Source organism: Protopterus annectens, chromosome 4.part0, assembly GCF_019279795.1.
Source record: "Protopterus annectens isolate FY-2018-M chromosome 4.part0, PAN1.0, whole genome shotgun sequence".
Lineage (NCBI taxonomy): Eukaryota > Metazoa > Chordata > Ceratodontiformes > Protopteridae > Protopterus > Protopterus annectens.
The window spans coordinates 171,014,172-171,086,260 of record NC_056733.1 but is presented as its reverse complement, the minus strand read 5'-3'; positions in this window follow the sequence as shown (position 1 = coordinate 171,086,260).

Here is a 72,089-nt window from a genome sequence, read left to right as displayed (position 1 = left end):
CCAGTATTAGGGTGTTTGGTAGGACATGCATATTTCCCAGTGTCTCTAGAAATGTGGAATGTGGGTCCTGGGTCATGGTGGGTGATCTGTAGCAAGCTACAATTTGGATTGCAGTTTTGCCCATTGTCAGTTGCACGTGGATGATCTCTGATGCATCGTGCTGTGCCACTAACCTGGAGGTGTGAGTATCCTTCATGAATATGGATACACCCCCGCCTTTTGTGTTCTGGTCCGGGTTCTGTGACTGAAAGGTGTGGTATGAGTTATAGCCTGGTAGTGCTGGAGTGCTCTCTGGAGCCTTAAACCCAGTTTCTGTTACTGCAGAGATATTGATGTTCTCCATACTGAGGGGTGCCTCAAGTGTGTGCATTTTGAGGTTTAGACCTCTGACGTTAAGTAGCAATACCCTCAGTTACTGGGTACTTGTGCTATTTACGGTGGTGGGTTTGTCTTTTGAGCCTTGCCTAAAAGTCCACCTTGCCTAATATCCACCTCTCTTGTGTTGTTTGCAAGCAATGACAGCTGTGCATGTGTACATGTTCTGTAAATGTGTACTGACCCTTGTTACAGGGCTATGCCAAATGGCTATGTGCACACCTACATAGAGTGGATATTGACAGTAGAGACACACTGGTTGAACGTTTAGATTTGTGTTGCCTAATCTCTCATTGCCAGACTAACAGCTGCTTGGAAATATGTTGACAGTACTGGTAATGAAACACGGTGCATATCATCTTTAACTCCAGTGTGACATCTGCAGGAGGAGTGTAAGATGTAGGAAACTGCTGCCCATGTGTAATAGCTGCTTCATAGGGGATGGCGTACACTATCTGGTTATATCCTGATCATGTCGATAGTGACAGCAGAGTCTATTGATATTTGACTCTGTGTGGGGAGTGGGTGTCTGTTCTCAACAGAGCTCATGGTTCTGCTGGGTATGTGAGTATATACCCAGACAAGGATACAGCCCTGTTCACACTTGCATCATCTGTAATCAACTATCAGGATGTGATGTGGTCCTCAGAGGGGGATTGCCACTAAAGGTAGCTACCATGTTCCTGTAATAGCTAGTGTTGCCACGTCCATAACACAAATATTTACATGTGAGCATCGCTGTCTAAAACATCTTCATAAGCAGTAAGTAAACTTAATACAGTAAGTGGTACTTGTAGTACTGAATGCTCATACAGGCATGTCCACTAGTCAGCTACTGGTGTTTACTAATGTTAGCTTAGTGTATGTGGCCATCCTGGGGGAATGCAATCTCTATGCCATGAACACTGCCAAACCCGCCTAACACCACACCCCACACATTGTCTGGGATGCAGCTACAGGGGTGAGCTTAGAGGCAGTCCACTCTACACCCATGACTGGACTAGACAGTCAAGAGGTGTAGGTTAACATATGCATCTCATCACCACAACCAACACATACCCTTACCAGAACACAGTAAGGGCACACACACATGCCACCAGATATCACACACATCCACAGAGGCCTCTAAGTATCTGGCCAAGCAAGAGGCCTCCCAAGTTGGAATAGACAGACAACAGAATACAAAGACTGTACGACATAGTTTTCATAATTGTGTCACACCTCAGAACACGTGGCCAGAAACATGGCCAACAGTACTTATTTGTGAATGCAAACTCTAGCACTATGTTACACACCAAGCTATATGAGGGCAAGCATACTGTCAACTGCCTGTCTGCCATGATTAGCCACATACCCATACACTCAGACCACCTTTAGAACTATACACATGTCTCTAGCATATTCTATGTTATTGTGCAGGACCTGTGATGCAGTAGCCTGGATTGCATGGAAACACATATAGGAACTGTCAAGTCTTATAGCCCATGCAGGTATGTCCCAAGTCCTGGATAGCATTCTGCCATTAGCCAGAATGATGCAGGAGTACAGAGACAAGAATTGTATTTCACAATTGTGTAATGTACTGGTGTAATTCAAAGAGTATCCAGCATCTCTCTGACTGGGATAACATGGTTGACCGACCATGATGCTTTGCCAGACAGGGCCTGCATCTGTCACCCTTGAGAATCTGGATACTGGCAAATGGCCCATGCTTCCCCTATAGTGCCCTCATCATGCCAGGTTCAAGTGAAAGTCCAGTGGTGCAACAGGTACAGCCAAGAAATAAACTGTGGGTCTTCCTACTCAATGATACAAATCAGGTACTCAATATGGACACACTTATGACAATCTGAAACATGGAGAACATATCTTTGCAGTGATTGAGATATGGTTCAATGCTTTGGAGAGCACCCCTGCATGATCATGTTATAACACGTACCACCTCTTGGCCCTCATCCTTTATTGGAACATATGGGCCACAGGTGTGTCCAACTTCCTGAGGGATATGTACACCCCCACACTAGTTGAACTTGTACAACATAAGATGCATTATGCTGAGCAACTACCTTTGTGCCAAAGTGTAATCCAAATTGCACCTTGTGACAGATCATCCACCATGCCTCAGAATTCCCATCTGTCATTGTGATGTAATGGAGAATACCAGTTCCGAGACAGGAAACCATAATCATGGCCACTCAGCTATCCCATTATGAACTGGAAAGACTCATCATGTACCAACACATGTGCTCAATGCATGTTGGATTTCATCAACACCAATGACCTGGATCACCATAGTCACACCAACAGGGCTAACAGTATGCCACACATGGTCAGTCTTCAAAGCCAATGTTATGCTCCTTAAGAGCGAAGTGGTGACTGTCATGGCACCCATGCAGATGCACAATGCATGTGCAAATGCTGGGCCTACACAAATGCACTTTAAGCACTCACATATGTGCAGCAATCGTGCCATTGAAACAGAAACAGGAATCAACCAAACACAAACATGAAAGCAAACCGGTGGTACCCTGCCTTAAACTGTACCACAGAAGGTAGTAACTGGTGCAAGAGTCAACACACATGAGTGGAAGTTGATCCATGGTCAGCCTCAGTAAGATGCAGGTACACCATATAATGCCAAACAAAGCTAATGTGAAACTAATCATCCACGTATTATGAGGCCAAACACAGAGGATTCCATAGCTGTGTCATGAAACATAATGGCAACAACAAGACCTGCTGTGCTTTACAGCACTGTGGCATGAGAAGTACTGCACCTAGGGAAATAGCACCTGTTCATCCAGATAGGGTCTTGGATAACATAAGCACACTGCCCCCCCCCAACAGGTACACATTCATATATCCATGTAAACTACAGAGCCCCGGTAATAACAACTATGCAGGTACAAGCGGCACTCTCTAATGCCATACATGTAGGCTGCATGGGACCTGACCACATCCCAGGTTGGTTCCTACACAAATGTCAAAACAATTTGCTCTCCACATAAACATCATGTACAATCATAGCTTCATGTCAGGCTGTGTACACACTGAATGGTACACAGCAACAGTCATCTGTTAATGTTGTCAATATCTGAGGGACCCTGGTATGTGTACAGCTGACCTGGTTACAAACAGTGGTATCATTGCATTGCATAACACATGATGCAACTGTGTCAGTACTTGGGTTCTCTGCACAGTTGTTGTAGGGCTAGGTACAATCCACCAGTCAAAGGTTGCTTGGTGTTGTACCATTATATGTCATACCACATGTAAGGATGTGTGTTGTTGGTCTGAGGACATGGTGGAGTCTGAGGATTACATCCTAGAATGCAACTTTTGACACTGTGACCTGCACCTGGCTCATCTGTGATGACTTCTGTTGGAGTGCTGGTCTGTACATGTGAGTAGCCATTATGAATGTGGGGACACCACCACCTGGAGTGGTCCGTACCAGTGTTATGGCCCACATGTCTGGTTCTGAGTTATATGGTGGTAGTGCTATTGTGCACTGCAGAGCCTTCAGCCAGGTGTTCCTCACTGCACAGATGTCAGTATTCCCCATTGTAGGTTCTACAGTGAGCAGCTGTGATTATTTCAGCAACACATCTAGCACTGGTTAGCTTAAGCATACAATGCAATTGTCTTCTAGGTGTCAGGGTGTTATCCTGTGTTTAGGACATTTGCCTTGGAATGGCACTATATGGGCAAATGCGACCTAGGTATTATCACCACTTACTTGAATCATGGATGCTTATGATCTGTGACAAAGGCTTGTCTTCTGTCAGTCATGTCATCCCAGAATGACAGACACTGGATAACCTCGTAATTATAGCAGGACATTGGCTCATTGTGTTGGTCAAGCAGTTGCCATTCCTAGCATGACATCACTGCGAGTGGTAGTATTGTGCTTGGTATAGACTGATACATCTAAGGTGACGGACAGCAGCAGACAGTGTAGATGACCAGTGTCAGATATATGTAGTGCAGCATTCCTGCTAACAATGACAATTACTAACACCGGAGTCCATTACAACATGTTCTGTACGTCTAACTGTATGAGCATGGCCACTGTGGCCTTCCATGTTTCAAATCAGAGTGCATCCCAAACAGCCCTGTGCCACTAAGTGTGTGAGCATGCCCACTGACACCTTGTGTAAGTTATGTGCTTCTATGTGTATGAGCATGGCCATTGTAACCCTGTATAGTGATAGTAGACATCCATTCCACAGATGGGCATACTCCTGTTCAGGATGGACTCCTACTTTAAACACACAGGTTCACAGCTATGTACATGTTAACTGTCAGCATCCCTGTTGATGTCCACAATCCTAGAAGGTCATGACGACAGACTTGGAATGTGTAATCTCCGTGGTGCAACTTGGAACTCTGTAGTACTGTAATAGTGATCTGTAGATAGACAGGTGTTCTGATCCCACCACTGGCGTGTGTGTGTGTGTGTGTGTGTCCGTCTGCCTGAGGGCAGAACAATGCTTTTTAGAGTACTCACACTCCGTACAATTCCTATACCCAACTTTGGCAAGGCTTATGATGTCACCCACCTAGGAATACACCTCTGGGATTGCTGTGACCCAGTAATCTTGGTAGCACATTCTGTAACTGCGTAATGCTGTAGTGTGATAAAGTAGTTAGGTCGGTATTCTAATCCCAGACATGCCAATTGTGTGTGCATGTGTGTGTGTGTGTGTGTGTGTGTGTGTGTGTGTGTGTGTGTGTGTGTGTGTGTGTGTGTGTGTGTGTGTGTGTCTGTCTGTCTGTCTGAGAACAGAACAATGCTTTTTAGAGTACTCACACTCCGTACAATTCCTATACTTAACTTTGGCAATCCTGCTGATGTCACCCACCTAGAAATACACCTCTCGGAGTGCTGTAACCCAGTAATCTCGGTAGCGCATTCTGTAACTGCATAATGCTGTAGTGTGTTAAAGTAGTCAGGTAGGTGCTCTATTCCAAGGCATAGCAGGTGTGTGTGTTTGTCAGTCATATCCTATGTGTTGGTGGCTGTGAGTGTCTAGCCACTGGATGTGTTGAGGAGCGTGTTTTCTAGTTTCCCTATATAGTGGCCATATATGTCACAATCAGCCAAGAGACTGGGTTGGCAAGACATACCCATACATTTGGCAATAGGCCTGGTGAGTAAAGTCAGCAACCCTAATATTACCCAAAATACAGTCTGAACCCATGTGTCGGACAGAAACACACTAGCCTTGGGATTTACACCAGTACATAATACAGGAGCTGCTGGTGTTTCCCTTTTCATTCTTTTCTAATGATTTGGTGTCACTAGGTTTGTTCTTGAGATATATAATCTATATCTAAGTATGTGTATATATATATATATATATATATATATATATATATATATATATATATATATATATATATATGGACATTAACACACATACATCTACGTAATGGAATTACATCCAATGTCTGTATATCTGCCATGGCTTAGTGGTAAAGCACATCAACTGTGGTGTTTAGGGTCCTGGTTTTGAGCCTTGCAGAGGCCGGACATTTTGTCACTGGGCAGAACAAGGGCCGTTGGATACGGAGTGAGTAAGGCACTTTTAAGCAGTTGTGAGCGGGTGTGTGCAGGATTGCGCAATGGTAAGCAGTGGTTAGTTTAGGGGAGGCTCAGTATGGGACATGTAACTATGCATTAGCAGGCACTCCTATGCAAATGAGGTGAAGGATAGTGAATCCCACTTTTCCCCAGGGTGTGAGGCAGGTCCCAAGAGTGTAAGAGTATAGATAGCCAGGTGCAAGACTTGGATATATGTGACATCATGGAGGGTGTGTCAAGCATACTGTAAGTGGATTGGAGCCCTGTGGCTAAGCTAGGGGTGTGTCTAAACCTGCCTAGGGCAATCAGAAGAGGAAACAGCAGTAGGAAAGTAATCAAGGAGAAAGTACAGTTGTGTACTCTTACCATAAATGTAGATGTTCGAGTGTGTTCACTGTTGCAGTCATGACTGTAGGGTTCTTCCTGCCAGCAGCAGCCGTCGATCGGCCAGAGTCCCAAAGTCTGGATCAGGCATCAGCTGAGGTCGCTTTTATCCTAACATCAATGCGCCAGAAGGTATAAAGACCTCAGCTGATGCCATTTCCCCAGTTTTTCTTGCCCCAGATGTCAGGTGCCCAGAAAAAAAGGCTAAAAAAGAAACCATGCCCAAAACCTCATCAGCCAAAATACCTCATAACAGATAATACTCAAAGAAAAAACAAAAGAGGGGGTAGGAGGGAGGTAGCAGACTGCAACAGTGAACACACTCGAACATCTACATTTATGGTAAGAGTACACAACTGTACTATGTCCTTCGTGGTTCACTGTTGCAGTCATGACTGTAGGGTTGAGTCCCAAAGCTAAGAAAGGGTGGCTGGAGGAGAAACAGAGGAAGTGGTCACAAAACCTTGCAAAACCGCAGAAGCAAAACCGACCCTGGATTTAGAATAGAGAGGGAGGTTGTAATGCTGAGAAAAAGTATGTACAGAACTCCAAGTAGCAGCCTCCAAAATATCCTTGGTAGGAACCCCACAAAGAAAAGCTGCTGAAGTAGCAGTAGCCCAGGTAGAATGAGTCCTAACATTAACAGGAACTGGATTACCAATAAGAGTAACAGAACTTGATGCAATGGGCAATCCACTTGGAAATAGTTTGCTTAGTGATTGCTTTCCCTTGAACAGTAGGAGCATAAGTGACAAACAACTGATCAGATTTCCAGAATATCTTGGTCCTGTCCAGGTATAAACGAAGTTGCCTGTGCACGTCTAAAGAGTGCAAAATACTTTCTTCCTCACTTTGAGGATTAGGATAAAAGGTAGGAAAATGAATAGACTGATTCAAGGCCACTGCCGAAACCACCTTGGGCATAAAGGTGGGATTAGTCCGTAGAGATACCCTGTCCTGATGAAAAATAAGGAAGGGTTCCACAGCCATGAGTGCTTGCAATTCCGAAATTCTTCTAGCTGAGGTAATAGCTAAAAGAAAAGCAGTTTTCCAAGACAAAAATTTCAAATCCATGAAAGCTGCAGGTTCAAAAGGAGACAAGGTTAATTTCTCCAAAACATAGTTTTAAGATCCCAAGTGGGAACAGGAGCCCTCATACGGGGCCGAATATTCTTAGCCCCACTAAGAAATTGTTTAAGTAATGGATGAGAAAAAATCGGAGGATCCGTATTGTAATGTGCAGAAATAGCAGAAGCATGAAGCTTAACAGACGAAAAAGAAAGGCCTGTATGTAACAACTCTGTCAGATACTGTAAAATCAGAGGAATGTTCGGAACAGCAGAATCACTACCCTGGACTTGATTCCAGGAGCAAAATCTTTTCCTTTTACCCACATAAGATTTTCTAGTGCTGGGCCATCTAGCTTCAAGGATTACATCCATAACCTGTTTGGAAAGGGTAGAGGTGTTTACAGACCCTGGATCCGCCAGGCAGCTAGATTCAGAGTTTTGACATGACTGTGCAGTATCCGGCCGTCCCGTTGAGACAGTAGATGAGGGATTTGAGGCAGAATCCAGGGAGGCTCCTGAACCAGGTTCATCAGAGTGGAATACCAGAATTGCCGAGGCCAATTGGGAGCCAGTAAAATCATTTGCGGTCTGTCCTGTTTTATCTTCAGAAGTACCCGAGGTAGAACAGGAAAAGGAGGAAAAGCATATACTGAGAGGTGTTTCCAACTGAATGAGAGGGCATCCACTTTCCATGCTAGTTTGTGGTAGGTCCTTGTGCAGAATGTTGGAAGTTGATGATTCTGAGGGGATGCAAAGAGATCTATGTCCGGACATCCCCACGCCTTTATAATCATCCTGAATATCCGAACATCCAACATCCATTCATGTAGATCCGAAATGTGTCTGCTCAATGTGTCTGTCAGAGTGTTGTCTTTTCCTGGCAGGAATTGCACTTGTAAGTCGACACTGCAGGTCAGAGCAGTGTACCATAGAGTCATGGCTAATCTGCACAGGAGGTAAGAGTGAGAGCCCCCCTGCCTGTTTATGTACCACATCACTGTAGTGTTGTCTGTCTGTATCAACAATTGTCCTGGTAGAAGAAGGTCCCTGAAGGCTATCAGGGCATTCTGTACAGCTAGCATCTCCTTCAAATTTATGTGCAGGTGTGTTTGCTCCTTTGTCCAAACACCCTGAAGACATCTCCCGTGCATGTGGGCTCCCCAGGCATAATCTGAAGCATCCGTTGTCAGAACTTGGCTGGTTGGTGGAGGACAAAAAGGCTTCCCCTTGTTCTGTAGACAGGCTTTAGCCCACCAAAGAAACTCTTGCTGGAGACAAGGCAAAATCGTGATCACTGTTTCCAAACTGTGGTAATGCTGAGACCATACACTCTTGAGGTACCACTGCAGTTTCCTCATACACAGTCTTGCATATGGTATTAGTAGAATGTAGGAATCCATGTAACCCAAAGCCTGCAGACTTTTTCTTGCAGTCAGCTATTTCATGGAAGCCAGGTGTCGGAAAGAAGAAGCCAGTTGCACTTTTTTGTCTGGTGTCAAGGAAGCCATCTGGGTTGTAGTACTCAGAAGAGCACCCAGGAAAGTAATCTGTTGTGTGGGTACCAGATTTGATTTCTTTAGATTCACTGTGAAACCGAGGTACTGAAGAAGATGCTGCACAAAAGCTAGATGCCGAAGTAGAGTGTCTTTGTCGTCCGCTTGAATAAGACAGTCGTCCAGATAAGGGTATATTTAAATCCCCTTCTGTCTGCAAAATGCCATTACTGGTGCCAGGCACTTTGTAAAGACCCTGGGCACAGTAGATAAGCCAAAGGGCAGCACAGAGAACTGGTAATGCTTCGAGCCCGCTTTGAAACACAGATACCTTCTGCACTCTTGCCTTATAGGAATATGCAGGTAAGCTTCTTTTAAGTCCAAAGTCACCATCCAAGCGTTCTTGCCCAACATAGGCAGCAGCTGCTGCAGAGTGAGCATCTTGAATTTTGGTATATCTAGGAAGGTGTTTAGTACAGAAAGGTCCAGGATTGGTCTCCACGAATTTTCCTTCCTGGGAACCAGGAAAAGTCTGGAATAAAAACCTTGCCCTATTTCTAAATTTGGTACCAATTCTATGGCCCTCATAGCCAGGAGGGACTGAACCTGCCATTACACCTCTGCCCACTGATGATTTGGCAGATCTGGCCAACCGTTCGGTTTTGGCAAGGTGTGGAAATGAAATCTGTAACCTCTTGAGACTATGTCCAGAACCCATTTGTCCCGGGTTATGTGGCTCCAATTTTGATAAAAAAGAGAAATCCTTCCTCCCAAAGGTGCTTCCAGGAAAGGAGCCCCTGGAACCAGAAAAGAGAGAGTCATAAAGACTGTTTTTGGTAGGGTTGAGACTTATCTTCACCTCCCTTGGGAGAGGGGGCACTCCACTGCCTATTCCTAAAATGGGTCTGTGCCAGTCCCCTACCTCTGGAACGCCGGAATCTGCCTCTCTGAGACCTGTCCGAGCCCAGAAAGGACCAAGGTTTAGCTGGCCAGTGTCTGCTAAATCTAGGAGGTTGCACCCATAGAAAATCCTTAACCGTCTGCATAGATTTGGCTTTGTCTTCCATTTTCTTCAGTACCTCTTCAGCTTTGGACCCAAACAGAACATCGTGCTGCAAAGGGGCATCCAAAAGTTTGGCTTTAACCTGATCCGGCAAGCTTTGCTCCTTTAACCAAGCATGTCTTCTAATAACTGCACCAGTTGTTGCAGCCCTACAAGAAGCTTCCAAAGAATCAAAACCACAATGCAGGGTATGTTTACCCACCTGTTGAATAGCATGCAATAAATCCTGTAACTCCTGATTATCCACACCAATAGAAACAGCTGACATCTTTTGTTTAAATACAGACAAAAGGTATTGCTGATACTTCAGCATATGAAATTGACAGTTTAAAGCCCTAATAAACAATGTAGCAGAAGTATAAATATTTTTACCCCATCTCTCCAAAGCCCTGGACCCTCGGTCAGAGGGAATAGGATTTTTAGCAGAGGCTGCTTTAACACCCTTAGGACCCTGAGAAATTGTTTCCGGATCAGGTGAAAGATTCTTAAAAAGAAACTTGTGAGAATCCGGAACCCTATAATACCTATCCAGTTTGACCGGAGCAGGGGGAAAAGAATCAGGAGAGAGAGAGAAGCTTCCGAAAAAAACATAATCTACAATGTCCAGTACAGGGGGAATAGCCAGAGGCCTATGCTGTGGGAGAAGAAGAAAATCCCTAAGCCTTTTCTTGGATTCAGAGAATTCCTGCCCTTCCCAGTGAAAATGCACCCTCATATCATGCAAAGTTTCACCAAAAGAATAATCCTCAGGAGGAGAAGCTGAAGGAAAGGAATCTTCAGCATCAGAATCCTCATAAGGAGGAAAAGAATAATCCTGCTCAAGGGAAGAAGCAGAAGAAACAGAAATTTGGTCTGAAGAATCATAATCGGACTGTAATCTAGGCTTCTTGTCAGGAGGGGGATGTGAACCCCTGATCATAGTTAAGATATCTTCAGCCATCCTAAGCATCTGCCTCTGAGGCCTAGGACCCTGATCAAAAGGTGCCTGTGCTTGCCATTTCACTTTAGCTGGAGCCTTAGACTTTGTCTTTGAATGTAAAACTGAATCCACATTTACAGGAAGCTGCGAAGGCCTGAGAACTCCCTCAGAAGCCAGTACCTGCCTACCGGCTCCGGACCCAACTGAGGGAGCAGTATCCGAAGGTCCAGTTCCTGGCAATTCTGAAGACCCCATCAGCTCCACACCGGAGTTGGTACAGTCAATTAGTTCAAAAGAGGCGGATGACAGGGACTGCAAAGGCACCTCACTGATGACCGACGAACCAACAACTGGCAATAACTGAGTAACATCCTTTGCTGTGGACCTCGGAGGCCTGTCTGCATCCTTGCACCTCTTACACATCCCCAGAAGCCGGAAAAGAATCCAAAGACATGTTATAATTAAACCTTTTTCCAAAATAGTAAAAGGCAAAGTTATATCTACTCCTAATAGTATGCTGATTAAATCTAGCACAAAACGCACAATTAGCAACGTCGTGGTCAGGACTCAGGCAGGGAATATAGTATGAGTGAAAATCCCTATGAGGTATTTGCTTCCCACAAGAAATACAATTATTAACTTTTTCTGACATCTGACTGGAGCAAGAAAAAGACCTCCCCAACGGGGTACTTAGCTTATAAAATGAAAATCCTGGGATTAAATCCAAAAGCAAACAGGAACAGGCCGACCAGCATCAGTGACCTGCAAAGGGCACCGCGTGGTAAGAAAGACTGGGGAAATGGCGGCAGCTGAGGTCTTTATACCTTCTGGCGCATTGACGTCAGGATAAAAGCGACCTCAGCTGACACCCGATCCAGACTTTGGGACTCTGGCTGATTGGGGGCTGCTGCTGGCAGGAAGAACCCTACAGTCATGACTGCAACAGTGAACCACGAAGGACATCTAGCTGAGCTGACAGGTGAAATGTATCAGGATCAGCCAGTTACAGAGGCAGCAGACCAGCCCAGCCCAGAACACTACTATAAACTAAGAAAACACCTTCCCCTCTGGTTTTTCCACACTCTACACCACCGGTGTATACAAGTGGGGAAATTTTAACAAACAAACCTACAAAATGAGAAGGGCTGCAGCAGGCAACATAGAACATGTACAAGAGGCTGAGGGTGGTGAGGATGTGAATGCTGCCGAACAACCCACAGTGAGGAGACAGAGAATAGTGCACAGACTCAGGGTAACCTACCAGGGGCTACATGAGCAGGAGATAGTGGAGCGCTATAGGGTGGACAGAGACCTCCTATAGCAAATTGTTGAGCTGTGCCGGCCACACCTGATACATCAAACTGGCCGAGGGGAATCCATCCCAGTGGATATCAAGGTATGTGTAGGCCTAGGTGTACTAGCCACAGGTACCTCCCAAAGCACAACTGGGGATATCATGGGGATCTCACAGGCATCAGCATCCAGAGTATTCCACCAGTTCCTGGATGCCATGTCAGCACATGCCAGTGAGCACATTTATTTCCTCAACACACGTGAGGTGTTGACCAGCAATATGCGTCTCTTCCACCAAATAGCAGAATACCCTGAGGTAGTGGGTGCTATAGACTGCACTCACTTACGCATCAAAGCACCACCTGGTGAGCAGGGTAGGGCTTACATCAACCGCAGGGGCATCCCCTCCATCAACTGCCAGGTCATATGTGATGCCCAGGGCATTATAATGAATGTGTGTGCTGGCTACCCTGGAAGCTATGACGATTCAGAAATATGGCATCTGACGCAGCTGTACCACAGATTTGCCGATATGGACATCCCCTATGGTCACATAGTAGGGGATGCTGGGTACCCACTGGAGCTGTGGCTGATGACACCCATCAGAAATGCACACACACACCTGAACAACAATGCCATAATGAGGCACACGCACAGGCCAGATATATAATACAGCATGTGTTTGGGATGCTTAGGACACAGTTCCAGTGTCTGGACACATCCGGTGGAGAGTTGCAGTATTCACCAGCTACACGCACCCAAATTGTTATGGTATGTGCTATGCTACACAATATGATCCTGTGGAAACAGCTGCAGCAGGAACAGCATGGGGCAGGACCACACAGCCCACCACCAATGCCAAGGCCTGTAAAGGCACAGAGTGACTCAGAGGGGGAACAACCTGAGCCTGAACCAGTAGGCAGAAGGGGGCGTGCCCAGTATGACCTGGCCTTGGCAAAGAGGCAACATATAGCATATGCACTGACACAGTAGGGACCCAGGGAATGACACCCTCTCTGACTCGCACAGACAGTAAAAGGGATGCCAAACATGACACTACCTGTGCTCAACCATGTATAGGGAGTGTACTATGTGCATCTGACATAGGCAGCCCTCCAGCACCATCCTAAAGTCTGGCACACCCTCAAGGTAAGTCAATCAACCTACCAATTGCCAAATGGAGTAGAATGTGTTGTTACCTGTAGCTATGGTATGGATGTGAGCATGCAAGGGAATTGGGTGGCCGAATGTTAAGGCAGCAGACAGTAGACACCCATAGTGGCACCATGACATCTGTAACACATACTGGAGTCACCATAGTAGCCAGTACTACACAGGGTGACACAACCCACTACAGGTAATGGGCTGAGCGACATGTGTCCATAAGACCCACACAAGCCTCAGCCAGCAGGACAGGTGTAGACAGACACAAACAAATGCTGTACTATGGCCTCTGAATGTGCCCTATGGGTATCCCCTCCCCCAGACCCACACAGATAGATTACAGCAGGCCAGGCAGTTGGATGTAAGTTGTGAAGGCTAGGAAGTCAGAAACTAATATGTTAGTAATTAAAGCTAAGATCTGTAGTACACTGGTATGCCTCTAGCCAGCACAATAGGTAAGACTACACACTGAAATGGAGTACCTGACATACTAGTACAGTCCTAGCAAATGTGTACAAGTGTCAGGTGTGCCCCCCATCCAACATACACTTATAGCAACAGTCAGGTGTGCCCCCCCACTCCTGTGTAGGAATGTAGATACAGTCAGGTGTCCGCCCCCGCTATGCAGACATGTAGCAACAGTCAATGCCAAATGACTGATGGATACCCTGCAGACACAGCATGCTACCTGTCGGTGTACAACACAAAGGTCAGCACCACAGTACTAACTACCTGGACTTGATCCACACATGCGATACAGATGGCCATACTGGGCATGCTCACACACTTAAACACATGAAGGCCATGTCTGCAAACACCAGTGGTCCAGACATATCTGGCAGTCGCAGTTCTTAGTGTAGACACATGTCAGTATGCACCACTCCTGCCTTGCACACACAGTGGATAGGAATACAGGCATATATGTAAGGACAACACACTATAATAAGCCAAAGGTAGATGGACATAGATGTGTGGAAGAGGGTGGCTATGACAAGGAGCCATCCGGACCTGTCCCAGCCAGCACACAGCCAAAGGGCCCCAAACACATGAGGTCCAGATGTCATTCACTGCAGATACTAGCCACCAGTATCTGTCAGCATGACAGACTATGTGGTGCACGTGCCAGCTGTGCAACATGACTGTACAAGGAAGAAGTCATCTAGTAGCTGTATACACATACCTGTGACATATGACTCCGTGTGTGCTTGCATGTGGCATGTCAACCCCTACATGAATGGGTTATGGCCCATGCACACACTGCCCTCCCCATAGCAGTATTATGACAAGCCTGCTGAGGTCATCCAATGTGAAATTCACCTTTGGGAGAGCTATAGCTCAGCAATCTCCATGGTGCGTCCCATAACTGTATACTGCTGTAGTGATAAACTAGTTAGGTGGTAGTTATAACCCCAGACTTGCCAACTGTGTACGTGATTGTGTGCGTGTCTGTCTGTCTCAGGCTGTGTAGAGTGAAATGCTTTTTCGGCTACTCATAGTCCGTACAATTCATATACTCATCTTTGGCAAGGCTGCTGATGTCACTCACCTAGAAATACACCTCTGGGAAAGTAGTAGCCCAGTAGTCTGTGTAGTACGTTCTGTAACTGCGTATTGCTGTAGTGTGATAAAGTAGTTAGGTCAGTGTTCTAATCCCAGTCTTGCCAAGTGTGTGTGTGTGTGTGTGTGTGTGTGTGTGTGTGTGTGTGTGTGTGTGTGTGTGTGTGTGTGTGTGTGTGTGTGTGTCCATCTGCCTGAGGATAGTCCAATGCTTTTGGAGTACTCACACTCCGTACATACTCAACTTTGGCAGTCCTGCTGATGTCACCCACCCAGAAATACACCTCTCGGACTGCTGTAATCCCGTAATCTCTGTAGCGCATTCTGTAACTGCGTAATGCTGTAGTGTGTTAAAGTAGTTAGGTAGGTGTTCTATTCCAAGGCATAGCAGTTGCGTGTGTTTGTCAGTCATATCCTGTGTGTTGGTGGCTGTGAGTGTCTAGCCACTGGATGTGTTGGGGAGCGTGTTTTGTAGTTTTCCTATATAGTGGCCATATATGTCACAATCAGCCAAGTGACTGGGTTGGCGAGACATACCCATACATTTGGCAATAAGTCTGGTGAGTAACGTCAGCAACCCTGTTATTACCCAGACTACAGTCTGAACCCATGTGTTGGACAGACACACACTAGCCTTGGGATTAACACTAGTACATAATACAGGAGTTGCAGGTGTTTTCCTTTTCATTCTTTCCTAATGCTTTGGTGTCACAAGGATTGTTCTTGGGATATATAATCTATAGGTATGTATGTATATATGTATATATATATATATATATATATATATATATATATATATATATATATATGGACATTAACACACATACATCTACGTAATTGAATACATGTCCTATACTGTTGAATGGGTACATTTCCGTTATCGGGCAACACTACTAATACAATCATTCAGGTGTAATGCAGCTCATTAACATGCCTGTTGAGCACATGTCGGTATAAAATGCTTGTGTTGATACTTAAATGTTTAACCAAGTAACTAGCCTAATTTTACAATTGTCTGCCTGACAGATGTGTTAAGGTACTGCATTATAGTGGAGCGATCGGTTTAAAGTATTGCCCCAGTAAGTCACAGAATCAGGAAATCAGTAATAAGGAAATAATTGCAAATAACATGACATTCCTTTCTTCTGTTAATTAGTCATGACATGGTGATATGTACACTGCATGAAATGCCTAACATGAAATAACTGCCTGTGCTTACAGTTTACAAAGACATAGTCATGCCGACCATTTGTAGTTGGACAGTTTTCAGTCCTTTGTGAGGCATGTGAAATGATTAAAAGACAGTGTAATTGCTATGTATATGTTTGCCATGAAGGGCTACAAGACACAAGTTGTTAAGATTAAGCTTCAACTTGGATTAATTATGTAAAAGCATTGTACAATAGCAACAGATGCATACATCGTAAACACAGTTATTTCCAGGCTCAGCGATGCATTCCTAAATCCATGCCTAACACTCTTAAAAAACAAACGATCACTGTTTACTGATTGTAATCGTATCCTCACGGCTTAAAGAAGCTGAGCAAGTATAATTAGAGATGTTGAGGATGGGTATTTGACAATGAAAACATTTTCTACAATGTCTGCTTTCCCTATAATGGATAGACTGCTGTAATAGTAGACCTTTGTCTTTGTTTTTGCACTATTCTGCTTTCGGGCAAACACTTTCAATGCGGGTGCTAAGCTCCAACTCCAACCTCAAGCCATGTTGTTTGGATGTCAATGTTAACAGTTGTGTGTAAATCAGTTAAATGGATAAAATGTAAAAACAAAATGAAAACAACTGTAACTTCTACATTTTACACACACATGTTAAGACTAACACAAATACATGGTTTGACACTGGGTTCGGAAGTCAGCAACTGCATTAACAGTGTTGCCCCGTTAACGGAAAAGAACCCCCAGGCAAACGCACTTAAACATGCTTACTGGTGCTTATGTATGTTTACTACTGCATATTTGTGCTTACACCTGTTTAATAGCAACTTATTCATTATAGGTTCATAGGTTCATAGGTAGGTACTAGGCTATTGGCTCTAGGGCCTATACAAGCCTAGCCAAAAATGTACCCTGGCTTTCACCACCCAAGAAAATTATTTTCCTGTGCCCCTGTCAAGCAGAACCACAGAAGTGATCCCAGGGGTGAATTTCCTATTACCCATCCAATCATCAAGATTTTTCTTGAAGAGTGCTAATGAGGAGCTCTGTTTGACATAGATAGGTAGTCTGTTCCAGAGTATGGGAAGTCTCTGGGACAGGAATCTATCCCTCCAGCATGTTCTGTTTATTGTGGTGACAAGGTTTAGGTCCCTAGAGAGTGTAGCTCAGAGGGATTGGGATTTCTTTAAGTGGAGCATGTCCAACAGCTCTGGGTTTGACATAGCTTTGTATGTTAGGCAGAGATCACCTCTGAGTAGGCGATATGCAACAGATTAAAGCTGGAGTTTTTTGAGACAGTCTGTGTAAGGCATCTGTTTGAGGCCAGTAATCCTCTTTGTGAGGTATTTTTGCGGCCTTTCCAGTTGTTGTAGATGTCTTGTGAGGTACATACCAAAAGGGGCGTTGTACTCTATAATGGGTCTAATGAGTGATGAGTAGAGGGGAACAATGACCTCTTTTTTTCTGGATGAGAAACCTTTTGTGATGAGGTGTGCCACGTAGAAGGATTTCCTGACCACTTTGGTGATGTGATTATCAAAGGAGAGACTACTGTCCCAAGGACTCATATTACACTTTTAGTGTTAAGTAGACTACCGCCTATGTGGTAGTTCATGGGTACAGAATTTTTACCAAAGGGGATGACAATGCACTTTTTGGCATTGAGCTTGAGACCATGTCTTTGACACCAGGCATCTGTCTCAGTGAGGCCCTTTTGTAGGATGTCGACATCATTAGGAGTTTCAATTATGGCTCCTAGTTTGCAGTCATCTGCAAATTTAGTTAGCCAAAGACCTTCTGTGTTAGCCTGTACTTCAGAGAAGTAGATACCAAACAGGAGTGGACCCAGGACTGAACCCTGTGGTACTCCACTTGTCACTGGTCTGAAGTCTGATTTGGAGTCTGCTACTTTCACAGTGTGGGTTCTTTCAGTAAGCCAGTTGGCAACCCATCTTGTGACATAGGGATTTATACCTAGTTTAGTGAGTTTATTTATAATTCCAGAGTGGGGGATGGTGTCGAACGCCTTGGCAAGATCCAGATAGGCTGTGTGAACCACCTTACCCTCATCTATGGCTTTGGTGACTACTTCAAAGAAGTCTATCAGGTTTAGGAGACATGATCTGCCTTTTACAAACCCAAACTGTGTGGGGTCCAGGGTTTGGAGATCTCCAATGTCTTTGTTTATGAGTTCCATGATGATACGTTCCATGGCCTTGCAGACGAGGCTCATCAGGCTAATGGGGTGGTAGTTCCTGGGGTCTGTTGTGGCCCCCCCCCTTTGTGGAGTGGGATAACTGTCGTGGTGCATCATTCAATGGGCACAAAGCCTGAGGTGAGGCTACAATTGAACATGGTACTTAGGTGGGGTGCCAGTTCATTCTCTAATTCATGTAGAAGGCAGCCTGAGATGTTGTCAGGTCCCATGGATGCTGTGTTCTTGGCTTTGGAGAGTGAAGTTTTTACCTGTGCAGCCGTGATTACAGGAACTTTGCATTCTTCTGGTATAAAGATGGGCCCTTTATGGGGTGAGAGGGGGGTAAAGTTAGCACTGAACCTATCTGTCAGGATATTGGCAATATCAGTTGGTTCTGTATATTTAGTATCATTGTGCTGTAACTCAGAGCAGATCTGAGTGTTGCCATTGAGATTTTTGACATAGTTATAGAATGCTTTGTGGTTGTCTTTAGAATCAGTGGCAATTTTGTTTTCATAACTAGCTTTGGAGGATTTTATGAGTGATCTCAGCTTCTTACTGAGGCTGACCAGGGAGTTCCTCCAATCATGGGATTTTACTCTTTTTTGCAACAGTTTCTTTCTTCTGTTGTAGAGTTTGTTTATGACAGAAGACCACCAGACTGGCTTCCTTTTTTTGGTGGATAGTATCTTGGTTCTGTTAGGGATAGCATGATCCATGCACTCGTGTAAGTGCTTATAAAGTGCATTTGTGTAGGATTCAGCAGTCGTATCTCTATTGTCCATCTGCATGGGTGTCATGAAGTTTGCCACTTCTGTCTTAAGAAGCGTGAAGTTGGCTTTGGAGAAATTTTTTACGGTTGTTTTCCTAATGGGGGGTGGGAGCAGGATGTGGATGTCTAGGGTGATTAGCTTGTGGTCGGATTTGACCAACAAGGAGCTGACCTCTGGTGTGGAACACCGCTCACCCATGTTGGTGATGACCAAGTCTAGGATATTGCTGCCTCTGGTGGGGGTGTGGATAAGTTGATCCAAAGCGTTGGAATTGATGATTTCCAGAAAACGTTGAGCAAAAGAGTTGCTACATGAGTAGTTTTCCCAGTTAATGGTAGGGTAGTTGAAATCACCCATTATTAGAGTGTTGGGTTGTACCTTAATATTTTCCAGTGTATCAAGAAAAGAGGAGTGGGAATCCTGGGGCATGGTGGGGGGTCTGTAGCAAGCTACAATCTGGATTGCGGTTTTGCCCAGAGTTAGTTGAACTTGGATAATCTCGGATGCATTATGCTGAGCAACTAGCTTGGAGGTGTGGATGTCCTTAATGAATATGGACACGCCTCCACCTTTAGTGTTTCGGTCCGGGTTTGGTGGCCGAAAGATGTGGTATGAATTATAGCCTGGTAATGCAGGGGTGCTCTCTGGAGCTTTGAACCAGGTCTCTGTCACTGCACAGATGTTAATGTTCTCCATTTTAAGGAGTGCCTCGAGTGAGTGCATTTTGAGGTTTAGACTTCTAGCATTGAGTAGCATTACCCTCAGATTTTGCTTGCTTGTACCTGTTATGGTGGTGAATTTGTCATTTGAACCTTGCCTAAAAAAGGCACTATAGGGGTGGCAAGAGCCTTTGCCGGTATCCGGAATACCAAGGGCGACAGGTGCAGGCCATCTCTCCTGGTCTGTCGATCATGTCATCCCAGGCAGACAGATACTGGATTCCCTTAGAATGACACCAGAAGCTTCGCCAGTTGTTAAAGTCAGTCATTTTGTCCTTGTACTGTGGTGTCATTCTGGGTGATGGCAGGATGCTACTCAGGGCTAGGGTCATACCGGCCTGGGCTACAAGATCAGAGAGCTCCTCCATGTCTCTTTTCATGTAGTCCAGGGAGGTATGTCTCAGGTCATTCACACCAACATGGACAATGACAGAGTCATATTTGTACTTGTTTTGGAATGACCTGAGTGCGTGCGTTATGTGGCGGATCCTGGCACCTGACAGGCAGCTGACAGTAACTTTTTCCTTGTTTAGCCTGATGAGTGGAACATCAGTGTGCCTGACTATAGAGTCACCTATGACTAGAGTGTTGGGTACGTTATGCCTTATGGGCTGTAGTTGAGTGGCACACTGAGTATGTGGACTATGTGTCATTTGGGTTGTGTTGGGGGGAGGGGTGGAGGTTGCTTGCATTTCTGCTTTGGAGGTCTCTGTTGTTTGGGCAGATTAGTACAGAGAGCCTCCACAAATGTAGGTGTGTGTGTTTTGTGGTTCTGTGTGTGTGTTTTGGTGGTGTAGGTTTTGAGGGACTATGTGATGAGTGTGGCGTGGTGCAAGTGTTTACCTTCTCCTCTTGACTGTCTAGGCCTGTCTTTGGTAAAGAGAGCTTTGCTTCCAGTTTGGCTATATAAGTGCATCTCTCACAGGTCGTAGTGTTGGGTGGTAGGAGGAGAGGGTTGTCTGTGTACATGAGGCAATTGCTGCATTGTCCCAAGATGCCCAGATTCATCGGGTAGACAGGAGAAAATACCGGGAGCTGACCCTTAGATATGCCTGGATAGGTGCTTATTTATTAAGTACTAAAAACTGTTTTCCTCTAGACAAGTGAGGAAGGTTGAGTGCTGTAGTAATTTGTAACTTATTTAGTGCTTACAATGAGTTCTGAACAAGTGCTGAGATCAAAGAAACAGATGAGTGCTAAAACTAAAAAGCTGGCTAGTTGCAAGGGAAATTTTGAAAAATAGACTTTATGGCGCCAGGAATAGTTTAACCTCAGTTAAGTGGGGGGGCTTAGGAGCTCACAAACAGTCCTGGACACAGCAAATCCGTATCTGACCTGCCACAGGAAAGAGGGGAAGCAAGCTTAGAATTTTTTTTCCCAGTAAAGTGGAAATGGAGAAAGCTGGAACAGAAGTTAATTCAACGTTAAGAATCTGAGTGTGTTGGCCTTCACAAATGTTCTCTATTAGATTGAGTGAACTAATGACACTAGACTGGGAGGAGTGTCACAGATCAAATATACAGTATGGGCGGGCAACTGCAAAGCCACCAAATGGATGGGAAAAAATTACAGTTCCTAGCTGTAGCCACTAAATGAAAGTTTTAAACAGATCAAGGAGCAGACTAGAGAATGCTTTTAACAGACAAAAATGCACAGAAAATTTCGGCTAGAGCAATCACAAACAGAAAATACAACTCTCAGTATGAAAAAGCAGTTTGCAGTTAAGTAATGTTAAAACAGTTTAAAACACTACATAAATGCAGTGAAACAATAAAAAAGCTTTATAACAGTGCAAAAATATAGTAGATCAACTGTATAGCACAATTATAAGCATTTCAGAAGTGCAATTCAGTGAAATAAGTGTAAGAAATAACTTAGCCTGCTCTTGGAATCTTAAGGAATTTCCACTTATGCAATGCAATCCAGAGCCTGACAATACAAGCAGAGCCTTTATAAGACACAGGGTTTATATAGCAGTAAGAATGGAAGAGTTGGGAAGATCAGATTACTCCTCAGCCCCTGCTATTACCCTGCTATTATGTCACTAACACTGAGATTGAATGACATTAATTAAACATTTCATGCAGTACTCCAGTTCACATGTACATGTTCTTATGTAGGTTGTATAGCAATACGATGTATAAATATGTTTATATACACATTCCCATGGAAAATGATATGTGCTAGTGTGGGACTCGGACCATGAATGCCTGTTCATTAGGCAAATGCTCTGACCAATACACTATTGATGTGCTGTTTCAGTTGCATATATACCCATGTCTCCTAGTTCCCCAAACACCCACCCCAACACTTCACTAACACTGTAGTCATCCATTCTCCGGTTGGATTCCACACCAGTGCACATTGGCCGCTCCCTACTCCTGCAGACCCATCCCATTGGTTGACTCCCTACATGTATTCTCAGGAATCCCTAACGTTTAGTCCACAAATATTGGTGACATGAGTGACCAATAGGACCTAGTTGCAATATTTACATTATCCCACATGGGACACACTTGTCTTTATGTCAAGATTAGACTCTTACTTCCTTACATACTTACTCCCGTTAACATGACACTACAATGAATTAATTAGTCTGACTATATGGTAACGTACACGTTACACATGAGAACTAATTATGTACGTGTTTGGCGTGATTCTTTTACAAATAGACCGGTTTAGTATTTGGCATTGCCATTGCAGGCAGAACACAGGGATAATTCCCTCTGTGAGACAGTCCTCACATTTGATTTATTTAGCACAGCATTGACTTCGGACATTGTACACACTTCTGCGTTTTAGCAATTTCGTCCCTCCTCTCTTATGCACTACCTATTATTCTATCTACTGTCGAGGTTTGTAAGGGCACATTCACGTGTTTATTTCTGCAAATGGAATGGATATGTTACAGGGAATGTACTTCTACATATAGATGTATGCATGTATGTATGCATACATACTTATAACTAACTCGCTGGCCTCCACGAGGCGGTCCAGTTAGAACCAGGCCATCCAACAATGACACGCCTGGATCCATAATCACATACCCATGGTTCCTCGACCTCACCCGGGTTTGACATACATGCAATCCATCCATTATCCAGTTGCTTTCACGGCCATGACACATCTCCACACACTGCCCTCCCCCCAGCGTTAGGGGCCCTACACGTATGTTGTCCCAACCCATGTATTATCAGGCTCTCCCACCATTTAGTCCTTGAACATACCTGCCCTTGCTTATGTAATGGACAGAGATCCAAATATGTTGTCAATTTTTGGTAGTCCCACTGGGGACTACCCACTGATTGTTTGTAAAGTAGATTTAGCAGATCAACAATGTTACTCCCATTGGTAAAACCCTGCCTGTGGTGTGAGTAGCAGTGCTTTGCTCACTCCTGGCCAGCTTGATATGACATACGCTGACAGCACTATATAATACTATAGTTGCTGTTGATTCCCTTCTCATTCCTTTTCTATGCTTTATTATTACGATGTTCATTCTTTATATATATATATATATATATATATATGTGTGTGTGTGTGTGTGTGTGTGTGTGTATGTATATATGTATATATGTATGTGTGTGTGTGTGTGTGTGTATATATATATATATATATATATATATACATATATGTATTACATCTGTACATACTTATGTACATTTCCTATGCTGGGCACTGCTTACACCCGCGCAAGCGCACTCAGATTTGCTTACTGTTTGTTATATATGTTTACTGCTGCTTATTTGTGTTTACTTGTGCCTTATTCATTATGACAGTACCACTTTGATTGAATGGATTTGGTTAAAAGTCCCATGCGATACTCAAGTTCACTTTTACATGTTATTATGTCGGTTTTACAGCAGAATGACATTCATTCCACATGGAAAATGATATGTGCTATAATTGAACTTGAACCGTGAATGCCTGTTTGTTAGGCGGATGCTCTAACCATTATACTATTGGTGTGCTCCTTCATTTTGATGTATACCCATGGTTCATAGTTACCCGAATACATGCCTCAACACTTCACTAACACAGCAGTCATCCATTCTCCAGTTGGTAAAACCACACCACTACACATGCACCACTCCCTACCGCTCTAGACCTGTCCCCCATGTTGACTCACTCCAAGTATATTCAGACATCCCAAGCTTATAGTCCTGGAAAATACGTTCATATAATGGTCAGGGTGTTCAAATAGTCTTCCGGTTTTTGGATCATCTGACTGGGGACTGGGACTGCCCTGTACCTGCTTGAAAGTCAGACTTTGCATGTGGACAAATTTAGTCCCACTGTTAGCATCCTACCTGTGGTTGGAGATGCAGGGGGTTTGCTTACCTCTAGCCAGCTTGATATGACAGCACTAAATAATACGGAAGTTCCACTGCTGTTTTCCTTTGCATTCATTATGAATGCTTTATTGTGACCATGTTCGTTCTTTACAGATATATATATATATATATATATATGTATATATATATATATATATATATATATATATATATATATATTTTTTATATATATCTGTACGTACGCATGCATATACATCTACATGATTATTTACTTTGATCATATTGTTGAATGGCTGTGCTGTCTGCTATGTTTGTGATAACATCAGAGTTAAGTATAACTGCCATGGCTTAGTGGTAAATCACATTGGTTGCGGTGTGTAGGGTCCTGGCGTCGAGCCTTGCCGTGGCGGTTTATTGTGTTGCTGGACAGAACAAGAGCTGTTGGACAAAGGGTGAGTACAACACTTTTCAGCAGCGGTTTTCCATTTCACCATGTTTAACCGCCGCTTCCCGTCATGCAAACACCTTCACCATTCTTACTGTGATACACCACTCCAGTTCACATTTCAATGGTATTATATCATTATACAGCATAAAATGTAAGAATATGCTCTTATACGGATTCCACGTCGTAAATGGTGTGTGCTGCAGTCGAACCGGCAATGTCTGCTCATTAGGCGGATGTGCTAACCACTACACTATTGCTGTGCTGCTTCATTTGCATGTATACCCATGGTTCATAGTTACCTGAACACACACCGCAATACTTCACTAACACAGCAGTCATCCATTCTCCAGCTGGAAAAAAAACACACCACTACACATGTGCCACACCCTACTGCTCTAGACACGTCTAGTATATTCAGACGTCCCAAGCGTATAGTCCTGGAACATACGTTCATATAATGGTCAGGGTGTTCAAATAGTCTTCTGGTTTTTGGCTCATCTGACTGGAGACTGGGACTGCCCTGTACCTGTTTGAAAGTCAGACTTAGCACCTGGACAAAGATAGTCCCACTGTTAGCATCCTACCTGTGGTTGGAGACGCAGGAGGTTTGCTCACTTCTGGCCAGCTTGATATGACAGCACTAAATAATACGGGGGTTCCGCTGCTGTTTTCCTTCGCATTTGTTGTAAATGCTTTATTATGACCATGTTCATTCTTCATGTATATATATATATATATATATATATATATATATATATATATATATATATATATATATATATATATATATATCTGTCTGTCTGTCTGTACATACACATGCATATACACCTACATACTTATTTACATTTCCCATACTGTTGAATAACCGCCACTTGCCGCCGCGCATACCTGCTTACGTCTGCTTGAAAGTGCCTTAATCACCCTATATCTGACAGCCATTATTCTGGGCATCATATAAAATCAGCAGCCCTTGCATGGCTTGGACCCAGGAACAGAAACACCATAGTCACTGGTTTGACCACTAAACCATCCGTGATACATTCTGCATGGATGGTAGTTAGGATATATGACTTTACTACAGGCATTCCACACTACTGGCAACAAATGTGACAGTCAGCTGGTGTACATATGTAGAGTACATGTTAATGTTCATATGTTTCTGAGAGACATATGTATACATTTGCAAGTATACATATTTATGAATAGGACACATACTTGACAGCTACTTATATGCATGTATGTGTAGCTATGTGAATATAAGTATGTACATTTATAAGTATATGTCTACATATCTGGGGTTATACATGACCATGTTTATGAACACCCGCATCCGGGAGGGACCTGTACCATTTGCATACAGGGGTTGTGTACATCATTACGACGTGGAACCTGGACCGGGTATACAATTTGTGGACATGTACTATTTGGAAGATACCTATGGGGAAGCTTCTTGGGAACATGTGAAAGGTATATATTCCCGATAATGCACATGGGGAGACATGCATCACAGTCAGGTGTTTAATCCCGGGTCGTAGGTTCTGCAGGACCGGGTGGAGGCTGAGCAGGGTTGTGGACAAGTACTGCTAATCCAACTTTTGTCTGGATGCCAACGGGGGTGGAAATCGTGTTGTGCCACCAAGTCTAATCTTGAGAACAGACACTTATCCCATGAGGGATGTCCAAAAATTGTGGACGCCGATGACCCCTATTCTTTTGGTTATATGAAAATGAGGGAGGGTTATACATGCATGGGATACCTAGTTTGCAGGCCTGTGACTGCTTAGGGTGAGACTGCCTACTAGATGTGGGTAGGGGGCCCTATGTGCAGATATGACTGGCCCAAACTAGCAACCCGGGTATGGGTGGTTTTGGTGGACATTTAGCAAGGGCGGGTGGTGTGCTGTGGAGGGGATGATGGGTATTCAATTATGTATCCAGGTGTGTAGGGGTTGGATGGCTCAGTTCAGGCCAAACCATTATGTGGTGTGAGCCGGTACCATTTCTGTACATGTGTATCATACATTTTAATGTTCATATGTTTGTGGGATTGTGTTCTGCAATATGACCTGACATGGTGTATTTGGGGATGTGAATATATGTTCTTTAGTTTCATTTTAGATTCTCCCACTGCTCTCATGTACACCTCCAGTTCACCTATTGTACATCCAACCCAGTCTCCCCTTGGCAGATTATTACATTACCCATCACCCTCCCCCAAAATCCACATACACACCATCCATCCCTTCTCTGGCTGCTGGCCCATGGCACAGACAGCAGTACACATTCCGTACTCTACATATCTCTGATACAATATGGTTGTGAGGACAACCCTAGCATATTTGGTCTTCCACATGCTGTAGTTCACGCACATAGGTAAATGCAAATATTTATCTTTCATGACATGGTAGGTTGACCCAGGTTAGACCTATTCATTTTTGGGCCGTCCAGACAAGGCTGACTCAGACCACGAATGGGCAGATATTAAGCGAATGCTCTAACTATTGGGCTAGGCTTAGCAAAGAGCAGCAGCGCTCAAACATGCTGCTTTTCGCTTCCACTTGGTATAAAAATCAACATGACAATGAAATACGGACATGGGGTTTTAAATGTAATAGTTCTAGGGACAGGGGCTCAACATTCAGCTACGTTCTTGTGTGTTTACTCCTGTGATTTTATTTTGGTGTTTGCGGAACTCTCTTGCATGCTTTGAATACATTTCAGTATTCACGGACACTGACAGGATTGATTACTATTAGATGCAGGCTGTACTAGTCAGCATTTTAGGTTGCGTGACTGTAGTGGATATGTTCACGCCTCCGTGCAGCGCTTAAACCCGTCCCCTGCACTCGCGCACGTTTCCTGTGCATGTGGACGGTGCAGCAGCGAACCTTTATTAATATGAATATGGTGCTGCTGCACCATCTCTACTCCGCATACTCGGCGCAAGGCTAACACCATCCTTGCGCTGAGCTTCATGAATCCCGGGGCTACTCATAACCAGTGAACTCACGTCATGGTCTGCCATAATGACATATTCTTAGCCACATCAACCCACTACAACTAAAAATGTGCTTTCTGAATATGTCTCACAATCTGCTATCATAGTGGCATTCCCTGCTATTTCTTTTTGCTACTGTGTAAGTTCATACAGTTTATTTGGCTTTGTCAGTTTGGCCGTATCTGAGATTATGTTTTTAACTCATTAATGTGTCAGTTAATTATGTTAGTAACATAATCTTAATTTATTGTTTATTTTCTTTTGCGACTGGGTCATAAATGGAAAGAGGCTAGAGTGTTCCAGCTCACCTACCTGTTAATAAATAAATAAATAAATAAAGATAGTCTGTGGCAGGACAGATGCATGCACACTCACACATGGCATATACACCTGTGTGTAGTTCAGAGGTTTAACGACTCACATTTAGATATAAGAGAAAACCCGATCACTCACTAAAAATGCATTTGCACCTAAAAAGGATAATCAGACATCTGATGGAGGGCACCCTAGATGCAACTGAACAGAAGAACCATTTTCTGTGAATCAACAATGCTAACTGCTGTGTGCTACTGTCATTTAATATTGTAAGTTTTTATCTTTGCATCTCCACTGAAAATCAGTTTTGTCTTGTCAGACATCTTAGTTCTCAAAACATAAATAAATATTTTGCTCCCCCAGTTAATGCCATTGACAGTTTTATGCCTTGGCAATGTTACTACTTTCCTGGGCTTTTATATCTGATGTTACTTCAAGTATAAGCATAATGCCTCATGCCTGAGAATGGGACTTGCCTTCTAGCTGATATATTGAGTTAACTTGTTAGTGAATTATTCTCAAGTAAAAAAAAAACAAAAGACTACCTGCCACAAGCTTTGCATACTTAATTAGCAACTGCTGGATAGAGTGAAATTAATCAGGGCATCTTTTGCTCATATTGTCAGAAAGTTCATTCATGAGTTAAAAGGCAAGTCAGTAATGTTTTAAGTAGTTAAGCACCGCACATTTCCCTAGTGTGTCACAGAGTTGTTTCATAACTATTTTTCAATACTTTTATTAGTTTTTGTTAATCTTATCTGCATTTAAGCACAGTTCCAGTGACCAGTACTTTTCAAGCATGACATGGTGTGTGTGGGGGGAGGGTACATTTGCCAACTTCAGGCTTGTCACTGCTCGTCCTCAGCATACTCCCAGGGCACCTTTTTGTCTGCCATCTATTAAATGTGTTGTGATAGTCAGCACTGTTTGTTTATCAAGGCTAAGGCTGAATGACATGAGAGTGTGGAGTTCACTCAGGGAGCAGCACTTTCAAAAAGTGAGTCCGGAGCCAGTGATGTTCTTACTTCACTAAATCTTCCTCTTCATTGTCTTTGGAAATTTCTACGCCTCCTAACCCAGTCCAGACAAAGTAGATTATCTCTGCATCAAATTCTGTAGCTGATTATTAGTAATTCCACATAATTCAGTATGCAATTTTTGTTTATCAGTGAATGCCAGAATACATTACATACCTGGCTTCATCTGACCTTTAGAAAGAGACAGGTTTATGGCTGTAGTTCTGAATTACTCACCAGATGCAGTGCTGTATGCACACTTGGAGGAGTATCTTATAACAGTAAAAGAATGCTGATATCATATTAACCAAATGGCATTGAATACTTGCATTCCCAGCTGTTCCCTCTACTGCATGGCCCTCGTACTACAATGTCATGAAAAGGCAGTCCTCAAAAGCTGCACTTGCTTTCTTCAGAACTTATCTAACAATATATAGGCATATGATGGCTTACGTATACAAGACTGCAACACATGTCACTACACAACAACGACCAAAAGACTAAAGCTGAACTATCTAAAGTACAATATACAGAATGGAATGATACTAAAGACTAAAAAAATCACTGCAGAACATAATGCTATTACACTAATGATATTGTCTCTGCTATAGACCTATAAGTTCATGTTTCCTTAGGGAGGGGGGACTAGTCCCCCTAACTACATGCACCCCACTTACTTAATTGCACTTGCTCTGAGGTTACACAACCTCAGAAAGTGCCAGGCTTTAGACAAACCCAAGTATTGCATTAATCCCCAATGTTGTTTGACATCACTATAGGAGCAATTAGCTAGCGAAAGCTTGGTAATGCCAAGGGACTTGGCTCCTGCACATTCACTGTTATACAGACTGGAGTCTTCAAAATTGTGCTTTGTTGGCATGAAGTCATCATTTTTCTGATATTGTGCTTTAGGTTTTTTCTGTTTCAGCATGTTAGTCGATCAGTCATTTCTGTTAAAAAAATGCCTCTAAGACAAAAGTAGTGAATACTTTCCTGCCTTACTCAAAGAGAGCTCATGCTAACAAACTTCATTCTACAGTCCAGGGTTCGATTCCCTCAGCCTTCATTACTTTACTGCAAGTCTTGATATTTCTCATGTGTGGCCACTGAAGAGGCATTTGGGCCTCACAGTCTAACTTGAGTTAAAAAAAATCCTTTCAGGATGCAAAACTTTGAATCAAAATATTGAAATTCCTTAAGTTAACAGGTATTTTTACCACTACATACATAGTTTCAAATTTGTTTCATCTGTATCACTCACTCCACTTTCCTTCCACTTCCAGTGAAAGTTTTGTTGGTAGTAGGTAAAGCATGTCAGACTAAACATTCCTTTCCACAGACACTGACTCCATATCATTTTGGGGATAGGCAAGCGTTCCCAGCCAGGTGAGATATATCATTACAGCATATCCTGGGCCTGCACAGGGTCTTTTTTTCCCCAGTGAGATATTCTTGAAACAACTTCAATGAGAATCACCCAAGGGGCATTTTTAGAAGATTCCAAATTAACCTCAGATGGGTTTCCCTAGCCTGAAAATGGCTGCAGTACATAGCTGTCCCAGATCACAAAGCCCTTGGCCCTGTTACAGAAATTACGTCTAGTGACCCTACAGAGGACCTAATTTCTTCTGCTTGCATTGGTGATCATTCTAAGTTACTATCCAACACTCATAATCATGGATAGAATGGAAATATAGATCAACTTGTAAACTGAGAGCCTTATCTGAGAACTCAACTCCTGTCTTACTGTCATCTGTCAGTTCAGCACCTTTAAGACTGTGGCCACCACCCCAGTCCACTTTTCAATCTCATGGTCTCATTTGCCATATATCATAAACAAGAACCCAAAGTAACTCCTCCTCCAAGGGTAGCTATCCCCTCCATACCCTCCCCACATAAACAGAGCAATTCACTCTTTCCTGGGAATAGCACTGCGGCCACTTGTTTGAAGGAGCAATCATCATTCCACCATTTTCATACTCAGAAGTGAATTATTCAGAAATCTCTGAAAGATTATAGTCAGAGAAAGTCAAAAGGACACATGATTTGCAAACAACAGAAATGTCATCTCCAGGTCTCCAAGCCAGACTCTGCCAACCTTGGCTGCATCTTGGAATGCTTTCCACAAAAAATCAGGAGTAGAAGTGATACCAGATCACTTGCTTGGTGCAAGCTGAATCTCACCTTCAGAAAATTATACTTAATAAAAAGAATAGGGGCACAACTTTCATTTCATCCATATATGGACCAGTCAGCACACAGCAACTAGACATTTCCCAGCATATGCTGAGAACATAGTCATATGCTTTCTCCATTTCCAAAAAACAAATGTAGGCTAAATAATCAAATGTCTACATCCTTCACATAACTGTGTAAAGTTAAATAGTTGCTCAGCTGTTCATGGACAGATCATTTAACTAATATCTGGATTCTATTCTCCAGGATTGTGGAACAGGATTTTGAAATGAAGCTAATGAATGGGATCTATCCTGTCCAGAAATGTTACCATAGTTCTCTATGCTACATTGAAGAGACACATTATATTACACTTGATTAACAGTTAAAACAGGCAGTAAGCATATATAGTCCACTCTTTAAATGCATTCAACATTCTGCCTGATCCCTTTCCATCTTCTCCTCACCCCCTCTCTATCTGTTCCATACCCAGTGAATGCCAAAAACATAGCAGGTCCTGGTGGAATGTGGAAGTCAATCAGCAACTTAAAAATCCAAACTAATGCAGTTTGTCCCCAGCAAGATAAAACAAAGCATGATCAAGTAATAGTTAATCCAAATGAAATGCATCTGTTGAATTTATTCCTATCACTAATTCTGGTCATCAGTTCCATGGGTCAACAACCCTCTCTGTTTAGAAGTGCTTTCACTGATCCAAGGAGTAACTGGTCACAGCAATCTGCTGTCTATGCTCCTCCCTCCTCTGCTGTTCTTCTTGTTCAGGATGACCCCATTTTAGCTCGCAGACATGATCTTGTGCAGTCATGTCATGTCTCTCCATCTTTTCTGCTCCCAAGTGAGAAGAATTTTAGGTGTTCTAGCTGCTGGTCATTTTCCTCCATTTATTGCACTTTTTGGTGCCTTTCTTCTAAACTTCTTCCAATAGCCTAAACTCCCTGTCCTTGTATGACCTCCAGAACTGAACACAGTACTAATGGTGTGGTCTTACCAGGTCCCAGCACAGTGGAAGCATTAACTATCTGTATCTAGATTGTATCTAGATTCTTCCCCATTGAGGATACATCTCAGAATTCTGCTGCCTGGCTCCTGGTTGGCCAGATGGGGTGCAATCAATACTCTCATATCCTTTTCCTACTCAGTTGCTATCAGTTCTATTCCTGCAGCTGATACTTCATATCACAGATGGTGTAGCTCAGCTGCAGTATACTGTACATCTCCACACTGACTCTTAGGCACCTTTCAGATCGTATTGTCAGCCTTTCTAAAGCTTTCCTTGGCATCTTTTGGTCATCTTCCACTGCTGGCACTAACGTTATGCCATCAGTAAAGCATCTGACCAGGCCATTCATTCTCTTGGCTATGTCTAAAACAAAAAGACTGAAGTATACTAGACCCATGAGAACCCCTGCCACACTGAACTTATTCCTGACATGGCCCATCTTAACATGACCCTTTTCTTCCAGCCATTTAATCATGTTGTAGTCCACCACTTCCTTAGCCTTGATACTATCTTTCAGCCTGTGCCAGATTAGGTCAAAGGCCTTCCGGAAGTTTTTGTGAACTTATTCTACCAGTGCCCCCTTGTCATTCATAAAACTGGATCATGTTTTTCCAGCATCTAATTTGGCCATGAACCTATATTAGCTGTTGTCCTGGAGGTTGTTGCCCTTTAGGAAATCAAACAGTCATTCCCTCAGATTATCTCCATGACTTTTGATGCCACTGCTGTTACAATAACAGGCCTATGGTTCCTTCAATTTTTCCTGTTCCCCTGTTTGTACAAGGGTGCTGCATGTGTTGCATTTTAGTCTTAAGGTATTTCCACAGTGGGAGCTAGTCTGTTGAAAACCTTGGTTAGGGGATTAGCTAGCATACTGACCACATTTTTTTTGCTAACACATTCTTTTAGAGACTCTGTTCTGCCTTCTAAACCTATTCATCAGAAGATCCGATTTACACAGAACCCATTAATAAGGAAAACATCTTAGGTCTGTGGGAATGAAATTGCACCTTCCATTTTTGAGATGAAGAAAGTCAAGCACTTGTCTGTATGTTTTATCCTCCATCAGAGAAGACATGTGCCTCTTAGCCTCCTCCCTTTGTCCTCATGTATCTCAACTGCTTTCACTTTTCTCTCCTACTTCTTTCCTAGCATGGCCCCCTCCTCTTGCTTTCCTCTGCAAAGAATACAGAAAGTATTCATTCAGTACTTCTGCTATTTTATAGTCTTCCTTGATCCTCTTCATTTTTTGATGTAACCAGTTCATGCCTGTCTATCCATTTTCTTTCTTTCTGATACATGCATCAGGAAGATTTGCTCCCCTTCTTATCTGCTTCTGCCAAAATCCTTTCAACTTTTGTCTTTGCACTTCTCTCGTCCTCTGCTGTCCTTCTGGTACTGCTCCATCTCACCTTCTCTTTCCCTCCTTTCCACCACCCTTCCCCCTCTTACATGCCCTGTCTTTTACTTTAGTCATTAGCTTCATCCTCCTCTGTAGCCACATCTGCCTTCTTATCTTTTTACCTTTTCCTCAAGCCCTTCTCCATTACAGTGAGTACTATATTCCTAATCTATTCCCATAGCTCATGTCCTCCCGCAATTTTCTGAACCCCCTGGCTCATCACTGAGTCATGAACATCTCTGACCCTTTCACCTTGAACAGAATTGCATCCAGAATTGCATGCTTTTTAGTTTTGGCATCAGTTGTCTGAACCCCTTATGGTCAAAGATTTCAGTAATTTCCCACTCTTTCTCTACCCTGGAGTTTGTTATCTCACATTGTGCTGCTATAAGGTTCAGATCACTATTTATCCTACCCCACTCCTTTAATCTCTTTTTCAGTCTTGCAACATCCTCCTTTGCTGAAGACTGACTGTAGTTATAGAATCACATGACTCACACCAATATCGTAGCAAGGATGGGGTGAAAGGGGCAACCGCCCTGGGCACTATGTTGTAGAAGACACAATTTGCTCTAAATAAATAAAAAAAATAATATATTTGTATTTCGTTTTCCTTTAAGGAAAGCAGGTGAAACTGCAAAAAAATCCTTCACAGACATCTGAGATTCTAGGGTACTTCCCACCCCCTTTCCATGTCATCTTACGTGAGTGTCTACTCATCCCTATATTTTATATATGGAAATAGCCTTCAGCACTGCCACAAAGACTTCTGCTTGGCTGGGTAGGTACATGGTCTAGTAAAGAAGGCAGTTACAGGGCTTCGTCTTTAGTGCCCACACTAAGTGGTAAACCAAAACAAATAAAAGGAAGAATCTCTCATTCTGGGTACGCTAGTTATTTAATTTAATAATCAAATCTCATCTCTTTCTGGAGCTTGAAGACTTCATACAGAACTTGCAGTTGCAGTTCATTTTTTATCAGCAGATCAGTAGGGTTAAAAGTTTAAATTTTGACTGCAGTCAGTAAGTGGTGGAATAGTAGAAAACCTGGGATCCTGTCTTTTGTACTTAGGGCCTGAGCTCAGGGCTGAAACAGAACTTGAAGAAAACGATAACTTTATTAGAATCTGGACAACTGGACAAGGAAGGAGTAAGTGTGTTTGGGTGATACAATGAAAATTAACTTTCTGTCTTGTCTGTCATATGGGGCTGTCACGAAAGAAGATAATGCCAGCCCAGCTATCTGGAATTTTGTAAATAATTATATGTCATTTGTGAATATCAACATGATTCATATAAGATGCTTGGGTTACAACTGTATTAGAACTGTATGTCATGTGTATATCAAACTAGGTTTGTACAGACACGAGTGTTGAAAAGATATTTTATAAAGTGCTTGTGCTTAAAATGAAACCACGGCACGCCCTTTTGGAATAGAACAGAAATGTACATGCACTATTGTAACTGTTTAGATGTATATATTTTAACAGTGGAAACTGGAATACAGAAGGTTACCTTTTGAAAAATAGCTGAAATTAAATTACTTTATGGCACCAAGGAGACACAATGTCTGTGCTGAGAAGTTTTCTGTATTGTTTTGGAAGTGTTTTATTATTTTATGACTTCCACCATTTGTCAAAGATCTGAGGAAAAGGGAAACTGAGACCAAAAACAGAAAAACCCAATCTAGGAACAGGCAACACCAGCTCCACAGTAGTCTGAAGTTAAAAAGGTTTTAATTTGCAAAAAACTGTTAACACACAAAATTAGGATGGTTAACACAACAAGATTAAGTGCTTTCACCATAGACTTCATCAGAATCACAATTAACCATTTCCACCTTCTATGAATACCCTGCCCCTAATGATTTTATGACCAGACCTCACCAATAAACACATTTATACCTAAAAATACACACACACACACACACACACACACACACATATATATGTGTGTGTGTGTGTGTGTGTGTGTGTGTGTGTGTGTGTGTGTGTGTGTGTGTGTGTGTGTGCATATATATATATATATATATATATATATATATATATATATATATATAAAATAAATGTATACAAAAAAAAACTCACCACATACAAAAACATGAAACATTCTTTTAAAAGAAAACCTTTTTTTAGAGAAATCCTAACATTAAGCACAAAATAATATTATTAAATATCACACCACATGAGACCTCAGCTGCAGGACACTGCCAATGGATATATTGTTATTTAAACTGGGGGGGGGCATGACATTTAATCTGAGTTGCCACCTTAACTCCTTCTCCTCAATCAAATCTTCCCATGCCTCCCTTGGATCTTTTATTATGTGCTCCACAACAAAAAACTTGTGATCTGGGTAATCCACCAAATGTTTAATCAAGGCATTCCCCAAGTTCAGCTTTTTAATATCAGTAACATGTTCATAAATGCGGTCCCTAAATTTTCTCTGAGTTTTACCTACATAAAAATGCTGACATTTCTGGCATAGCACAACATATACCACCCCTTGGGTATTACAATTACAAAAGGACTTAGATTTTATAAGTCTGTTGTTCACAACTACTTGGTTTCCTACTAAAGCTTCCTTACACTGATTGCAGAAACTACGTTCATAAGTCCCTGTTTTTTGTTACCCTAGATAAATTCATAATGGGCAGAATTATGCTCTAAATAATTTTTAATTGTCCTGCCTCTTCTATAAACCATAACAGGTTTACTCCCAATCTTATTTATAACATCTTTAAAACAAGAAAAAATGTTCTAATTTTTTGACAAAATATCTCTAGTTTGGGGCGTCGCTAAACTACATTCTGTAACAAATACCAAATGATGTTTGTTGGTCGAAATGTTACCACTTTTTACCATGTCAGAAACTGACCTAAGAGAGGATTTTTATTAGGGGTACTAATTCCCCTGAAGCCCTCATCTCCACCACTCCTTTACAAACCGATGAAAGCAAATTATTACAGTATCTTCTTGCGTGTAACATCCTTCCTAGTTTTTCACATTCAAGTAGAAAGGTGCTGTGCTGGGAAACCATCCTAGCATTGCGGATATATTGGCCTTTAACCATGCCTAGTTTTTGATGCATGGGACACTTACTGTCAAAGTGTAACAAACTGTTACAATACATAGGCTTTCTATAAATAGAGCTAAACAAACACTTCTCACTATAATCTTTGGTAACATCCAAGTAATTGATGCTGTCACAATTGTAAGAATATGTAAACCTTAGAAAAGGGGTAGTACTATTAATATAATCAACAAAGCCCCTGATCTCATTTTCAGGCCTGTCCCACAGAATAAAAATGTCATCCAAAATCAGACATAAGTCTTCCATGGTTTATCCAAAACTTTTAAAATAAGATTTGTCTTTCCCATTGTAAAAGAACAATGTTAGCAAAAATGGGGGAACATGAGGCCCCATTGCTACACCTTTAACCTGCTGAAAATATTGTCCCTCTAAAACATAAAATTGTATTTCAAGATCATTTCCATGCAAAAAACCAATACATTAAATCCATTGTTACTCAAATTTGTACATTCACAAAGAAAATCATGAAACCATTCGAGGCCTACTCTATGTGGAATAACATGAAACAATTCAACCATGTCAACTGTTAAGAAAATAAGATTTTTAGAATTGTCTAGGTTCTTAATGTTTAATAAAAAATCCCAGGAGTCCCTACATAAATGATCAAAGGCATCTAAACAATTTTTTAACTTTAAATCAAGTTTTTTCCAAGGGGATGGGCTTTTGACCTCCTGGCATTCACTATTGGCCTCATTAATGCATCATTGGTGCTTTTATGCATTTTGGCTGTCCCATATGTACTAGGCACCACAAAGTATTGCGCATGTAAATAATCAGGCTAATTTCCCCTTGATCCACCATATCTTGCAACAAAAAAATCAATCCGGCGATAGGCCAAATTTATATAATTAGTCCATACAACTAGCAACAATAAGAAAATCAAGACCACTGGTTCAGACTCAAAAGCATTTTATTCTCTACTGCCTCGGTACAAAACCTTCCAAGAGTTACAAAATGCAGTTAAGAATGTGCTGCCTTTTATACAAAAAACACAAACTCAATCAATCAATAATACAATCAAACAATTAAATAAAATACTTCCAATTAACCTCTCAATTCAGTCCCATAGGGACCAAAGTATCATATTTAAAAATACAGTCTCTTTGTACAACAGTTTTTCTTTCAAAAGAATTTCATCATTTTCAACAAATATTTGCTCTAAAATACAACCTTGAAGCATAGAAAAATCACTGCCATGTACATCTCTGAAATGACATGCCAAAATATTGTCTTCCTTTTGATTTTTTATGTCACTGATATGTCCCCATTATATAATTGCATGAAGTTTCCTCATACAATTCATTGATCGACACGTGAGTCATCATCCTATCCAGGTAGTCATTTTTGTTCATTATCACCAACCCTCCCCCTTTGTCAGGCTTCATAACCCTTGCATTCTTGTTTTTATCTAATTCAAACAATAACTGAGACTCCTTAGCACTCAGGTTACAATAGTGCATAGTATTCAGTTAATAATTTTCAAGTAACCTGAATTCAAACTCCACCATCTTCTCAAATGTTAACAAGGGAAAAACCAGAGTAGGATTGAATATACATTTTCGCACACAAAGCCTGATACTGTAAGCTTGATTGTCATCAAACGTCAAACAAAAATTTAGTTTTCTCAGGTATAACTTTAAATCAATAAGCAAACCATCAGTTTTTTAGTCTAAATAAGGGGCAAAAATACCTCCCAGACTCAGCAAGTTTGTATGTTCTACTCTACAAAAGAAATCACTAAAATTATATAATGAAAAGTCAACTGTTTTGTTTTGAACCACAATAGGTCCAAAATCATTCCAATTTGTCCCATTTTCCTGGCAAAAAGTCACTTCACTTAGTTTTGGGCCTGTCTGCACCTTGTGTATTGCTGGAGATGCTGATTCTGCCTGTATTGTATATTGCAGCTGGGTGTGTTGATGGGAGGTGGATCCCTCTGCCTTTCCCTTTGATTTCTAAATCGTTCTGATCTCCTTACTGGATTCCCATCTAAAAGGTGTTCCTCTTGAACTTTTAGCTCTGTCTCATCATCTTGAAAACCTTCCTCATTGGTTTCCTGCTGGAGAAGATGACTCCCATTGGATGTAGTCAGTTTTGGATATGCACGCCCTTGTAAGTATTCAATGTGATCTCTCTCAAATTTCTTTTCTTTCCTTCTTTTTATATTCAAAGCTTCTTTATCCACTTGTTGAAAAATGTCCTTATAATCAGTCAGATGTTGTGGAAACAACAGGTCCTGGGTGATACATGAGTCCAACTTGTTTTCTTTGGATATCCGGACCACTGTTTCCCTCTGATTGTGGTTTATCAAACATTTAAAAAGTTCACAACCATGCCAGTCAAATAAAGCCACCAGTTCACCTTTAATCCATTAGGAAATGTCCATAAATGTAAACCTTTAGGAATTCTTTTTACTTTAAGACACTCCCAAAGGTATAGATTTTCTAGCTGGAGTTTCCGGCATTTAAAAATAGTCTTTTCAAAAGTTACAAGTGATTGCTTTATACTGGGCATGTCAATCACTGTATCGTTTTTGAAAACCATTGTCATATTAAACTATTCAGGCAATGTATTCTTATTTTTACTTGACTCAACCAAGTTGTTCACTGTGTTGGAAACACCTCTCTGTCCAGCTGTAACAAGGCAGGATGGTGTTTGAAAAAAATTACAGTCAGGGTTGCAGTTCTAGTCATAATTCTGCTTTATGGAGTTGATGTTTACCATTAGTTCTTGAACTAATTGGGTTAACAGACCCACACTGGCCATTACATTGTCTAACCCACTACTATCGGAGCCATGGTTCACCACTCCTGGACCAGAAGACATACAAACAATGCTGATAACCACACAAAACAAGGGAAACAGAGACCAAAAACAGAAAAGTCCAGTCCAAGAACAGGCAACACCAGCTCCACAGTAGTCCGAAGTTAAAAAGGTTTTAATTCACCAAAAATGGTTAACATACTAGATTAGTATGGTTAACACAGAGGATTAAGCACTTTCATCATAGACTGCATCAGAATCACAATTAACCATTTCCACTTTCTATAAATACCCTGCCCCTAATGATCATATGACCAGACTTCAACAATAAATACATTTATACCTAAAGATAGTTAGATAGATAGATAGATAGATAGATAGATAGATAGATAGATAGATAGATAGATAGATAGATAGATAGACAGACAGACAGACAGACAGATAGATAGATAGATAGACAAATAGATATGGGTCTACTTCATAATATTGAAATTTCATAATGCTGAATTTCTTAACATTGAGACCATATCATCGAAAATTCAAAACACTGAAAACCTAAAACATTGAATACTCAGAACATTGAAAGTGTGCTTCATAACATTGAAAACTACATTGCACAAGTAAATAATATAACCTCCACCTACAACACCTAACAAACAAACATACTTTGTACTACATTTCTGCAGGGGGAGCAAGCCCCCGTAAACCCCCCCATGTGAAGGGCTCTGCCCCCACACCCACTGTAAATTAAATATACCAACTCCAAGATCATGCTACAGTGGAAAAAGGTTAATTTCCTAACCTCAGTGTATGGATATTTAATTTACAGGGGTGTGGGGGTAGAGCCCTTCACATGGGGGGTTCAGGGGGGCTTGCCCACCCTGCAGAAAAGTAGTAGAAAGTGTGTTTGTTAGTTAGGTGGTGTTGTAGGTGGAAAGGGTGTTATTTACATATGCATTGTAGTTTTCAATGTCATGAAGCAAACTTTCAATGTTCTGAGTTTTCAATGTTTTGGGTTTTCAGTGTTTTGAGATTTAGATGTTTTGGTCTCAATGTTATGAAATTCAGCGTTATGAAATTTCATTGTTATGAAGTAGACCCATATATATATATATATATATATATATATATATATATATATATATATATATATATATATATATATTATATATATATATATAGATAGATTGATAGATAAACAGTAATATATATATATATATATATATATATATATATATATATATATTATATATATACATAAACAGTAATAAAAATAAAAAAGAGAGCCACCAAGGCAGTATTTGCGTGAAACAGTAGTTTATTTAACATAAAACACTGCCAAAGTAAAACCAGCTAAGCGCTTTCACCAAGAAACATGAATTGGCATTATCAGAGTCACTCAATTATGATGCAACTTCCTTTATATACTCTAATTACTTAAGCAACTATTCATGATTTTGCTTGCATCAGTGAAATTACCCTGACAACTTAAAGGCATACTTCCTCTGAATATGTAATGTACACAATAACATGCTGTAAGCCACAATAATAAATACATTCAAGATAAAAATATTAGTAATAGTACTAATAATGAACATAATGATATAAAACGTACTTAAAAAATAAACTTAAAACTTCAAAACATAGTTGATCTGTTTGTTGCTGTCAGATAAGTGTTTTCACAGTACACTTAAAATTAAACCTTTGCTGCCCTTTGCTTCAAAAAGGGAGCTATTGAACAATAATCATTTAAATCTGGCTTGCAACAAGCATTTAGTCACAGTTGCCATTTAGTTGCTCTGGCTTCTAATTCTAATTCATCATCCCCACCCCTAGAGTCACTCTGTACTCTATCAATGGCAAAGAATAAAAATTGCTTGTAGTTGGGACATTCTAGAGTGTGAGCATATAAACATTGTTCATTTTTTTTATTTTTAATGTCCCTAAGGTGCTCAGTAATGTGATCCTGTAGCCTTCTTTTCGTCTTGCCTACGTAGAAACCAGGGCATGATAGGCATGTAGCTAAATAAACCACCAAAGTGGTGTTGCAGTTGCACCTGCCCGGGCATCCTATAGTATGTTCAAAACTTCCTATAAAGACATTCGTACCATCATTTATATTTTTACAGGTCTTGCAAGCACCACATTTGTACATCAATGACCTGTGCTTGCCTTGTTTTTTGTTGACACTTTAAGAATATTCTTTATATTATGCCCTCTACTGTACACAACCTTAGGTTTATGCCCCAACGTTTCCTACATTTCTTTGTCAAAATGAGTTTCCCATATATTATTAACACTTGATACCATGTTTGATGTTTCTGTATTGTATTGTAGTACCAGAACATTGGTGTCTAGCTTGGCCATGTTGGTTCTATTAATATGAAGACCTGCTTTCAAAATAGGCTTAAATGTAGTATTTCTTTTAAGCATAACTTCTCTCTTCACTTTCAGCAGAAGACTAAAGGGGTAGCTTCTATTTAGGAACATCCCAATTAATATATAGATCACTTTTTTAAATGTTTCATTGCTACTAATGAGCCTAGATAACCTGACCATTTGGCCTTTTATTATACCCTTCCTCTGATGGAAGGGGTGGAAACTGTTATAGTGCAGTAACATATTGGAATATGTTTCCTTTCTGTGGATGCTACTGGCCAAGGTGCCCCCAGCAATGCCCTTAGTCAACTCAGTATCTAAAAACTCTATCTTAGCACAGTGCCATTAATATGTGAACTCAAGGAAAGTGGTTGTGCCGTTGATGTATTTTATGAAGTTGTTCATCACATGTTCCTCTCCTCGCCATAAAATTAGTATGTCATCCAGAAACCTCAAATACAACAATATGTTGGCTATAAAGGCAGAGGAAAAAAACATATTTTCTCTCCCATTCTAGGAGAACGAGATTCGCAAATCTAGGGCACATTTGGCCCCCATAGCCACTCCTGCTTCCTGCTGATAGAATTCACCTTCAAAAATCATAAAGTTGTTAGTCAAGACCACTTCCATGAGTCCAACTAATAAATTGACATTGGATTGATCTGTTGATTTGCTACCAATCAAACTTTCCCTGAAGAAATCTAACCCTTCATTGTGGGGGATTACTGAGAACAAGTTGACCATGTCCACAAAAATCCAAGTTCTCTGTATTTATTTGTCTTAATAATTCCAAACAGTGCCATGAGTCTTTGAGTATATGCTGTGCCTCACTTACCACAAAACTTGCTCATTTATCTATATATGCTGCTATTGGTTCAATTTTAGAACCTCAGGCTGCTACTATCGGCCTAAAGGGGGGTTGTACACATTTTTATGAATCTTCTTGGTTTCTCAGCTGTTAAATATTTTATTTCCACAATTTCTATTTCATTTTGAAATAGAGCATCAAATAAAAAAACATCAATCCTGGCATAAGCTCTATTAACAGCATTTCTTGAAGTTCTGCTATAAGTTGTGATGTCATTCAATATTTCAAACATTTTGGAACTGTAATCTATGTGAGACATAATGGCTACCCCCCACCCTTGTCTGGTTTCATTACAAGATACATCTCGTTTCCTGCCAATTAGTTAACTAAGGACTAGTAATTCTCTTAGATACAGTCAGGAATATAGCATAGCCTAATTTAAATGTTTTTTCTTTATTTATTTGAGACTGTCCTGCAATGTTATTTTAATGGTCTCCTGTGGTTTTGAACTCTGATGTCCCTGTAATTACATACGGAATATTTTCTTGTACTTTTATTATTTATTATTAAACTGTTCATTGTGGCTGATCTGTCTAGAGATATTTAAGTTTTGGGAGTATTTGCATATTTATTTGGTGACACTATGGGCCACTCCTAATAGCCTTGCTCTTGGTCACAATACCATTGGTATTAATAGTAACATTACACAGTAAGATCGGACACCCTTTGTTAATGGCCTTAAAGTAGTGGATAAGGGGTTCTGGTGGCAGTGATAGCTACCTTATAGTTTGGGTAGAAGAGGGCATAGCTAATAAACCTGTACCGGCCTTTCTGATATGTGTGTGTGTGTGTGTGTGTGTGTGTGTGTGTGCATGTGTGTGTGTGTGTGTGTGTGTGTGTGTGTGTGCGTGTGTGTGCGTGCGTGTGTGTGTGTGTGTGTGTGTGTGTGTGTGTGTGTGTGTGTGTGTGTGTGTGTGTAAAAGAAATCTCCAAGAGTGTGTGTGCGTGTCAGCTACTTGGGCAGGGACACGAAGTACTGGCTGGACAGAGAGATTGTTGGAGGACTTGTCTTGGAACCCTGGCAAAGGACTCAACTCTGTAGCTGTGCCAGTGGGGAGTCTTACTGGGGATCTGGAGAAAGTGGGAGTAACCAGCCCCAGACTGACTGTGGTATCTGTGTGCTCTTAAGGGAAATTGCACTTGATGCAGAGAGCTGCATCTGGAAATAGTGTGTGTGTACTTGTCATCCTCCCAATGTACATTGCCCACTGTTGTCAGTGGTGAGGATTGAGGCTCCTTAATTACTGGTCCAGTGTTGAGGCATCACATTTATTGGTTACTAGTGGTAGGATCACCACATCACTTATTGAGATTTAGTGGTGAGGATGTTGTACTCCTGTAGCCTGTAAACAGTGGTCACTAAAGAAGGTGTTTGTACTCTGAAGCAGCCACACAGTGAACATTCAGAGTTCCATATCACAATAGTTTTATTTATTTATTTTTTGTTAGCTTAGTCAGAGAGAGCAGGGAAGGATGTCAGCAGAGTAGTTTAGCAAACTGACAAGGAGCCAGTTGTCTGAGATGTGCCAAGCCAAAAGATTGGTGCATGCCAACCTGACTAAAGCAGAAACGATTGCAACCGTAACCACAGCTGCATCACAGACCAGCAAACAGGAAGACAACCAGACTGGCCTTGGGGATGTACAACTCTCAGAAAATGGACAGTTCAACTTTGCCTCAGAGGACTTAAAAATATATCTAGAGTTAAGGAGACTTGAACTGGAGGCCAAACGTTTGGAACTAGCATCAGCAGAGAGACTGCGGTAGAAGAAACAAATGGAATTAGAAGCAGCAGAAAGACTGAGATGTCTAGAAGCTGAAGAGAATGAGAGGCAGAGGCAACATGAAAAGGAGATCCTGACTCTTCACCAGGGTCATGGAGGTAAAGGATAAAGGATTACATGTTTTAAATGTAACCAGTGGGGCCATGTAGCATATAAATGTCCACAGAAGCAAGGTGGGGAACAAAAGGTGGGAAAGTCAGTAAGTGGGAATGACAGAATGCCAGCAGTAAGTTGTCTGGTGACAACAAGGGTACCAAACTACCACAAGAGGTTATATCCTATCTTAGTAGATGGGAAACAGGCCACTGCTAAGAGAGATATAGCCTCTGACCTAACCATTGTAAAGCCTGAAATGGTTAAAGAGGAGCACTACTTGCTTGGGCAGTCTACTCCAGTCAAAGCTTTAGAAGGGACCCCATTCCAAATACCTTTGGCTAGGGTTCACCTTGACTGGGAGGGCGGAAAAGGAAACAAGCTAGTAGGTGTGTTTGAGGATATCCCTGCAGATGTCCTGATAGGGAATGATTTTGATAATGCAGTTCCTTGTGTGGATGCACTTACATGCAGTCAGGCTTGGAGACAAGCATGTGGGTTTGGTAGCCTGGGGGGTCCAGACAGACCACAGACTTGAAGCCAGGACTGGTTTGGTGGTTACTTCAGAGAGAGGATGCTACCTGTAGCAATGAGACTGAAGGTGAGCCACAGCTGCTGGTGGGTACTGATGTTCCCTTGGATAGAATGACTGCAAGGTCAGAGGTGAGTAGTAGCACCCAAGCTGACAGTGAGGCACCACTGTCACAGAATACTAGACTTCCTGTGGAAGGGGAGCTGGGAAGGGTTAACAAGAGAGAGTTGAGGCAGGCTCTCAGACCCTACATTGCAAGGCTTGAGGGAGGTAGCCAGAGAGGCGTCTGATTCTCTAGGAAAGGGGGGATCTGTATACTGAGATAAAGGGTTACTGTTTAGAGAGTGGCCCCCCGAGGGAGGGCTAGAGAGTGAGTGAATGCATTAGTTGGTAGTGCCCAGAGCTTACCATCTGACACTTCTATCTGTAGCTCATGGCATTCCCTTTGAAGGTCATGTGGGCATAAAGTGTACAAAGGGACATATTATGCAGGACTTTTATTGGCCTGGGATTTCCAGGGATGTAATGGGGTACTGCAGGACCTGTGAGCAGTGCCAAAAAGTAGGCAAGGCAGGAGACAAGGTGAAAGCTCCTTTGATGCCTTTGCCTGTAATTATGGAGCCATTTCAGAGGGTAGCTCTGGATATTGTGGGGCCTCTCTGTACCCCAAGTTCCACAGGAAAGAAGTATATTCTAGTGGTAGTAGATTATGCTACCAGATACCCTTAGGTGGTGGCTCTGTCCTCCGTGGAGGCAGAAAAGATGGCAAATGCTTTGTTAGAGATTTTCAGCAGGGTAGGTTTCCCAAAAAAAGTACTGACTGATAGAGGTGCCAATTTCATGTCAGACCTGCTGGCTTGTCTGTGGGAGTGCTGTGGGGTGATGCACCTAAAGACCACCCCCTACAATCTCTAGACTAATGGTCTAGTTCAGAGGTTAAACTCTACACTAAAGCCAAATTATGGAACTCTCTCCCACCCACAATTGCCTCCATACCATCATGCACCCACTTCAAAACTTTATTAAAAGCGCACCTAAAAACATGCTGGCTATGCCCTTGCAACTCCCACTCTAATATCACCCACCACATCCAACCACTACCTTTCTTTCCACTCCGCTAACTACCTTGATTATAGCAAGTTCAGATGCTCATAAGCCTAGTACTTATTATACAGCAGGAACTTCTTATTGTAACATTTGTTAATGTCTGTTATGTACTTCATAGGTAAAGATTCTGGTTGTTTACTGATGTACTATGTTCTTCATCTGTAAATATGTTGCAAGAAATTGCTATGCAAATTGTTAATCACTATGTAATCCAATGTAACTACTGTCTGTTTATTTTAACTGTGGAGCTTTTCTCCCCGGGCCTCCACTGAAAAGGGACCTATGTCCAGTCGGACACTCCCGGTCAACAAATATAAATAAATAAATAAAAGACCATGTTATGGGCATTTGCAGACCAGTTTAAGAGGAAGTGGGACAAATATTTGCCCCATCTGTTGTTTGCTTACAAAGAAGTGCCCCAGGAATCCACAGGTTTTTCACCCTTCGAGTTGTTGTATGGGAATAGGGTGAGAGGGACCTCTAGATTTGATTTGTGATTATTGGGAGGGTGAGTGTGAATCCCACAAGGAGCCTGTTGTGGCATATGTCCTAAATCCCAAGATAAAGCTCAGGGACCTTATGGGCTTGGCCCAGGAGAACTTGGCAGAAGCCCAATAGCAGAAAAAGGTCTGGTATGACAGGAATTCTCGAGCTAGAGAGTATGCTGTGGGGCAGCAGGTTATGGTTCCTATTGCTATCAGACATAACAAGCTGCAGACAGCTTGAGAGGGATGCCTCAAAGTGGTAAGGAAGATCAATGATGTTAACTACATGTTAGAACTGCTAGTTAGGAGGCAGGAGCACAAATTGTACCTTGTTAACATGATGAAACCTTACCATGATAGAGAGGCTGTTGTGCTGAGTATTTGCAGTGGATGGCAGGAGGAGACTGAGGGGGATCTGGTGACTGATCTCCTCAGTGAGGGTTTGAGTGACACCTCAGGGGAAGGGGTAGCAATGTCCCAGCAGCTATCCCCTACCCAGATTCAAGAAATCTGAGCAGTGTTACAGGAGTTTGGGGACATGTTCACTGGGACACCAGGGTGTAGCTACCTGGTGCAGCACCATGTGGCTACAGGACCCCACATGCCTATTAAGCAGTCCCCTTATAGGGTGCCTGAGACATTCAAACAGACTGTGAGGGAGGAGATACAGAAAATGTTGGAACTAGGGTAATCCAGGAGTCCAGCAGTCCCTGAGCCTCCTCAGTGGTGCTGGTACCAAAGAAAGATGGCAGCACCAGGTTCTGTGTGGACTACAGGAAATTCAGTAGTCACATAGAGTCAGATGCTTACTCCATGCCTATGACAGATGAAGCCCTAGAGCAGCTGGGTGGGGGTTGATTTGACCAAGGGCTACTGTCAGGTGTCCTTGACTCCCAATGCTAGGGAGAGGTCAGCCTTTGTGACTCCTTCCGGCTTATATGAGTTCACAAAGATGCCCTTAGGTATGAAACATGCCCTAGTGACTTTCCAGAGGCTGGTAGATCATATCTGAGCAGGATATTTTGCCCTTGCATACCTGGATGATGTTACCATCTACAGCCATTCCTGGCAAGAGCACCTTCAGCATGTTAGGGAGGTGCTGGGTAGACTACAGAGGGCAGGGTTGACCATTAAGCCCATTAAGTGTCAGGTGGGTATGGCAGAGGTCTCCTACCTAGAACATAGCGTGGGGAATGGTAAGATAAGGCCAGAATCTGCCAAAGTGGAAGAAATTCAGGCAAGGCCTGCCCCTGTTACCAAAAAGCAGGTGAGAGTATTCTTAGGGACAGCAGGATGCTACAGAAAGTTTGTCCCCAATTATAGTACCATAGCTGCTCCCCTCACAGACCTTGCAAGTTAAAACAGGCCAGATACGGTAGTGTGGATCCCAGCATGTGAGCAGCATTCCAGAAGCTTAAAGGAGCTTTGGGAGGACCCACTGTGTTAGCAAGTCCAGCTTACAGCAAAGAATATGTTGTGCAGGTGAATGCTTCAAACCACTGTGTGCGGGCTGTACTCAGCCAGGTTTTCTTAGAGGGAGAAGAGCACCCAGTGGTATATCTCAGCTGTAGGCTCCAACCAAGGGAGGAATGCTATGCAGCTGTAGACAAGGAATGTCTATCCATAGTGTGGGCACTGCAGAAACTTCAGCCTTATCTCTATGGAAGGAAATTCACTGTAGTTACAGACCACAATCCCTTAACATTGCTACATCGAGCCATCCAGCAAAATGCCAAGTTACTAAGGTGGAGCCTAGAGTTGCAGCCATATGATATGGCAGTGCAGCATCGCAGTGGGGTTAGCAATGCCAATGCAGATGGGCTGTCAAGACAGGAAATGGGGTAAGGTATTCCCAGATAGGCTAATCCCTCTCAAGCAACATTTCTCAAGGGTCTCTTGAAAAACTAGCTTGAGTCTTTGAGGGGGAAAGAAGTGTCATGAAATGAGATACTGCCAGCCCAGCTATCTGTAATTTTGTAAATAATGATATGTCATTTGTGAAAATCAACATTATACATATAAGATGCTTGTGTTACAACTGTATTAGAACTATATCTCATGTCTATATCAAACTAAGTTTGTACAGACATGAGTGTTTAAAAGATATTTTATAAAGTGCTTATGCTTAAAATGTAACCACAACATGCCCTACTGGAATAGAACAGAAATTTACATGCACTATTGTAACTGTTTAGATGTATATATTTTAACTGTGGAAGCTGGAATACAGAAATTTAACTTTAGAAAAAATAGTTGAAATTAAATTACTTTATGGCAGCAAGGAGACACAATGTCCACTGATAATTTTTCCTTATTGTATTGGAAGTGTTTTATTCTTTTATGACTTCCACCATTTGCCAAAGATCTGAGGGAAAGCCCTTGTCTATGTGTTTTCACATGTAGATGCTAAATGCTACCAGTTGCCATCAATGGTTGTTTCCACCTAGGATAGAGTCAGATGATAAGAAATGATGTCATGCTGCAAGCTATCCCAGCAGTAATATTTGAGATATTAATTTGAGAAGTCTGTAGACAGAGATACAGCATTTTGTATTCTGGCTTGGACCTGACAACATCAAGATCCATTCACCACATTTACATTGCTTTATAAGTAAGTTAACTAGGGAACAGTAATTCTCTTAGATACAGTCAGGAATATAGCAAAGCTGAATTTAGATTTTTTTCTTTACTTATTGGATACTGTCCTGCAAAGTTGTTTCCTGTGGTTTTGAACTCTGATGCCCCTGTAAATACATACTGAGTATTTTCTTCTTCTTTTATTATTTATTATTAAATATATTTAAACCTTTCATTTTCACTGATCTGTCTAGAGATATTTAAGTTTTGGGAGTACTTGCAAATTTATTTGCGCCACTCCTAATAGCATTGCTCTTGCATTTGTATTAATAGTAACATTACATAGTAAGATTGGACACCCTTTGTTAAGGGCCTTAAAGTAGCTGATAAGGGGTTCTGGTGGCAGTGATAACTACCTTATAGTCTTCTCAGAAGGGGGCATAGCTATTAAACCTGTGCCAGCCTTTTCCAGGTGTGTGTGTGTGTGTGTGTGTGTGTGTGTGTGTGTGTGTGTGTGTGTGTGTGTGTGTGTGTGTGTGTGTGTGTGTGTGTGTGTGTGTGTGTGTGTGTGTGTGTGTGTGTGTGTGTGTGTGTGTGTGTGTGTGTGTGTGTGTGTGTGTGTGTGTGTGTGTGTGTGTGTGTGTGTGTGTGTGCGTGTGTGCGTGTGTGTGTGTGTGTAAAACAAATCTCCAAGAGTGTGTGTGTCAGCTACTTGGGCAAAGACACGAAGCACTGGCTGGACAGAGGGAGTGCTAGAGGACTTGGCTTGGTACCCTGGTGAAGGACTCAACTCTATAGCTATGCCAGTAAAGAGTCTTATTGGGGATCTGCAGAAAGAGGGAGAAACCAGCCCAAGACTGACTGTGGTCTCTGTGTGCTCTTAAGGGAAATTGCACTTGATGCAGAGAGCTGCATCTGGAAATACTGTGTGTACTTGTCCCAATGTACATCCCCCACTGTTGCCAGTGGTGAGGATTGAGGCTTCTTGATTACTGTTCCAATGGTGGAGCATCACAGGGGCAATGGCCAAAAAATGAGGCCAGGTTTTAAATATTGCTCTTATAATCTTAAAAAGTTGCTAGAATGACAGATTTTTCAGTCAGCGTCTATTTTTCTGAAGGATATGAAGTCTATGAATAAAATGTCTCTCGTTATTTAGTGACTTCAGTTGCCAGTGCTTTGCCAGAAAGCCACACATTTTATGAGAAATAGACCAAAATTGGACATTCTGTGAAAATATGGACCATTGAGAAATATGGTGGACTGGATTCCTGGATATGTCAAATTAAAATGTTATGCAAATCAAATATATAAATGTTGTTTGGCCTAATGGCCTTTTACACAGTTACCTTTTTGGAAAAACAAGTGATGAAGAATTGCACTTAATTTATAATGGCAATAATTAGAAATAAATAAAAAAATATAATATGGACTTTTTAATTTACTTTGGAAAATGTATATTAAATTCTGTCAATGACTCAAGTTAAGACATTACTAACATTTTAAGTGTCCCTGAATGGTCTCTGTCTGGTTATTATTTCTGGATTTGTCCCAGATTCTTATGATTTGTAAGGAATGGCATGGTGGCAAAACTGAGGAATATCCTCTTGTAATTGCTGCCAACACTGGTTATTGCTGTTGCTATATGAGGCAAATAGGGACTTTGTTGGCTGTTTTATGGGTGAGATAGGTATGAGTTCTTAACTAATCAAGGCTGTTTTTATCTATTGTTACTTGATTATTTCTACTGATTAGACTTTCAATGAATACCACACTGTTTTATTGGGGAGATGGAGGAAGAAAGCCCTACAAGTTCTTAATTGATCACAACTGTTTTTATTTATTATTAGTTGATTATTATTTTTACCAATTTGATTTTCAGTGAATGCTATGCTGTTTGATTTGTTAATTGGGGGGAGATATGGGTTTTCAATGACTGCTATGCTTTTTATTGAGAGAAGAAATATGAGTTCTTAATTCATCAAGGCCTCTTCTTTCTATTAGTTGATGGACTTTCAATGAGTGCCATGCTGTTTTATGGCGATGGGCGAGAAAGGAGTTCTCAATTCATCAAGGCCACTTTTATCTATTATTATTTGTTGAATGAATGAATGAATGAATGAATGCTGTTTCCTTGAGGATTTTCTGAAAATACTTTGTTTGCAAGATCATGTATTTGGCTTTGCTCTAATGTACGTCAATTATTTTTCATTTGCATTAGTGGATGCAATTTGTACTGAAGATGTTTTCCTCTAATAGCTTGTTGAACAGTGCTTGTCTGTGTTATGTTTTTATGAAAAGTTGTTGTCAAGACGTTCCACCCACTGTTCAAAACAAATTGTTGCTGTTCAGGGGGGGGGGGGGCTGTACCAAATGAGGGTTTCACCCTGGGCTCCAAATGGCCTAGCTACTCCTCCGACTCACCCTACCCTATTTCACATATTAGCTTACATGGAACATTCTCTTTATCATATAGATATGTATACCATACTGGCACATTTACCATATTATAACATTTCTATAGTCTGTCATTATGCTACTTAAGCGACTGGGCATTGGAAAATCAAACCGCATCAAAATAATTAAACTGGTAATAATTAAAGATTACCATTTGCAGTTATGTACAATTACTGCAGATGAGTGGTTTACATATTAGCCTTCTAGAGTACTTGTACACTACATGTTACTGTGAGTGATCTTGCCACATTCCCCAGTAGCAGAAGTTTTAGGATCCAGCATGAATCTTTCCTAAAGAACAGTAGATGTATTGGATAACTCTGGTTGAACAGAAGACTTCCAAGGCTGAGCTGCAACCCTGTGAGAGGACTCCAGTAATTCATTCAGAGTCTTGATTAGGCAATGATACTTCCTTCTGCTGACAGTCTTTCTATTGATAGCAATTACTCAGTATCCTTTTATCAGATATTATAGTCAAATGCATTAGGTTTCAACAGTAAATCAGTAAATCAGGGATCTGCACCAATTAAAATCTCTGCATTTGTACTTTACTGCCCAGTGAATCTTGTTTTTTTCCATCTTTCTCATACAGAATGAATTTTTAGCAAAACAGAAAGAATTTTTAGCAGCTTTATCAAAATAGAACATTTGTTTGCATTGACTTCATCTACAAGTGCATTAAAGTTTGTATACAATCTGTCACTAGTAGTGAAAAAGATAACAGTTATGATTCCTGAACCCACAATAGAGCTCACATTTTTCACAATTTCCTCTATCTGTACATCCATGTTGTGCCAGAGCATATCACAAACTCTGTCTTTGCACTTGCTCATGCACATGTGACTTGTGTATTGACTAGCATACTGTCTCATAGCTGATTGGAAATGAATATGCTTCTTCTTCTTTGCATAACTGCCCTCAAATGTGTGACAGCTCTTTAAGAGAGAGACAATAGGTTTTAATGAGAGGATGTAGTGAGCTACATTCTTGGGTTGTTCTGCCATTACAATATCATGGAGCTCTGAGTCATCTCTATACAGGCCTTTAACTTGTATAGCTTCTCATTGGAAACTGAGAGTTGTGAAAATATCCCCAAAACTTCCATATCCTCATTACATACCTGCAGAAATGCTCTACTTGAAGTTCAAAGGGCTCACTTGGAAAAGGTTGCCTGCTGTCAATCCAACCAGGTGCCAGCCTCTTGGAAAAGGAAATGGGATGAACACAAAGCTTCTAAATGGAGTAGCTACAGAGTCCTACAATTAACTGGTGGCCAGTGACTAGTGGATATAGAGATCTACCACTAGTAAAAATCACATAAAAACAAGGTTTTCATTCCTATAATGCTTAGTTTCAGAAGGAATCCAAACTAGAAACCAGTGTCATTCAACTTCAATGGGGGATATGTTACTAGAGTGCTAACTAAGGATTTGTAGGTGGGATGTTAGTTAGGATTATACTTTTTTATTGCTGGCATCTGACCATATGGGACATGGGGTCCAGATTGGAGGTAAATTTACAATTTCCCATCCAGTTGCCAAGGTTTCATTTCAGTATGGTCAGGGAAGAACTCTGTTTTACATAGACGGGGAGCCTATTCCATAGTACAAGGGTCCTTTGGGATACATATCTGTCTCTCCAGAATGTTCTGTTTATATCACAAGAGAATTTCAGATCCCTTGATCTAGTGTGTCTGGTGTTGCTTGCTTTGTACATGTCCAACAGATCCATCAGGACTGGTTTGAGGAAGCCCTGTAAGCCAGACAAAGATCCCCTCTCAGCAGCCTGTAGGAGACTGAATACAGTGACAAAGCGTTAAGACAATCAGTCTAGGACAGGGTATTCATGCCCTGTATTCTCCAGGTGAAAAACCTTTGTGGAGATTCCAGCAGTTTCAAGCACCTGGTTAGATGCATGCCAAAGGAGGCATTGTGTTCAGTGACAGGTATGATAAGGGCTGAGTAGAGTGGTACTATAACTTTCTTGGCCTGGGTGCCATAGCCTTATCTATAAATTGGTCAACATAGAATGATTTTCTTACTATCTTAGCTACATGTTAGTCAAAGGCCAGATTGTTGTCTGCATATGTTCCCAGATCCCTTACAACTGGGTCGACTCGTTGGGATTTTTTATCTATGGAGAAATTAACCTGGGTTGAGTTTCCCAAAGAGCATTATAATTCATTTTTTTGGCATTTAGGTTTAGGCCATGGATTTGGTACCAGTCATTTCTCTGCATTAGACCCCCTTGCAAGATGTTGGAGTCTGGTGTAATCTCCCACTTTACAGTCATCTGTGAACTGGGTGAGCCAAAGGCCTTGAACATTAGCCTTGACTTCTGATAATTAGATGCCAAACAGGAGCAGGCCCAGCACATAGCCATGGGCACTCCACTACTTACCAGTCTCTTGAAGTAGGTGGTCACACTGATCCTGAATTCTTGGATCCCATCTGAGAGCTAGCAGGCAATCCAGTGAGTTATTTAGGGATTTAAGCCTAGCTCAGAGAGCTTGTGAACAATGCTTGAGAAGGGTATTGTACTGAATGCCCTGGTTAGGTCAAGATACACATTATGCACTGTTTTACCCTCATCCATTGTCTTGGTGACACTCACAAGGAAGCCTACAAGACCTACTTAACAAAGCCAAATTGGAATGGGTCCTGTGTCTGCATGTTGACAATGTCCTTTCTTATCATTTCCATACTAATTCATTCCATAGCTTTGCATATTAGGCTTGCTAGACTGATGGGTCTGTAGTTCCCTGGGTCAATTTATGGTGCACTCTTGTAGAGGGAAATGACTGTTGCAGTCCTCCATTCATTTGGAACATAGCCTGTTTGAAATGTTGTAATTAAAGAGTGCCTTCTGTGGTCCTGATAAGTCATGATTTAGACTGTTCAGGAGGCAACCAGGGATATTATAAGGACACATGGATGCAGTGTTCTTGGGTTTAGAGACTGCTGCCAGTACCAGGTATGTGTTAATAGTGGGAATAATATGTTGGAGTAGTATGTTGCATTATACTTTAGTGGCATCATGCTTTCTATTATGACATTTGAAAAGTTGAAAGTGAACTTGGATTATTGTACCAAGCCTAAAAATGCATAGAAGATGATTTATCATAAAGCTTTTACATGTTTACAAATGATTTTACTTTGCTAGCATTTTGTTTTAGCCCTTCTTGTGATAAAACATGCCGTAAGTATTTCAAAGAAGTTACACAGATTTGGCATTTGTTCCTACTGTGTTTAACATTTTTAAACCTCAGTCCATCCAGCAGCCTTATTAAACATGTATCATGTTCCTGCTTGGGGCACATCAGACAAGAATGTCATTAATTACAGTGACTACTCTAACTAGCCTTTCAACTGTAACTGCTGTTGTCCTATGGAATACTTCTGTAGCTGATGGGATCCCAAATGATACTCTCTGTAATCTGTAGTATATAAGCCTAATGGTGTGGTAAAAGAAAAGAAACTTTCCTGAGACACATGTCGTTGATACTGTGCTCACTAGATTGTTTAACTATACAGGTAGGTGGTTTAAATCCAACAATGCTGAACTTGCATGTGTGTCTGTGGCACTAATGAACCTATAAAGGCTTGGAGCTAACCTCATCCAATGTAATCTCCCAGGTCCCCTTGTCATCATCAAGAAAATAAATGAATTTTGCAGGACACATAATAGCTACCACTCCTTCATTCACTTGACGTGGGTAATGCATTATTTCTGATCCAATTATTTAGGTATTGAGGATCTATGCATAGCCTTATTTAACACTGTTCATGACTGCAACTATGTCATTTATCCAGTTTGTTACTTGTACCTGTTTTATTAGAACTCCCATTGCCCCCAAGCTCCTCAGTCCTTTCCCATTCACACTCTGAGCATGGCCTCTATTCTTCTCGGAGTATTAATCACTGACATTGCTCAAGGGAAGTCTTTATGCAACATTTACCTGGCAGAATGCCTAAGCCTACAAGCAGATCAGCATAGTTCTGAAAATTGTCATCTGAACACAACTCTTCTCAGCTATACAAATGTTTTGACTCTGTGCTGTACATGCACTATCAGATTGACAGTGCTGACTTTCATTTCTGTGCTCCTTAATACATTTCTGCATAATATATTTGGATGTTTTAAGCCTACTTGGAGGGACATAAATTGGAATAAAATATTATACTTTTACATTTCTTTTCATGATTTTGACAGACATAACCCAGAGGTTTCAGTCTGTGACCTGACTATGTCAGAAACACACGTGCTGACTTGAACACTTTAGTATTTAAATTCAATGTCTCAAAAATAGAATTTAACAATATGTTGCACTCAACATCAGTATTTAGTAAACATAACTGGCTATCAACAACTGCTTTTTCTTTTGGCAACTTGAACTGAATACACATTTTCATCAATATGGTTAGTGCCTGCTATGGAACTGTGGAAGGGATTAATTACGAGGCTGCACAGTGTGCCATTGGATGTCAAGTGGCCACTCACAGGCAGGCTGTGATTCATAGTGCCAAATAGCACTCTATAGCAAAAAGTAAAACAGCATAGTAAATGGTGTATGTAAACAACAGTATGACATGCAGATGAAGGCATTTATTCTGAGTGCATAGCAAGATGCAAATGCATGCCTATTAAAGTAGTTTTTGATTTGTACTCATAAGATGCATTAAGAACATAGTTGCAATAAGCAAATCTTCCAACAACAGCTACCTTAATGAGCCAGTCCTTCTAGACTATACACACTACTAATTCACACCCACTAGCGCAAAACTGTAATGGGTGTAATGGATGGCATAAAGTGAAATGTACTGGCAACAGATCACATACCACCAGAAGCTGACAGACATTTTTGTGTTTTTGTTTAGACAGAGATATCATATGGGTGGTGTTTGACACATATTGTCCACAAGCAAGATAAGAGGGACTCCATGGACTTTTCTGGTTAAAGCTACTTCTCTTAATAACTAGGCTCTTATCTGATCATTTCTGATTCTACACAAAATTTTATCTCAATTTCTGATTTCACACAAAATTGTATGTAAGATAAATAAATCAGTCAAATTGCCAAACTCATAGTTTTGTACACTTGTTTAAGATCTCTAATTAAGCCATCTATTTGACTCCTAATTCCCTTGATTTCTAGTGAAAAAATAAATACTTTACATGTAACAGATTCTTGTTTTGCTCTAATTATTCTCAGTGAATTGGTGACCTGTGCATTGCCATCCTGACTGGAGAATAAATATTACTGCACATGGAATGTGTGCTGAAGGAGTCCACTGTTTCCCTTCAGCTTAGTATTTGATTTTTAAGATAAAAGTATTTTCTCAATCTTCTCATTTATAAAAGGTTAAAGATGTCAATTGCTTCATCACTTGATACATGAAGGAGCACTGCACAGTGTAGTTTCAGAATTTTTCCACAAGTCCACTTGAAGTGAAAAATCACACAAAAGAATGAATTCCCCCATTTCCAGTTTTCCATCCAGCTTCAAAGATGGTGGCTGCAACATAGTTGTTTCAAGACAAAAAATTAACAAATGTAAATGAAATATACTGATGGCTCAGAAAGTTGAGAAAATAAAATGAAAAGCAAGAGCAAGATTTGAAATTTTATTTGTGTGAGAAATAATTTGATTTATTAAGAAATGTGAAAAATACAAAAATGAGACTACCAGTAGACTTCTTTATTGGACTGCTCAGTTTTAATGTTGCCCTGCTATTGTTTGCAGATACAGTGTTATAGTGGCCCCATTATTATGTGTATGGTTGCAATAAATCATCAGTTGTTAAAAACATGTAGAACAGACTTAAAAGGCAGCTTCTGGCATTGTGATCATTTTTGTTCTGCCCCCACCTCATATAAATATCTTCCTTAGTGCCTTTTCTCCTGACTCTGTCTCACATATTGGTTTAAATGATATACATTGTCAAGATGAATAACTGGGAGATGTTTGATGAAACCTGATTTCTCAAAGAAACTTTACTATATGCAGACTATGGCTGCAGGATCACAAGACTCATTTAACCATTAGCTCTAATATCTTAAAGAAGGACTAAACTATTTCACACGTTAACACATATATGACATCACCAATGTATACTCTCCCTTCTTGCATCACTGCCTACAGATGCTTTATCTTCTTTCCTTGAATCCTTGCTGAGAATTAATAATTGAAATGTTCATCTGTGATATGCCTCTCCCTTCCTTTACAGTTTAAAGATGCAGTAAGTATATGAGTTTTGGTAACATGATGGTGGAGTTACACTGGGAGACCCACAACAACTGTCCCTATATCATAGTCTCGTAACACAGATGCTTAGGAGATGCAGGATACTACAGGGATAGAGAGTTCTGACAGTGAGCCAATTTAGCGTAGCTCTGAGCGCAGCTGTCCATTCTGGGATAAGATGGAGCCTGTCCCTAGCATAGATCTTGAGCCTGTACCAGATATCTCCCTATTCACAAACCAGTCTTTCTCCCTTCTCCTTTGTCCATGGCCACTGTCAGTCATTTTACCCCCAATCTTCTCCTACCTTAGTGTGCTAGCTTCTAGAATAGGTGACACTTCTGAGAAGTCTATCTGCAACTCATTATGTTAAGCCTCTGGTACCTCCATTGCCTTGCTTGTTACTACCTCTGCTATTTCTTCTGAGAGATCTGCCAGTACTAGCATGCATCACAACATGCATCCTTCCCTCCCCTTAGTGAGCACATTTGTCACCCCCCCCACCCAAGTTCTGCTAATTGGGAACCCTAAAACTGATTTTACCATGCTTCCTTTGTCAAGACTCCAAGTCTCTTCACTGATTAAGTCTCCAAACACCAATACCCTCTTCTCTCTTCCCAGACTGGTTTTCACCCTCTACACATCTTACCATTAACCATTCTCCTATCTGCAACTTGTTAGTACCCAGTTCCATTGCATACAGTCTTCCTTAATGTGAGTACTGATTGCTTTGCACCTTGTGATATATCTGATCATATTCGTATATCCCCTGCACTCTTCTGACAAACCCTTTCCATTTTCCATGCATCTATCTGTCCATCCCATAAGTACTCATCCCTGCCTATTTCCTTCTTTTTTACTTTGTTGTGTTAGCTCCTGCATAGCCATGACTAAATCTGTCTTTTTTTCATCATTTGGCATTTCAGTCTGTAATCTGGTATTCCATCTTGGATTTCTTCTTACTATCTTCTCTTTCATGGCTGTATGTCCCATTTTCACCTTTTACCTCACTCTGTGCCATACTGCTTGACACCTCTGGCATCCTCTGCCTATCTCTTCCCCACCTTTTCTTTCTCATCCTGTCTACTGGCCTTATGTTGTTTCCTGTCCAGTCCAGTTCTACTGTTTGTCATCTTACTAGGCAGTCCCCTGCCATCTCTAGCATCCAGATACCCCCATAGAATCCCACATTCTCTTACAGCCCTCATCCTCAGTCACCAGGTCATTACTAAGGGGACAACTGACAACTTTAGGGTACAGCCCTTTCACATCCGAGTGGACTTTCAAAAGACTTAAACCACCTCATGTATAGTAATGGGGGTGGCAGTGACATCTCAAAAACACAAGGAGTTATTACAGATATTCCTGATAGATTGTTATGAAATAACTAAATGAAAAATTGCAAATGCCTTCCTCCTTAATCTCTGTGTGATATTAATGGTCATAGAAGATAAGCTGTTCTCTGTCATAGCCAGAAGAATAAAATATTCTACCATGAAATGGCTATCAAAAGGACTACTTTTGCTACTAAAAGTCATTGACAAGGCCTGGAGGCTCTGGAAGCAATGCAGGAGTTTTAACCTATATGAGACTTGCCTGTGATTCCAGCAACTTTAATGCACCTTTCACATATTAGAAAAAGAGGCCAAGACCAGTTTAATCAAAAATAGGCAAATAATTTTATACCAGCCTAGGAATTTCTGGTGGTAGTTAAAATTCCCTACAGAAAAAAAAACTAAATAGTTACAAGTTCCCTAATTTCTATTTTCTTGTATTCGTTTGTGTGTTGCAACTACATATCTCAAATACTTTTGTGCCTGACTGTTATATTCAGAAGAGGTCATCTAATATTGTTACAACTAAGTTAAATTTTGAAAACTGAGACCCCTTATCACTGATAAAAGGCACTATGATTTCTGAAAAGAGACACATATGTATAATCCCATTACCAAATGTGACCACCCACAAATATACCACATAACGTTCAACCCTTCTCAATTCTGCTATTCAACTAAATAACTAAAAATGGGGTTATAGAGTAAACTATTAATATCTCAGTGAACATGATCTGCTATCTAGGAAACAACATGAACTCAGAAGATGTCCCAGGATTTTCAATGAACTTCTTTCAGAATTAAACAATCCTGAACAAAACTGATATAAGACATTTGTCAGGAGCCATATTTGTTGATCTGAAATGAGCCTTTGTCTTGGTTGGACATATGATACTAAGAGTTTTCTCCCATTTGCTATAGGCAAAGTTCGATAGTTCTCAAAATACCTAACCAGTAGGACTGCCGAAGTAAAGGTGTCTGATACTTTTTGTAGTTATGATGACATTTCTGTATGGATCCTTTAGTGATCAGTTTCATGACCCCAACTTTTCTCCCTTTATGCTGTTTGTGTATTGCCACAGTTATCTGACCTTCAGCATGCTCTGAATGCCAATGAACTGATATGATCATCCTTCACACTTAACCAAACTTTTAAGACATATATCTGAGGAATAATAAAAGTAAATAACAGCTATTTAAAACTGGTTTGGGAGTAAAACAACTGATGACAAACACAGCCAAAACTCATATGTAGCACAGTGATGTCTGGCACACACCAGAGATTATGAGACTTAACTCATCAAGGCATGACTGATCTATTGGGGATAAGTGTGATAAGGGGGATATTTTTAAAGTATCGTAAGGCATATTTTGACCACCACCACCACCACCACCACCACCACCACCTTCTCATATGAACAACAGTCTTGTTAGATAGCCAGGTGGGATCCAGACTTAAAATGGCCTATAAAATAAACAGATCTTATCCTGAAAAATGGCCTATAAAATAAACATATATTTTCTTTAAACTCACTAGGCAAATAGGAAAAGCATGTTCATGCCACACTCAGTGCACTCAGTGGAATGATCTATCGATTTATACTTTTATCTCCCCTTTCAAATCAATGCAATCCTGTACTGCCATCACAGAAAGGGTTTGACAATAACTTAATTCATTAACATGCAATTTTCTGTTTGAAAATTATTGCCAATGTCGTGGTGCTACTTTAAAGATTTTATGCACACTTATAATTCACTTAGATCACTTTTGCAGCGATATCCATATTTTTTATAACTAAAAAAACATGTCCAGAGGAAAAAAAGCATCTCTCAAAGCAACAATATGTACTGATCTCTCAGGTGATGTCAGAATGATGACTACCAGAGTTATGATATTTTGAAAATCTAACCATGACCAGAATAACAATAATATGTCACTATTGTGCTAACTTGATTATTTATGTGTTTATTCATTTATTTTATTTTTAATTTGATAACTGATTCCAATGGACCTATTTTAGTCTCAGTCCAGGGTAAACATAATAGATATATTACATTATATAAAGAATGAATGACAAAATACAATATACACACATGACAAAATGCAATACACACACACACACACACACATGCACGCACACATGCACGCACGCACGCACACACACACACACACACACACACACACACACACACACACACACACATATTATATACAAAGTGAATATCAGAACTGGCTTGAGGGATAAAGACGAGAGACAACTAACTTACTTTTTTGCTAATACGCTTGTTGATTCTGTGTATGCGGGCATGTACAAAAACTGAATTGTGGTGTTGATACATTGCACTTCACTGTCTGTTCTTATTGTAATTACTCACCTGTACTCTACTGTCCCACTAAATACATTTTACTCAGTGTTATGTTTTCCTATGTCCCAGGCTAATAATAGTCATGAGACCACTACACGTACTTGATTAGCAAATACATTATTAAATTAATAAATGCACAGGCAATGGTAGATACACAGCAGTACATACAGGCCACTTCTTGATTGTCTTATGGTAGCACACATTAACACATTATCTCAAACTACTGAAAAATAGTAAGTAAAACCGCAAAAGCAACAAAAGCCGGAAAGTTTCAGCATAAATGAAACAAGATGACCTTGTACATGCAACCTGAAAGTCAATCATATGGTTCCCAGAGCCTCCCTCACCTGCACTGGTGCTTAGAATACAAGAGACGTTTCTGTATTGACAGAAATCAGACAGCTGTCAAAGTCACAATAGTGGCAAGTGAAAGTACTTCCAACATCCAAACAAAGGGTTTCCTTGGCACCAGATTATCCTCACACTGTCTCTGAAAAGCCAGGAAATCTTGATAGTACTTCTAGTTGAAAATAATCTTTCTGCCATAGCTGGTTATATCAGCTAAATAGATGGTCATGGTCTGGTAAAGCTTCTAAAACAGGTAAAAGTGAATTTGGATAATTGTAGAAAATCAGGAAAAAAAATAAATGTGAAAACAATATTAAAAATACTGTCTGCCTCCTTATATATTTTCATTGCTGTTGAATTAAATATTGTTGTAACATTTCTCTTTCACATCTTTGTGAAATTACAGTGGATTGTAAAGTTACAGGTTACTTGACTGAGGAACCTGCTAAAAAACGTGAACCAGCTAGCTATAAATAAAGTGAGCATTCCTAAAGTAAGAGACCCAAAACATGGTATCCATGTCGGCTATAGTGCTCAGAAATTCTGATAAAATAATGAATGTTTCAGTCAAAACATTTCCGAGCTATGTGAGAAATACTGACATCTCCTGAGATTTTTTTAATTGCTTAAAAATGTGATAATATAAGGCGCACAGTATAATACAGTACAGCACAGTATAGCACAGTACAGTACAGTACAGTGTAGTGCAGTACAGAGAATAAATGCTATGAGCACCTTCTTGTTCGCTTGGATATAGTTTCTCTGTTTCCACTTAAATACAGTGTGACTGTCCATTTATTTACATCTGACATTTAGCATGGAGGACAAAGGCTATGAGCTACTAATGAGATGATTTCTGTAGGCCTCAATCTCCATTTGCTAGTCACTTAACAAGAGGCTAAATACTCCTGGGCCTACAAGGGTCATGTGTTTCATTGCTCTGCCCCAATTAACAAATAAATAAATGTCACTAGCAGTCTTTGGGTTACCCCATAAAAAGGCACTTCTGCTCAATGATTTACCCGGTTAATAAATGAATTAAATAAAAAATTGAAAAGGTGAATTTGGAATCAGTACACCCACATAAATCATACCGGTAACTTCATTTTTAATTTTATGTAACAATCCAATAGTATAAAAGTAAGCATAGCCAGTTAATGCACAGAATGAACATTTGTTGACATGTCTGTTGTTATTTTTACCATTACCCAGACTTTCTGGCCTGGCCATGTCTGTTGTACATTCAATTTGTCATGGGTTGTCAAATGTTTCCTTTAATCAGGACTTTCTGGTTCATTTGGATGCATGACTGCAGACTTCAGCTAACAGTTCCCAGCTCCTGTAAGTCTTTTAACCCTGCTGTGTGATTTTCTCCGAAGACAGAGCCTACTGAAATGAGAGCCTGCTGTCAGCTGTGAGTAACATGATAAGCAGCCCTCAGCCTTTATGATATCAAGCAGTTGCTTGCTCTGTCACTTGGGTGGCCACTGCTTGCTAAGTATACAAAGCCCTTGGCCATCCTCCCACATTGACAATGTGGTGACTGGGAAAGAAATGAGCTCCACCGTGTTTTTCCCCCCAGGAATAATGTAGTGCTGAAATGAAATGCCATAATTTGTAGTAATGGACTTCTGACAGTAACATCCCATTTACAAGAATCTTCCCGCCCTTGCTTATAAGCAGCAGAAGTTTCATTTTATCTGGTTGAATCAGACCACCACCATATTCAAGAACAGATTTAAGAGCTTCCATCAAGGAAATAATGCCTATAATGTGTTGTGAGAGACCACAGCCTGCCTTGTCCCCCAACATAGTTCCTGCACCCACCTGGACCTGGGATATCGGTGATGGTTTAACTAGATCCAGTGTAAATATTCTTAATGGAGCCACAAAGGTCCTTGTACATTATATGGAAATAGGAACAAAATATGCTCAGCAGTATCCAATCAATGCACGTTTTTATGGCGTTATATATGCTGTTCACCCTGTGTTTCATTTCTGTTTGATCTGTATCATTTGTCTTTCCAAGATCTCATTTGTAAGAGTTTCACAAAGATCAGTGCAGCCATGCAGTCAAAATAAAACTAGTAAAATAAAGAAATATGCTGAAGCTGAGCATATTTTAATGAGTTTGATCTTTGAAAGGATTTGTTACGCTATTATTCACCCTCAAAACAAAATATTTATAAGCCAATGAAGTAGGATTTTCGTGACATCTGACCACAGATATCTCATTTTATACAGTAACCATCTTATGTGTCATGTCATACAAACCACATTAGTGGTGAGAAGGCATTTGCTACCTCTTTTAGTTGTTTTGTACTTTTCTGCCATGCATTATTGGAAATCTTTATTTCAGCATGTCTCCAGTTCCATGGGGTGGCATTTTGGAAAGAATGTCAACAATATCTATAAGATAAAACACAATGATATTTCCAAAATAATGGGAGGTGGACTCACTTTTTTATCCATTGCCAGGTACTTTCTTATTTCCTCTAAGGTGATAAAATATATGTTTTATTTAGGCAGGGAGTAAAGTGGAGAACATTGCCCCCTCCGTGCTGATACTTTCTTACTGTCATGCTGAGTGTTGAGCCACGTCTAGTAACATTCTTGATCTCAGTGTTTCATAAGAGAAGCTTGCCAGCTCTGCTGTTATATCTACATTATCACACTAGTCCAGCCTTCACTACCTGTATTCCTGTTACATAAATATGCACTGGGTCATTCAGGTCTTAAAGAGTCCCTTACAAGCAGCCTCACACTGTACATACCTACACATGCATTCACAGATCTGTGTGCATGCAAGTGCGCTCTCTCACACACACACACACACACACACACACACACACACACACACTTACTGACTGAATATGAAAGTTTTAAACTATAAGACTATTATGACTAGATGCTTTGGCTTCTTTTTTAAACATTCCCATTTTCTTCACTAGCAGGTGTGAAGAGGATGGAAGGTAACTGGGAAAACATTTAGGTTATGAGGTAAGACTTTGTACCTGACATCATTTAATAGAACCAGTAAAGGTTCAGTATTTGTCTACCATTTACTTACATAATAATTGTGCCAGCTAGCAGTCCCCTGGAAGTCAGAGGGATAAAATATGCACAGACAACATCCCACCACTCATTATACCATGCAGCCTGTCTGGACTATGACAGACCCTGGTGCAGAACCACCAAAATTGTAAGTAGTTCTATCCATGGTGATTTCTAGTGAGAGCGCTAATAAATGCAGTTCAAAATCTTCTCTACTGCACTGTCTCACCTGTATTGACATATGCATATGACAGAAGGGCATGGAAACATATTTAGTTGCAATGTCCATATAGTGTAACGTGTAAGATCACCATCACCTTGTGTTTCACCTGTAACATACTAGACAGTAAGGACTAAAGCTCTGACCTCCTGTACCAAGGTAATTGGGAATTTGGGGTAGGCTACTAAATGGTCTCCTGGACTGCAAGCCTTGTAACTACCTACGATGGAAACTATATTTGAATGAATTCCAGAATGAAAAATATTACCTTCCTGAATTTTTACATCAGAGCAGTGTTCCTCAAGATAACATGACTACCTTAGCCAACTTGGTGGTAGAGGTTTCCTAATGATTCATCAGCACCTGTTTTGTTTATTTTCTTGGTTGTTTTTTATTTTGCATTTTTACTGAGGAAGCCATGAGTATACAGTTTTTTTTGTTTGTCAAGACCCAGTGAAGGGATTCTGATACAACTACTAGGTATATCATTGAGAAATGCTGTCATCTCCTTGTGTGTCTGAGATACTGTGCTTATATCAAATCTGAGACTAGGTGAGTCAGAGTAAATGAAAAAAGGTAAATTATCAAAATAAAGTTTTCTTTTTACTTTGAGATTGTGCAGCCTCATAGTTAGTATTTCTAGAAATTGCAGATGTTGCAGGGGAAGCATCCTAAATAGAAAAAGCATGTTGTGTAGTTCTGTTTGTTCTGTTGTATGTTTCAAGGTTGTATTTTCTAGATATAAAGGAGTTGTTGGTGATTTGGGCAGTCAGCAGTTTGCAATTCATTAAGTCTTAATGAAATGAGAAACACTGAATCATTATCATTCAAGAAGGAACCATCTTTGAATGTTTCATAAAAGTATCACTTGTGCCGCAAATGATACACAGGTGTATGGTATAGGACTGAAAAATGTTATCCAGGTCTTTCAAAAAATAGTCCCTTTTAATTTTTTTCGTGAAAAAATTTAAAATGTAATAAAGAACATGCTGTTGTACGTATTTTATGTTTGAAATTAGATTCTTAAAAAAAATTAGTTAGCCATGAAGTTTATTCTGCATAAACAATAAGTAAATTGAAAAGCAGCTTTATGCCACTTGACAAGGGAAAGTATGTTTTTTCCTTACTAAATGATGCAACCAAATTCAAAATTTAAAAAAAAGAGTGATCAAGTAACCCCATGTCAGACAGTACTCCACTAAAACATAAACATCGATGTACACTGAACATATCATCAACAGACTGCCACATCATAAATATGGTTCAACTTTTCATCCACATAAATCAAATTATTAAAGCAACATCAGCCTGATCTGCAACTGATACATCTTTCCATTTTTCTAGGGCATAAAAGTTCTGATGAGGAACTCAGCTACTAGTTAATCAAACAGAAACATTAATATTACAATAGCAGAACTGCAGTGTGAACGTATTAATAGTTTTGAAAGCGTTAAATCACATCGACCACTGTGTCCCTCAGCCACCTTGTAAAAAGAAAACATTCAGCAAACTTACCCCAACTGTAAGCATAGCCTCCCTGCAAAAATGCTATATATTGATAACCTCCCAAAATTAAAAAAAGGATGAAAGATGAAGTAGTGTAAGAATTTACATATGAAAGCTTCAGAGACTCATGGTTAAGCTTCCTAACATAAATAGTTGGTTTTCATTTATATGTGTTCCACATAAACTGTTTTTACAAGCAAATGTGCATTTCTGCTTGTAATAGCAATTGAATATGTTCTTGTGTCTTTTGGCTTATCCCGGTTAGGGGTCGCCACAGCGGAACTCCGGTCCGCTAATGTTTGGTAGTGGATTTTTACCTGCCAAGTTACCAGCCCTGACACATAACCTTCAACGAAGGCACGCTCATCCACGCATGTCTCCAAACAGAAGACGCTCTAGCTGAGAATCGAACGCAACAACGTCTTGCTGTGAGGCGACAACGCTACCGCAGCACCACTACAACTTTAAATAGCTGGTGTTCATTATACCATTATCACTTGATATATTATATTACTGTGAATGTGAATGTGAAAGCTATAATGAATAGAGAAAGGTGTCAATAGCTGGTTTCCCTTATATGATACATCATTTTCATTTTCATCTGTATATATGATTCTAATACTCTTATAGCTTCACCATCTGTTTGTATCGTATATGTGTACATGCCAGCTATTTCACTACCTTTTTACTGATGTTTTTACTTTCTCAGATGCATATATATTTGTATATACTGTTTTAACTGCCTTATATCCTAGGTGGTAGCTGAAAATGGTTATGAGCCAGTCCAGGCACACATTTAAATAATGACAAATAAAGCCTCAAAATATAAATGCAGGACTTTGTCAGGTATCTAATGGGTTCAAAGAATGCTAGTTTAACTGTTGGTGAGCATGAAACTGTACTTTTTACGAATTAGATCACAGAAGGGGAATTCTTCTTTCTCCAAAGTGCAAAGACTTCAGATTTAAATATATTAAGTAAGAGAGTAAAAAGGGTAAAGCTCTATGCATGGGTCATCCCCCTTGTGTAAAGGAGTTTGAATTCTCTTTTAAAACATTTTTTCTTAATTCAAATGAAATTCAAATAACTGCCATTTATGCAAATGACACTGCACTCTTTCTCTTGCTCTCTCTCTATAACTGTCTATATATCTATATCTAACCAGTGGGCTATGGCTGACCAAGTTTGCAGATGACTGCAAGCTGGGTGCTGTCATCAATTCCCATAGTGATGTGGACATCCTCCAGGAGGGTCTCACCCAAAAAAATGACTGGTGCCAGAAACATGGCCTCAAACTTAATACCAAAAAAATGCATCATCATCCCCTTTGGGGAGAGTGATGTCCCCACAAATTATCACAATAATTTCTAAGGTCCTAAGCATGCAATCCGTCATGAGGGACTTGGGCACCCAGGCTGACAGCAAACTGACTTTTGACCACCGTATTGCCTCCATTGTATGGAATGCTTTCTACATGGCCCACCTCATTAGTAAGGTTATCGCATCCAGGGACAAGGTGGTTGTAACATCCCTGTATTCTTCCCTTATAAGACCCATTATTGAGTACAATGCCTCTTTCAGCATGTACCTCACAAGCACATGCAGCATCTAGAGAGACCACAGAGGTTCCTCACCAGGAGAATCCAGGGCCTCAAACTTCTACCCTACACAGATAGGCTAAAGGCCCTGTACCACTACTCAGTCTCCAACAGACTCCTCAGAGGTGACCTCTGTCTGGCATACAAAGCAATCTCAGACCCCGCCTTGATGGGACTGCTGCATATCTGCAAGTCAAGCTTCACTCGATTAACTCACACGCACGACCTCAACCAGGTCTGTGACATCAATAGGACTTGTTGGCGGGACATATTTGTGTCCCAGAGACTCCCCCTTTTGTAGAATAGACTCCCTCTCTATGTCAAGCAGAGTACCTCATTAGCCTTTTTAAGTGCAACCTGGATAACTGGATGGGGAATAGAAAATACACCCCTTGGATTCCACCTGTGTCCCTGCTGTACTGTGGCATCAGGTTCTGACTTGTTGGAACATGGGCTAAATTCTTGGCTAGGTTTTTAAGGGCCTCAGGGCCAACAGCCTAGTAACTTCCTATGATCCTGTGATCCTATATGTATATATCTATATCTATATCTAGCTATATCTATATCTAGCTATATCTATATCTATAACTCTATCTATATATATAAATCTATCTATATCTATATCTATATCTAATATATATATATAAAATGAGATGATCATTTCCTTAATTAAAAGGTGCAGAAGGATGACTCATATGGGAGCATTCTCCTAAATCCAACCTGTGGAGAAACAGTATAAAACCTCTGGAGTGCCAAGGATTTCCACAGACTATACATGCACATATATATATATATATATATATATATATATATATATATATATATATATATATATATATATACATATACACACACATACACACAAACATTACTGTAAAGAGAAAAAGAAAATATATATATATATTTGTGCGTGTGTGTGTGTGTGTGTGTGTGTGTGTGTGTGTGTGTGTGTGTGTGTGTGGGTGTGTGTGTGTGTGTGTGTGTGTGTGTGTGTATGTGTCTGTATATGAATACAATGGCATTCATCAAACTGACGATACATCAATGTGGCTAGCATAACACTGACACATAAATATCGACATGCTTCTGCGCATGTGTCAAGGTTTTTCCTTGGAACATGCAAACTTCATGAACAGTACACCCCCTGCTAATTACATATACCAAATCAGAGATCACTCAATTTCTGGAGAAGGTGTGTATTCCCACTCTCAGTATATATAAAATGCAAGACTGTGTAGTGTTTTTTTTACTATTTGCATAGAATAAACCAGCAGCAAAACACAGTCGAGAAGTGGAATAATGTAAAGATATACTCACATCCAGACCATGTATTATTAAATGTCATTGTAAATAATTTCCAGCAGATTATTTAGAGATGGTAAAATACATTTACCATTTGGATAAAGAAATTCCCCAAGAACACAAATTACCTCCACAGAACAAAGTAGAAAGCAAAAAGTCTTAAGAAAATATCTCCAGGAGGCAGGCTATAGTATATCCAACTCACTTCAATTTCAGTTTTCAGTTCCAACTTCAAAAATACATCAGCAAAGGCAAAGGCAAAGGCAAAGGCAAGGATAAAGTTTTGGAGAGTGATAGGTATAGTGATGCTAGAGAGAGAACGGAAGAATTGGAAGCAAGGTGGATCATTATGCTGAGGGCCACCTGTGGGCATGGTTTGAATGAGAATATTCCAATAAAACCAACTTTAAAGAAAAGGAGGTTACGCAGGTAGAGGAACACATCAAATATGTATATTTCTGCATCAAAAATATTTTTTGATATACATATTTACATTTTTATATATTTATATATTTTTATGCATACATCAGTTTATTTTTATTTTTTATGCATTTATATTTATTTATATTTTTTTATGTATTTTATGTAAATGTTTTATGTGCATACATTAAGTGTATTTATTTTTATGAATATATTGTTGATGAATTATATGCAGTTTTTAAATTAATTTACTGTGTTTAATGAATTTTAAAGGTGGTTTACCTTTAAGATGAATTGGTCATGTGATTTAGCAGAGTACTTAAGCAGGTGGGAGTGTTACTATTTTCAAACACCTGAAGAAGCAGTAGTGAAAGCGCTTGTGTTGTCTGAATAAAGCAGTGCTGGTTTTACTGAAGTGGAGTTATCCTTGCCTTTGCCTTTGCCTTTGCTGATGTATTTTTGAAGTTGGAACTGAGAACTGAAATTGAAGCGAGTTGGATAAGACATTTACCATTTGCTGAATCCAGTTTACAGTGGTTTTGGAGAAGATTATGCCCAGATAGGGGTCTATATTATGTGATCAAAACCTTAAATTATCGAACACCTAAAGGTCGATCACAAAATATCGAACCCTTAACATTGAAAACGGACATTTCCACATAGGGAAGCAAAGCCATTGGTCAAATAAAAAAAAAAGTTTTAAGCAGAAATGAAGTGGGGGGCTGTGCCTCCACACCCCCTAACTAAATATACCAACTCCGAGATCGCTCTACACCAGAGAAAGAACAAAATCTGCATAATGGCCAAATGACTCGTTTCCCTCAGTGGAAACGGCTGTTCACAATTTTCAGACTTCAACATTTAGTGATCAACCTTTAGGTGTTCAACAACCTAAGGTTTTGATCACATAATAGGGACCGCCCAGATAGTGCAGGTTTGCGCAGCAGCCTAGACATGAATAGACTTGGCCAGGTGGGGAGTGGAATAACTGGTCAACACTCATTGGCCCTTCCCAGGAAGAGGAGGAGGATGTTGGCAGTGTCCCATCACAAGAGGTTCACCTGGAGAAAGACCTAGCACCGGCACCTCCTTTTATTTCAAACTCCAATGCTGAGGTTTGTGAAAAAGGAGTTACTCTGGTGGGTAAATCAGTTGTCTCAGCCCATGATTCCCTTTTTCCCTTCCGGCCTTTTCTCAGTCTTTAATCACAGATGCATCAGACTTTGCTTGGGAAATTGTGTCCAAGGAGATGAAAGTCTAGGGCCTCTGGGACAAGCAAGACAAATTGAGGTACATAAATGTCAAAAAAATGATGGCTGTGACAATTACTCTAAAATCTATGAACCATCTCTGGACTCCAGGCCAACTGCTAGCAATTACAATCAATAACACTGTGATGTGGTGCATTAACAAACAAGGGGGAGCCAGTTTCTGCCTCCTTTGCAGATTAGCTATGGTAGCCTGGGAATTAGAGACTCAGTTCAATATGTCCTCCCAGGATACCTATGTTTTATCACTGAAAAACATATCACAGACAAGCTGAGCAAGATCAGGATAGACCCTCTAATAGATTCATAGATTTATACTAGGCTAATGACCACCAGCATCTTTATAACCCTAGCCATTCAACCCAACTCAATTTTGTCCCCAGTATCTTGGATGCTTATGTGGTAGGGAATATTAGTAAGGAAGTAGCGAAGGGGTACATTAGTAAAGAGGTAGCTAAGGATTATGGAGGTATGTTAGTTGGGGATAGATTTACTTACTGTTGACCTCTGTCCATCAGAAGCATAGGTGCCAGACTGGGGGCGAATTTATGATTTCCCATCCGATGGTCAATGTTTCATTTGAATAAGATCAGGGATGAACTCTGTTTCATGTGGAAGAGGAGCTTAATCCATAGTGTGGGGATCCTTTGAGAACAAATCACTCTCTCCAGCATGTACTGTGTATGTTGCAGGCAAAGTGCAGGTCCTTGGATCTAGTGATTCTGGTGCTTTTTGTTTTGTGGATGTGCAAGAGATCCATTAGACCAGGATCTGAGAATGTATTATATGCCTGGCATAGATCACCTCTCAGTAACCTATAGGAGACTGAGTACAGAGACTAGGCCTTAATG